General features: G+C 53.4%; 1 protein-coding gene across 1 annotated transcript; it reads left to right on the top strand.

Moving 5' to 3' along the window:
• The first annotated feature begins 6519 nt into the window (after window positions 1–6519).
• Window positions 6520–55215, top strand: PRRX2 (paired related homeobox 2). Its single transcript, XM_081236376.1, has 4 exons — window positions 6520–6829; window positions 52766–52953; window positions 53564–53742; window positions 54738–55215. The coding sequence occupies exons 1-4, from the start codon at window positions 6556–6558 to the stop codon at window positions 54865–54867; spliced, it is 771 nt and encodes a 256-aa protein (XP_081092502.1). The 5' UTR covers window positions 6520–6555; the 3' UTR covers window positions 54868–55215.
• The last annotated feature ends 489 nt before the right edge of the window (window positions 55216–55704 follow it).

The following is a 55704-nucleotide window of genomic DNA, read 5'->3' as shown; positions in this document are numbered from 1 at the left end:
ACTTTATCAAAGCCTTTTCTCACGCTCATAGGTGCTGTTTATTGAATATTTTCCACATGCCGGCTCATGCTGGGATTTTTATTTACACAGATCATTTCATTTGATTCTCACAACAGCCCTGTGAGATGGGTGTCATTGTTACCTCCAATTTACAGATGAGGGAACTAAAACCTGAGAGGTTAAGTGAGCTGATCAATGTCTGGAAAATGTCCAACACAGGGCCACCGCATCAAAAAGATTTAAAACAAAACAGGAAAATGAAAAAGTCACGTGAAAGGAGAGGAAACGAGAAGTTAATACACTGACTTGCCACCTGGACAGATAGAGTTCTTGTGATTATGTCTTAACATTAGCCCTGGGGTTCCTGGTGGGCAAGGCAGAAAGGGAAATGCAATGGGCTGTCCAAGTCTCATTATTTGGTCTTTTTTTTTTTTTTTTTTTTAGGAGAGACCATAATTCTTCAAGAGAAACAAAAGACTTCCTAGCCCTAAATTCTCATGGGATAACTTGTGATGGTTAGGAGCCTGACGAACTTACCAGGAGACAGCTTAAGCTCTCTCAGTCTCGGTTTCCCCCTCCTCTCACGGTAGTTGTAAGGATGCTACAAAACAATATGGTTCGGTACGTCACCTGGTTTACAGTAAGGCTCATTGAATATGAGCCCCCGCTATTATGGAGCACATCTTTATCTTCGGATTTGCAGGTAGAGCAGAAACATTTTTCAAAGGGGTATAATATTTCAACCCTTGCCAAGAGCTGAGACCCAGTCACTTCAGCAGGATATCCTGGCTAGGAGGTCCTCAGGAAGGAAACTGAGGCTGGGAAAAGTTTGGGCAGTGAGCTGAGGGAGAGAACCAGATGTTCTGCCCCGTTGGGCTTGACTCCACTTCCCACAGGGTGGACCGGGGTCTGGGGTGAGCAGGGAGCCCTGCTGTGGTAGCAGCCTGACACAATATTTACAGAACCCTGTGATCTGTCACGGTCACGCCTGGTCACATCTGAGTCACATCGTCCTGCAGTGTTTATGATTCCGCAGACGTGCAGCAGTGAACAGAGTTTGGCCTGTGAGCCTCTGTGTGCTGTCCCGGCTAAACCATCTCCTTCAGAAGAGACTCTTGGGTTTGGGGCTAAGGGGGCTGATCGGGTGAACAGAAGAGCGGCAGGATGCCATGTCATCCTTGGTCTTTGTTTTCCCATCCACGAAATGGGCTTGGTCCTTTAGTGACTGACAGTCAAGTGTCTTGCAGAGGTTGTTACAGTGAAAGAATGGCCCGATTATAACTCCATAAGAAACAGAACCATTCCACTAGAAAAATGGGTAGTGACTATAAATAGACATTTTGCAAATAAGAAACACTAGGAGCCATCAAAGTAATAACCTATACGGGAAAAGAATCTGAAAAAGAATGGATATGTACACGTATAACTGAATCACTTTGCTGTACACCTGAAACTGACATAACAGTGTAAATCAACTATACTCCAATATAAAATAAAAATTAAATTTTAAAAACTTAAAAATAAGTAAGCATTAAATATTCCCATTCAGTGATTCATTCAAGGTATGCAGATTAAAAGAAGGAAATTCCTTTAGAAATTTAAAATAAGTTATTATTATTAACCCTCTTCCTCTGTCTGAGGGCGGTATGATGCTAAGGAGAAAATGGGCAGAAACCCAGAGATATTGACAACAGGATACAGAGCAGATTCAAGGGCCTGTTCTTTTTTTTTTTTTTTTTTTTTTTTTTTTTTTTGCGGTACGCGGGCCTCTCACTGTTGTGGCTTCTCCCGTTGCGGAGCACAGGCTCCGGACGCACAGGCTCAACGGCCATGGCTAACGGGCCCAGCCACTCTGTGGCATGTGGGATCTTCCCGGACCGGGACACGAACCCATGTCCCCTGCATCGGCAGGCGGGCTCTCAACCACTGTGCCACCAGGGAAGCCCCATGGGCCTGTTCTTCATGCCCAGCAGTGGTTATGGGAGCAGCAAGGAAATGAGTACATGCTACCCAGTGGCTTCCTGAAGTTCCTGGTCCACAGCATCAAGGAGCTGGAAGTAACGGTGTTGCTGATGTGCAACAGATCTGACTGGGCTGAGAGTGTTCAGTGTTTCCTCCAACCACTACAAAGCTGTCCTGGAAGAGCAGCCAGCTGGCCATCAGAGTCACCCATCCCAGCATGAGGCTGTGCAGCAAAGAAAGTGAATAGACAGCTCACGTGCACATTTTTTCATGTTAAATAAAACCATAAAGACTGTGCCATCAATAAAGAAAATTAATAAAATAGCTCATGCTCTTCAGGGGTAGAAATTGATACAACTTTTTTAGCAATATTATCAAAAGTCTTAAATCTTCTGCAGTATCTTTGACTCAGTCCATTAGTTGTCTATTTGCTGCTGTAACAAATGATCACAAACGTAGTGTTTATAACAATACAAAGGCATTATCTTACCTTTGTGGAGGACAGAAGTCCTGGGCTAAAATCAAGATTCGGCAGGGCTGCATTTCTTTCTGGAGGCTCTAGGGAAGAATCTGTTTTCTTGTCTTTTCCAACGTCTAGAGGCTACCCACATTCCTTAGTTCATGGCTGCTTTCCTCCACTTTCAAAGACAGCACTGCCCAGTCAAGTCTCTTATATTGCATTACTCCAGCACTGACTTTCCCATCTCTCTCTTCCAATTTGAAGAACCCTTGTGATTACATTGGGTCACTCAGATAATCTAAAATGTTCTCCCTGGGACTTCCCTGGTGGTCCAGTGGTAAAGAATCCGCCTCCCAATGCAGGGGACTCAGGTTGGATCTCTGGTCGGGGAACTAAGATCCCACATGCCTGGGGGCAACTAAGCCCAGGCGCCACAACTACTGAGCTCACGCGCCTAAACCAGAGAGCCCTAGCACCGCAAACTACAGAGCCCACATACTCTGGACCCTCGCGCCACAACTAGAGAGAAGCCTGTGGGCAGCAACGAAGACTCGACGGAGCCAAAACTAATAAATAAAATAAGTGTCTAAAAAAATGTTCTCCCTATTTTAAGGTCACCTGATAGGTAACTTTAATTCCATCTGCTACCTTAATTCCACTTTGCCATATCCACAAGTTCCAGGGATTATAATATGAACATCTTTGGGAGGTTATTATCTGCCTACCACATCCAGATACCCTATTTCTAGGTATTTATGATCAAGAAAATAACTATGGGGAATTCCCTGGCAGGCCAGTGGTTAGGACTTGGTGCTTTCACTGCCGGTGCCTGGGTTCAATCCCCGGTTGGGGAACTAAGATCCCACAAGCTGTGTGGCATGGCTGGAAAAAAAAAAAAAAGAAAAGAAAGAAAAGAAAATGACTATGGATATATATTAATGGGGAATAATGTATCCCTAGGCTTTCATTAAAAATAGTGGTGGACAAGGCTAATGACACAGTGTGCAAGTTATTAAAAAGTTAGTACAACATAGTTTGACTTTTATAACATATATAACTATCTCTCTCCATCTAGAATATAGATAAAAGCTAGAGAGATATACTCTAAATTTATTTTTAGCTCACTCCTTTTTCTTGTCTTATTGCTTCTTCTAGGTCTTCAATTCAATATTGAATAAATAGGATGATTATCATCAATCTCTTTCATTAAACCAACATATATATATAATACCTACTGTGTCTCATAAATCTCTGGGAGTGGGATATATGTGTTTTTATTTTCTTAATTTTATTTATGTTTTCTAAAGTCTCCTAAGCATATTACTTCTGTAATAAGGGAAGTTAACTTTTTTTTTCTTTTAAGCATGCAAGTTTTTGAGACTGGGGCAAATATGCAGTTTTACTCGTGGTCAGAGCCAGGATCCAACCTCCAACAGAGGCACCAATTAAGGATCAGCTACTTCCTCATGGACTCCTCTTTGGAGAGCAGGGGCCCTCTCTGTTCCCTTCCCTTCCTCCCCATCCCCGCTGCCTAGAGCAGGGCCTGGCTCAATAACCACTCATTGAACAGAGAAGTTCCAAGGGATCCTATGCTCCCTTCATTCGTTGCTCTGGGTTAGCATCGCAGGATTTATCTAAATCACCATGGAAGTTATTTATCGTTTAGCTGTATCCCTTTCGGGTAATGAGTTCCATCCTTCCCAGGTTAACTGGAGTTTCCTTGGGTGCGTTTCCAGGCTGCGTCAGTCCTGGAGCTCTTGCTCAAGGGCTGAGCTTTGGAATAGCAGTCTATGCCTCTTGCCCCACTCTGCCATCCCCGTACCACCCCGGCCACCAGCCCCAGGACTGGCAAGGGTAGTAACAACCTGACAACAACAGCATTGATAATGCCAAGTTCACAAGGATCCTTTCGAACTGGTCCTTTTATTACACAGATGATGGATCAGACTCAGAGAGGACCAGCAAGTGACCTCCTCAAGGCCACACAGCTAGTAAATGGCAGTGAACAGATTCAAATTCATGTGTCCCCCTCCCGACTCCCCCAGCTCTAGAGTCTGAGTTTGCCATCACTGTCCTCCACTGCTTCTTGGAATAAATGTTTTAAAAATGGTAACTGGTAACACCAGTTGAGTGCTTGCCAGGTATCAGGTGCCCCCCATATATCAACCTACATAATCCTTCTAAGAGCCCATTTTACAGTTGAGGCAACTGAGAGGCAAGTAGATTGCTAAGGTCCACAGCGAGGAAGTGCAGGGTCTGCATTTGAACCCAGATGATGTCCAGGCCCTTTCCAGCTCTGCAAGCTGATGCTTACAGTGTTCTGTGTTCTAGGCCACAGGCCCAGGATTTCACCTGTGATGGAATCCCCATAGTGCCCAGGAGGTAGGTACTTCATTAGACCCCTTCTACAAGGGAGGAGCTGGGGCTCAGAAAGGGAAGGTGACAGGTTTGAGGTCACACAGCAGTGTATGGCAGACTGGGCCTGGCACATGGTCTTTGACACCATTGCTGTTCTGAACGCTGGGCTGTGTTTTTCCTGGGATAAGTGCCCCCACCCTTGGCTTGCTGGGTGCTCCAGCACGGGGGAGGCCCTTCTAGACAGTTCCTAGAGCCCAGTCACTGCCCCACCTTGCTCAGTCCCTTAAAAAGTTATTCAGCCACTTATATTGTGGGCAGTGCTGGGAACCCCCTGGTGCCACCTCTTTTGCCAGTCTTTCTCACTGGACCCTCGTTGGGGCAACTTTCCAAAGAAGAAAAATCTCATCATCTCATCACCTCCAAATCCTCAACCTACCCGCGCATGTGCCTCTCTGGATGGCGGTGGCTAATGCCACCTTGGGGGACACTCAGCCTCATCTTGGGGGCGATTCCTTTCTGGGAAGAACTCTCACTCATGCAGAGCTTGGGCTGCTGGGCTGCAGGTTTTCAGGGGGTGTGTGCAGGGCGGGTTTTCTGTGCGTGAGTGGGGAAAGGAGATTCTGAAGGCCTTCTCCCTGTGGGCTTATCTTTGTTTCTATAACATTATGGCTCTACAATGGTGGCAGGGACCACAGAGGGCCAGGCCTCCAAGCAGCCTTCCTGGGGAAAGAACTGTAGCATCTGGAGGGCTTACAGTCTCAGCTTCACCACCGGGGGCATCTTTTCTGTGCTTTCCTTGCAAAACAAAAACAAGAGCAGAGACTCAGCCTGTCCTCTCTCTTTCCCTGTCACCCATCTGTCAGTCTGGCTGTCAGTCTGGCTGTCTATCTACCCTCTGTGTGTAAACTAGGAATTCTGGGGGGAAACCCTTTCCTCCCGGTTTGGTTTTCCTTGGGGAGGGCCTGGAGCATCCTGGAGGTGGGCTCCGAGGTGTATGTGTTGGTGGGGGGGGATGCATACACCCCAGAAGCTTGAGGATGTGCTGCTTTCTGGGGGAGAGTACCTGGGGCCAGGCGGAGTGAACAAGGCGGAACCAGGACTCTCCTCCGTCAGGTCAGGGACGGCGTTGGGGTGCATGGGGGGTGAGAATGGAGTTGGGAGTTCCAGATCTTCCCTGGCAACTGTCTCAGAGTCGCTCCCCCCTCCTCTGCGGAGGAATTTGTAAATGGAAGCGGGGCTGCTAATCCTTCCACTATCATGTCCCCAGACACTTGTTGGGGGATTAAAAAAAAAAAAAAAAAAAAAAAGACACACACACCCAAACACTGAACTTTCCCATTTCTCAAAATGTGGGTGGGGAGGGTGAAAGGAGGACACCCCTTGTTCTCCCCCTCCCCGCCGCCAGCCTCCAGCCAGACTCAGGCGGGACCCCCTCCCTCCCCGCAGCCGGAGCGATGGGGGCGGGCGAGGCGAGGAGGAGGGGGAGGAGGAGAGGCAGGGGGCGAGGTTTGCTTCAAGAAGGGGCGTGTGGCCGGAGGAGCTCCCGTTTGAGCAACTTGGGAGCGAGCGAGGCGGCAGAGAAGGGGAGGGAAGAAAGTTGGTTTCCCCCGACGTCAGCGCCGGGCGGGCCGCGGCGGCCGCGGAGCCAGGAGGCGGCCGGGAGCGGGGCCGAGCGCGGGGCGGCCGGGGCGCGCTCGCTCCGACCCGCGCCTGCCACCCCCGCCTCGGACCCGCGCCCGCCACCGCCGCCGGCGACCCCGGGGCGGCCCGCGGGTATGGACAGCGCGGCCGGCGCCGCCTTCGCCCCGGACAAGCCGGCGCTGGGCCCGGGGCCACAGCCGCCGCCGCCGCCGCCACCGCCAGCGCTGGGGCCCGGCGACTGCGCCCAGGCGCGCAAGAACTTCACGGTCAGCCACCTCCTCGACCTGGAGGAGGTGGCGGCGGCCGGGCGGCTAGCGCCGCGCCCCGCGGCCAGGGCAGAGGCGCGGGAGGGCGCGGCGCGCGAGCCGTCCGGGGGCAGCAGCGGCAGCGAGGCGGCGCCGCAGGACGGTGAGTGCGCGGGGCCGGGCCGGGGGTTCGGGCGGGGCTGCCAAGGGCCGTGGGAACTGAAATACGGGGGTGCGGGGGCTGGAGGGGCGCGAGGCCACAGGTTCGTGGGTCCGAGGGGGCGAGCACGGGTCAGGCGACGGATGCGGGGCGCTGGCTCAGCCGCACCCCAGCCTGGGAAGGAGGCGCCGCGGCAGGACCTCCGGGGGTGCGGGCGCCGGGCACTGCAGCCCGAGTGATGGCTTGGCCCGCCGCCGCCGCAGCCCTCGTTGAGGCAGTATGTCGCGATGGGGCGGGCTGCGGGACGGGAGCTCTCGACTGGCGGAGGGCACTGCCTTTTGGCCAGAGCCACCTCCAGTCGTTGGAAGCACGGGGAGCTGTGTGCTGTGTGCCGTACCCCGGAGGCAGCCCTGGAGGCCTCACTCCCAAAGAGCCTGAGACGATTACTGCTGGGGAAACTGAGGCTTCCGAGGGGCAAAGTGACCCGGTCGCACAGCTGAGTTTCAAACTCTGCCCCCTTCTCTAGCTCCAGGATACCAATCCAGCGACTACTAGGCTTTTGTAAGATGGATTTCCTGGCTGGGGTACCGGTGCCTGCCCCCCCACCTGCTCCACTAGTAGCTCCCTAGGGGGAATGGCCCAGCCCTGAAGAGCTAGCTAGGCCTCTCTTCCCCTGCTGAGGTTAAAGGTCATCGGGAAAGGGCTTCAAAAACAAACAACCCACCCAAGTGGCTTTTTTCAAAAAGTCACAGAGGATTGCTGGGCCCTGAGCCCTTGTTAGGAAGGGGGGTGTGGCTAGGGCAGGAGAAGATGAAGATAAAGCAAAGATCCCGGGCCCTGGAGAGTTTCCTGGAGGGAGGGGGAGGACTGGAGTCCCCATAGCTCACCCAAGCCCTGAAAAGGAGGTGGGGTCGTCTGAGACCACTGCCCGCTTGCCCCCCTAGCTCTGGGGAGCAGGCTGCCCTGCTGGAGGCTCTGGGCCCCTAAGAGTCACCCACCTGATTCCAGCAGCCTTCCCACCTGTCACCAGGGGCACCCCCCCCCCCACTTCTCGCACCAGCCCCTGGGTCTCAGGGAAGCTCTGGATGGCTGCGTGCCCCGCTTTTCAGATGAGAGGAGGTGCAGGGAAAATGGGGGTGACGGCAGCCTCATCGGAAACCTTGTCCGGGAGCCTGTGCGGTCGCGCGGGACACCTGACACACGCCTGACTTTCACAGTGCACGTCGGAGAGCACCCAGCTGGTGCCACCTTTCCCAGTGGCATCCGCCTCCTGCCAGCCACAGCGGCTGGCATCTGTTCACCCGCCCAGGTGATCAGGAAGTGGGTAGACCCACTTCTGGGAGTTGGGGTTTCCCTAGTGGAAAAGTGGAAGGAAGGTGTCTGGTCTGGGCCAAGGGTAAAGTGGGGTGCCCTCTGGTGAGTGGGCGGGGCCGGCCAACCTGAGTCTGTGAGCACCTCGGGACTCTGCTGGCTCTGAACTGGGCTCCCCGCAGGGCAGAGGAGAGGTCTTCGGTTTTGCCCTGATGAATGGGGGGCCCTGAGGGATGGGGAGAGAAGGAAGGAGGCAGGGCGTTTTGTACTCAAGTGCCGGCCGCGGTGGGTGCCCGCTCCGGTCCTAGCACCTGGCCGTGGGAACGGACCGGGGGAGGTCTTGCTTCTCCTGGACACAGCATAGAAGGGCTCTGAATGGCAGGTTCTCCTGGGGAGTCCCAGAACAGCTGGGGTCACAAGTACCTGGACAGGGCCACTGGCAGCCCCCAGACAGCTGGGTGGGCAGCAGGCCTCTGCAGCAGCCCCCTGGGGTCAGGCCACCCTCACTGAGAGCCCAGGAGCCCTTTCTCTGAGGAGGGGCTTCTGCACACGGGGAATTCCCAGGTACCGGGGACGGAGGACACGCTGGGTATGGCATCAGGTGGGACGGGGTTGGGGGCCCCTGATGCCCTCAGTTGGTCTGCTTCCAGAGGTGGGGATCGCCTTTCTCATCTGTGAGGGACAAGGGGCCGCAGGCAGAGTTGGGGCCGGGCTCAAGGGACCCCCCCAACCCCAAGCTCCGTCCTTCCGGCCCTCAGCCCTTGGGGCGATTTGCTCCAGGCCTCTGCAAATGGAAAGCAACGTGGACAATATGGAAAGTTCCTGAAGCTCTAAAATCCAGCTTAAAGGTGTCTCTTGTTTGGGGTTATATCTTTCCTACTCATTTTTGGTGTTAAAACACCCTTTCTTTTATGAAATAGGGATAATAACTGGAGATTGTTTTATTTTAATGTCCTTACTTGGCAGAATTAAAAGGAGGTAACCCTATACTCATTCCTCAGACTGAAAACAAATCACTAGGCCATGAAATCCAAATGTTTTATGTCGAGTCAAGCAGCTCCCCAAGGCCAACTGGGCTCATTCCAGGGGTGCCCGCTGCCAGGCGGTGGGGGGCAGGGGTGGGGGCACTCTGAGGCAGCCCCTGTGCCTGGGAGAATCCCTTGGCTTGCTTGCTGGGTCTCGGCCTGCAGACAGAAAGTGGATGGAGGAGAGGCCTGTGGCCCACTCTCCTTCCTCCCTTCCTTCCTTCCTTCCTTCCCTCCTTCCTCCCTCAAGCAGGTCCCCCCCACCACTGCCGCTGGACTCCCAAGTCCTGAAGTCTCCAAAGCTGGGGGAGAGGGGACCTTTCGTCCCTGCATCCTGGTGAGCCCAGCCTGCATCACTGGACCCCTTTACAAAGCAGGCAACCAAACCTCGGGATGCTGGGACTCTGGACCCCAGGCTGGCAGGCTTGGGTCCTGGGCTGTGGCTTCGTCCTCCAGTCCTGGACCCACAGGGAACCCTGGCCCCTCAGTGAAGATTTGGACCTACTCAGAAGTGGGTTTTCCTGTGGCTTCTGGAGCTGTTCCCAGGTCCAAAGAAAGCGGCTGACACCAAACAGAGATGGGGTGCGCCTTATTAGAAAAGTGAAGGTTAATGGGGAAACTGATGAGTTGGAAAATTGATATATTTTCAACCTGCCAGGTTAGCAGTCTCAAAGTTTTTTGAATATATTTTTCCATCTTTTGTTTTCACCAAGTCATCAGTAGACGTAGCCTATTTTTGCCAATGATTCCCCAGGACCAGGCTCCCCCTGGAACTGACCGGGAAGGCTGTGGCTTCACCGGTGACTCAGAGCAAATCGGGGTCTCGGGTTCCTCCCAAATCAAACGCTGAGGTCTGGGCCGGGGCACTGAGGTATGCCAAGCACGTTAGGAAAATAAACTCTCATTTGCTGCCTTTGCGCTGACTTACAACAAAAGAAACCACATTAATAACTGAGATTTTCTTTAAAGCATTCCCTCCTGTGGGCAGGGCAGAAACAGGGATGTGGACACACTGAAAATAAACGAAACCCCTGGAGCCAGGCAGGGGTGAGGCCCCCAGCCTGGGGAGGCTGCCTGGCCCGGTGGGGCTGGGACGTGTTACAGAAAATGCCAGGACCAAGTGGGTCCACTTCCCGGAGATTCAGGACAGTGGGGCACTTGGAGGCTGAGAGCACAGGCTGAGCCGGAGTGGGCTGGGACCCTGGCCAGGGGATTTGCGCTCCCCTCGCGGAGCTGGTCCCTGAGACACACCTGTTGATGGGTGACAGGAAGCCAAGGATGAGCCTGGTTTGTGTGGGGACCTCTACCTCCCCCTTGCCAGTGGTGGAAGGCAGGGCTGAGTGTCTGAGTGGGGAGCCTGAACGGACCACTGAGTTTGAGAGACTGGCCGAACGGCCTTCAATTTTTGGATTTTTCTTGTGGTCAAATACCCCTAACATATGATTTACCATTTTAACCATTTTGTAAGTGTACAGTTCAGTGGCGTTAAGTACATTCACATTATTGTATGACCATCCCCACCATCCATCTCCAAAATTTTTTCATCTTCCCCAACTGAAACTTTGCCCCCATGAAACACTAACTCCCTGTTTTCCCTCCCCCAGCCCTTGGCAGTCACCATTCTATTGTCTGTCTCTATGAATCTGACTCCTCTAGGGACCTCATATACATGGAATCTTACGGTACTTAATCCTTCTGTGTCTTAGCATAATGTTCTCAAGATTCGCCCATGTCATAGAAGGTGTTAGAATTTCCTTCCTTTTTAAGGTTGAGTAATATTCCACTGTATTGAATAATATTCCACATTTTCTTTACCCGTTCATCTGTCGGTGGACACTTGGGTTGCTTCTGCCATTTGGTTGTTGTGGATAATGCTGCTAGGGGCATGGGTGTGCAAATATCTCTTCAAGTCCCTGCTTTCAGTTCTTTGGGGCATATACACAGGAGTGGAATTGCTGGGTCGCGTGGTGATTCTACGTTGAATTTTTTGAGAACTGCCATACTGTTTTCTGTATCTGACTTTTTAAAAAAAATTGTTGTTTATTTATTCGGCTGCGTCAGGTCTTAGCTGCTGCACACGAGATCTTTGTTGCGGCATGAGGGGTCTTTTGTTGCAGCGTGCAGGCTTCTCTCTAGTTGTGGTATGCGGGCTCCAGAGCGCGCGGCTCAGTAGTTGCGGTGCACGGGCTTAGTTGCCCGGCATCATGTAGGATCTTAGGTCCCCGACCAGGGATTGAACCCGTATCCCCTGCATTGGAAGGCAGATTCTGAAACACTGGACCACCAGGGAAGTCCCTCATATCTGACTTTTTAACCGGCCTCCTTCTAACTGGCTCTGAAAGGTGGCAGCCGCAGCCTCTGGGGCCTTGGAGGAAGGAGACGGAGGGGGCTGGCCTGTGAAACAGGAGCAGGGCTGGTGAGGCATAAAGACAAAAGGGTTTCTTCAGAACCCGGCCTCTTAAAGATAAGCCTGCTTTCCTCCCCTCCCTCCCTTCTCCCCTCCCCTCCTTTCCCTCCATCCATTTCCTTGGGGGAGGGGTGGCGAGGGGGCGCAGAGCCATCTGCTGTGAATGAGCCTTGGATGGGGGGGTCAGGACACCCAGCATCGGGTCCTGGCTTTTGCTGCCATCTCCGTGTGTGACCTCGGGCCTGTTACATCCCTTCTCCGGGCCTCGGTGCCCCACCTGAACAATGGGAGGTGGCACACAGATGTCTGTGGGGCTGCTCCTGTCTCTCACCATGATGTGATTCGGGCTGAGAAATTGCCCTGTAATGGGCCCGTCTCCCCAGGAAGGTGGAGTCTCTGAGGACTGGGTCCTGGCTGGGTCTGGACCCCCAGACAGGTGAGGGCATCCCACAGCACATGCCCAGGAGCAGGGAGACAGGAGTGGTGAGAGCTGAGGAACCAGGCCTAGAAGCTGAGAGCCCAGGGGGTTCAGTCTGAGAACGGCTGGGTTTGCCAGGGTGGCTGGTGGGAGTGGGGGCCATGGTCTACATCTCTGGCTTTTTGTCAGAGGGAGGGCTCTTGCTATTTCGTTCATTGTCTGTGGTTGCAGGGTGGTCTGGCTCCTCTATAGATCATCTAGGTGGCGCTTGGGGGCCTGGCACAGGGGTCTCAGACCAGCTGGCACCCCCATGAGGGCCCTTCCCTGTGAGCAGGAGCTCAACAGGGCAGGAGCTGTCACTGTTCCCTTCCAGAAGACTCCAGAAAAGTGACTTTGGAGCAGAAGAAATCATGCCTGCTGGCACGCCACCCTTGAGGCCTAGAAAGTACCCTGAGGCTCAGTGTTGCCATCTGTGAAATGGGAGTGCTGGACAGCAATGTCCCTTACAGGGTGGACCCTCAGTGGCTGTGGGAGACCATGCCTGCTGGCACATAGTAGGTGCTAAATAAAGGGCCTCCGTTACAGCTCATGGAGATGCTCACAGCAGCCCTGTGAGTCAGGCAGGGCTAGTGATTGCCATTCCTATTTTGGGGAGACCCAGAGAGGCAAATCAACCTGCCTAAGGTCTCCCACCTGGGAACTGAGGGGTGGGATTTGTTTTTGGATTGCAAGTCCAAGCTTCTCTCTCCTGCAGAGCTCAGCATTTTTGGGCTAGAGAAATGGGAGAGGGGCAGCCCCATCTAGCTGCTGGGGAGATGCAGGCTAAGGTTTGTTTGGGAATCTAATGGGGGCAGGGAGGCCTTGAGGGGTGGCACAGAGTGGGGCTGTTGGGATGGACTCAGTACCGTGTTAGGTTTCTAAGTGGATAGAGACAGGAAGGAAGGGTTTTCAGTGGCTTGTCCTGGGCGGGGATGCGAGGTCAAGCTGGACGAGGCAAAACTTGGGAGGCCTTCCTGGTTTGCCAGACCCAAAGGGCAGTGGCTAACCCCAGGCGGAAGAGAACCTTGGGAGTGATTTAAGGGGGAGCCAGTGCATCCCTGAACACAGCCTCCAAATGGGGTATCAGTGTTGGAACCCAACCAGGGTGCTGCCCTGGGGTTAGAGGCCATGGGAGTGGAGTTGAAGGGATGAGCCCTTGATGGGACGTGGTGAGAGTGACCAGTTGCTTCCTCTTTGCTGGCCGGGGCCCCATATCCCTTACGCCTCATTGTCTTCACACCAGCTGTGGAAGTGGGTCCTTTTATCATCCCCATCTTATGGAGAGGGAAAGTGAGGCTCAGAGAAGCTGAGCAGTTGCCAAGTTCACACAAATGAATACAGGCTTCCAGCCCAGGCCTGTCCCGAAGCCCCTGCCCTCTACCGCTGGCTGAAGCCATCCCCGGAGCCCCAGAATGCTGGGTGGTTTGGCCAGGGATGCCCACTCCCAGGCTGGTGTGGGCTGCATGCGGGGGGCCGTGAGGCAGCCAAGGCAGCCACGTCCTCAGCAGCCTGGCCTGGGTCACAGGTGTATGGGAGACGGGTCAGGCCTGGCAGCGTGGGGACTGTCTGGCTTGGGAGGTTTGGGAAGGAGTGAGAACAAGTGGAGGTCTTCTACCCGCTCCTGCCTAGAAACGTCCAGAGTGGCCTCCTGGACACGGGAGAGCTGTGGAGGGTCCCTGACTCTGAGGAACAGCCATAGGACAGGCCTCCTTTCCCAGTCCACCCCTAGCTTCCATATTCATTCATTCATTCATTCATTCATTCATTCATTTATTCACTCATTCATTCAACAGTCATTTTCTGAGCACCAACTATGTGTCAGGACTTGACCTCCAACCACCTACCCAGACTTTCAGATTTCAAGCCCCAGTGAAAATTTCCAGGCACTTCGAAGAACTGGCATAGAGTGGGCAGTTTTAAAAGTTGCCAAGAAAAGCCATTTACTCACGACAACGACCATCTTGTTGCCCCTATCCGTTTATCCAAGAAAGAACCTTTCAGCATCTTTTTTTTCTTTCATCTTTTTAAAAAAATACACTTGTTTAATTTATGTATTATTTTTGGCTGCGTTGGATCTTCGTTGCTGTGCACGGGCTTTCTCTAGTTGCAGCAAGCGGGGCTTCTCTAGTTGCGGAGCATGGGGTCTAGGCATGCAGGCTTCAGTAGTTGTGGCACGCGTGCTCAGTAGTTGTGGTGCACAGGCTTACTTGTTGCAAGGCATGTGGGATCTTCCCGGACCAGCACTCGAACCCGTGTCCCCTGCATTGGCATGCGGATTCTTAACCACTGCACCACCAGGGAAGCCCAAAAGAACGTTTCAGCATCTTAATCTCGGAGTAAAGAATGTTCCTCGGGCTTCCCTGGTGGCACAGTGGTTGAGAGTCCGCCTGCCGATGCAGGGGACACCGGTTCGTGCCCCTGTCTGGGAAGATCCCACATGCCGCGGAGCGGCTAGGCCCGTGAGCCATGGCCGCTGAGCCTGCGCGTCCGGAGCCTGTGCTCTGCAACGGGAGAGGCCACAACAGTGAGAGGCCCGTGTACCTCAAAAAAAAAGAATGATCCTCAAAACGGACTTAATTTGGCTTAACAAAAAAACTTGCGAATTGCCCCTATTTTTCTCATTTTGCGGTAGGTCGGTGAAAACTCTGTCATGGGCTGGCATTTGGGAACCACATGGTGGACTGGCTTTCCCAGGCTCACAGACACGGAGACATGCACAACCCCCCCAACCCCCCCACCCCACCCCCAATACACACGATCCCCGCCCCGCCCCACCGTACACAAAGCTGCTCACTCACACACACACCTACCCTCACACCCCGGCCTGAGGGCTCCAGCCTGGCCCAAATGATCAGGTCCAGGCTGTTAATGGCCAGCGTGGCCTCAGGCCGCTGGTGGATAGATGAGCGGCCTGATCGCGCCGGGATGGGCCAAGGGTTAAGTGCCTTTTGCGAGGTGCTGAGTAGGAAAGCGCCGTGGGAGCTTCCTGTTTAGACAGAGTTGGGGAAAGTTATCTGGGCAAGCGCCCATGCTGAGCCGGCACAGGGAGGCAGGGTGCCGGGCAGCCCCCAGGGGCCCGAGGCATGTGGCAGGGCACTCCCCGCCCGGAGGGAACAGAGCGGAGGCCGCGCCTCCCTGGGCTTCGGGGTGTCTCCAGATGTCCTGGGAAGGAAGGTCGCTACCTCAATGACCCTGATGCTCGCGCTGCCCCCTGCCAGTCAGGCCCCCTCGCCCTGTGTCCCTTCCACATCTGGGAAGCTGCTTGCTCCCAGCCTGGCTCCAAGGGGCCACCGTGATGACAGGATGCTGTCCACATGGGGCCCTTTACGGCTAATGATATCTTTTATTGCGTCCTAAAAATGAAGCAGGCTCTGGAAGACATTACTTTTGGTCCTTCTTTGTGATCCCTTCTGCTTTCCTGTGCATGGGAGGGGCAGCCGGGACCTTCTGGTTTGGGGGGCAGTGGAGACCTTAGAAGGACACTGGGGTGACGAGGTATAGAGAAGCCAAGAGGCTGGGACCTGGTGGCCCGAGAGGTGGATGGGGGCTGCTGGAGGGATTGTGGTCTTTGGAGAAGGTCCTGGGGTGGGGGGCAGTGAGATCCAGAGGTCCAGAGGCCGCAAGACCTGGAAGCTTCTACAGAGGCCTTTCCTCCCAGAGCGGAGCAAGCACCTCTGTGCTTAAGAACTGACAAGGGAAGATGTGTCACCTCCTGTGACGTCGCTGCCCAGGAGGCACTAGGGCCCTGGACAAGGAATTAGGACACTGGGGCTTGTCCAGCCCTACAGCTCGGGACACACCCTGACCCTGGTCTGTGCCTCAGTGTCCCCATCTGAGGGGGTCGGACCATCTGTTTGCCAACAAACAGTGGTCCCAGGAATCACTGCATTCGAATCACCCTGGGAGCCGGTTAAATGCATGTTCCCAGGACCCAGCCCATGGAATGACACCCTCTGGAGCCCGGGCCTGGACCTCTGCATTTAGCAGGGCCCCGAGTGATTTTCATGTGCGTTAAAAGGTGAGCCCTGCCGCGCTCTCAGAGGCTCCTTCCAGGGCTAACGCTGCTCCTCTGTCGTCTTCCTCAGTTTGCCTGAGTGGAAAATGGTCCTCTTGTGGGAGGATGGAGAGGCCGGGTGGAGCTGCCAGGGAAGCCGGGCATCATCTGGAAGCACCTGGAATGGTCCAGTATGTGGCGGGAGGGTGCTGCTCCCCAGAGACCTGACTGCGCTGGAAGCCGCACTGCTGGGTCTAGGAGAGCACAGTCACTGTTGGCCGTCTGCCAGCACTCACTGGGCACGTACTGGGTACCAGCCCAAGGCCACCCAAAGATCTGGCATTGCCACGGGGGAAGATCTGTCTGTCTCTCTCTCAAGCATCCTGACTCCCTCTAGCTGCCAGGGTGACAGGGTGAGGTGGGGTGGTCAGAAGCCTCACTGCTGAGCTGGGGGTCTCTGTCACTCATCACTGGAAAAGCCCCCTCCCATTGTCCTGCCCGCCTGCTTCTCTTTCCTCTTCTCCACTCACCCTGCCTCTCACAACCCTGCAGGCTCCCCTAGCAGTGGTCCCCTGGGGTAGGACATCCACAGCCCCAGGAGGGCGGCCACCTTGCCCCAGGTTTTGTCCACAGTCCCCGATCCCGACTCCCTGCCTGTCCTCCCCGACCAGTGGCCTCCCGCCCCTGGCCGCCCCTGTTGCCCCGGGCACAGCCGTTTACACACCAGAGATGGCGTTATTAAAAATGACATTTAACCAGAGCTGGAATTACCACGCGGATGGCTGCAAACCTCGGAATCAAAGCCGGAGCCGCCAGGCGCGCCTGGCAGGGGCCTCGCGGCCTCCTTTCGCCGCCAGAGCTCTGCGCCGGCCTCCCATATAAAGCCCCTGCAGAATGCCGAGGTCTTGAAAGCCCGTGCACCTCCTTTCATTAGACTAACAAATAACACGTAACAGAAAACATCTGTGAACAGCAGCCCCTAATGCTCTCAAGATGGTGCCACGGGCAGCCGGTCCAGCCAGCGGGCAGCCGGGCCGCCCGGGGCTCAGGTTCTGGCTGCCCCCACCCGAGACGGTGAGGACCCTCGGGAGAGCCTGGCACCCCTCCCCTTCTCTCCTGCACCTCCCCCTGGCACTCTGTGGACCCGGGGGCCTCCTTCTCCACCTCTCCATCTTCCTCCAGCTCAGTCTTCAGCCCTCTCTTCTTGCGGATGAGAACCAGTAATCCGAGGGTCTGTTTGCATGGGGACAGTGCCCTGCACAGGGCATCACAGCCCTCCACTCAAGGAGTGGGGGGCCTTGACCAGTCGTGTGACCTTGGCAAGTGTCTTCCTTTTTCTGAGCACCTCGTTTGTCGTATGAGGAGAAGAATCATGCCTCCTTGCAGGGTGGTTTTAAGAATTTAGGGGGGCTTCCCTGGTGGTGCAGTGGTTGAGAGTCCGCCTGCTGATGCAGGGGGCGCGGGTTCGTGCCCCGGTCCAGGAAGATCCCACATGCCGCGGAGCGGCTAGGCCTGTGAGCCATGGCCGCTGAGACTGCGCGTCCGGAGCCTGTGCTCTGCAACGGGAGAGGCCACAACAGTGAGAGGCCCGTGTACCGTAAAAAAAAAAAAAAAAAAAAAAAGAATTTAGGGGAGAGACTTCCCTGGTGGCGCAGTGGTTAGGAGTCCCCCTGCCAATGCAGGGGACACGGGTTCGATCCGTGGTCTTGGAGGATCCCACATACTGCAGAGCAGCTAGGCCTGTGCGCCACAACTACTGAGCCCGTGCTCTAGAGCCTGCGAGCCACAACTACTGAGCCCGTGAACCACAACTACTGAAGCCTGAGCGCCTAGAGCCCGTGCTCCGCAACAAGAGAAGCTACCGCAGTGAGAAGCCCGCGCACCAGCAACAAAGAGCAGCCCCCGTTCGCCGCAACTAGAGAAAGCCGGCGCGCAGCAACGAAAACCCAACGCAGCCAAAAAATAAAGTAAAAACAAAGAAAACTCCAAAACAAACAAACAAAAAGAACTTAGGGGAGTGATGGAAGCTGAGTAGCTAATCACATAAGAAGCTCCGAAAAGGTGTCTGTTATTACTATTACAGCTGGGAAACTGAGGCTCAGAGCAGTTACGTGACCCGCCCACGGTTCCACAGTGGGTGGAGAAGCGAGGTTTGGAGCCTCGGAGTTTACACCCTTTTCACGACCCCGAGAAACACGGAGTGAGGAGCCAGTTGTTGTGCTGAGTGAGGCAGATGTTCAGAAATGCACCTGCCACGGCCCCTGCCCCCAGGGGATGTCCAGTCGGCAGCTGATGGCAGAGGATGAACTCCCCTTTGAGAGAGAGCAGGTTGGCCCTGCCCTGAGGCCAGGTGCCCCCCCACCAGCACTCCCGCCACTAACCCCGTGGGCTAGGAAGCCACAGGGGCCTCCAGATGTGACATCCTCCCCGTGTGGCAAGAGACCGGATGCCTCCCCAGGATCTAAAGCACCATCCCCACAGCTCAAACCGGGAGGAGGAAGGACTGCATCCCAGACTAGGGAGGAAAATCCAGGAAAACATCCCAGAAGTGGGAGAAGAGACAAATTGGCCCTTTGTTCCCTGTTTCCCTCATGAAGAAGCTAGAGAAAACAGGCCTTTTTCCCTTCCCCCAAGAGACTGTATGTGAAACACCATGCCTCCCTGTCCCCCTCCAAGAGAGGCCTTGCTACTTGGTTCCATTCATTCATTCACCCATTCATCCATTCATTCATTTGGTGCACATGCGTGCTGTGTGAGGCATCAGTGGACAGGCAAGACGTGGTCCCTAAGCAGGAAGCAGAGCATGGAGGCAGCTCCCTGACGCCCAGCTCTTCACCTCTGTCCGGCTCCGAGCTCAGTGCTTCACAAGCAGCCTCACGCTAAGTCCTCTCAGCAGCCTTTTGAGGCAGGTGCAGTATTATCCCCATCTTACGGATGAGGAAACTGAGGCTCAGAAAGGCAAAGTGGGGCTTCCCTGGTGGTGCTGTGGTTAAGAATCCGCCTGCCAATGCAGGGGACACAGGTTCGAGCCCTGGTCCGGGAAGATCCCACATGCCGCGGAGCAACTAAGCCCGTGTGCCACAACTACTGAGCCTGCACTCTAGAGCCCGCAAGCCACAACTACTGAGCCCGCGTGCCACAACTACTGAAGCCCACACACCTAGAGCCCTTGCTCCGCAACAAGAGAAGCCACCGCAATGAGAAGCCCGCGCACCGCAATGAAGAGTAGCCCCTGCTTGCCGCAACTAGAGAAAGCCCGCGCGCAGCAACGAAGACCCAATGCAGACAAAAATAAATAAATAAATTTAAAAAGAAAGGCAAAGTGACTTGCCCAAGGTCACCCAGAAAATACGCTATGATCCCCAGAGCCCAGGTACAGCACTGGCCACCCCATACTGGGCTCCCAGATGGCCAAGCAGCCACAGCGTCCTCTTGCTGGAAGCATCCCAGGCCCTGCCAAGGAGGGACTGTGCCACCCATCTCCTTGGTTCTCACCCCAAACCTCCACAGTGCCTGAGCAAGGTGCCACTTTTCCAGGGACACCACTGTGCAGAGCCTGACCCATAGCTCACCCAGGCCGGAGGGCTCTGGACTGTGCTGTGACTGGGGGGCTGGGGCTGGGGAGGGACCCCAGCCTTTGGGAATCTCGTATTTCCGAGAGACGTCGTATTCTTATTGGAAGGCCAGCCTCTCCTGCAGAGCTGGCTGCCCTGCCACCTTACCCCGAGGCGAGGAGAGTGTCAGGGCTCGAAGTGGGCAATTGCTGGAGACAAGAAGTAAAAACGAACTACTCTGGTTTCACTGGGAAGGAAAAAAGAAAAGGCAAAGATCTAAAGTGGCTGAAAGTGGGATCGTTATTTGAAGAAAATTATTGCTGTTGCAGTGGATTCAAGTTGGGGGCAGATCAGAGCTCCGAGGGGGGAAAATGGGGGAGGCTTCCCACAAATATTTGTTGAGCATCTACTCTGTACCAGACCGAGGGCTGGATCCTGGGGTCCCATCAGGAAATAAGGGGGTGTGGTCTCCCTGCTATGAAGGAGGTAAGAACAGATAATGGAGCCCCCTACCTGGCCTGGAGGTTCAGGGGAGGCTTCCTGGAGGAAGGGGATTTTCAGAAGGGACCTAAAGGGATGAGTGAAGTTAGCCAGAAGAAGAGGTTGGGAAGGATGCTCCAGGTGGAGGGAACAGCAGACTCAGAGGCTCAGAGGTGAGGAGATGGGCTGTTCCAGGAGCAGAGGGGGTGGGAGGGAGCCCGGTGGAGAGGGCCAACGAGCAAGGCCTACTTCAAGATTTGCAATTTTTGTGTTAGGAGGGGTGGGAGTGCTTTCTGTGCGCCTGTGGGCGTTTGGAGTGTCCAGAGCTCCCAGGCCCTCCCCGGTAGCACTCCTGCTGAGTGGGTGTTCTGTGTCCTGTGGGAAGTGAATGGCTGGCTTGAGAACAGCTCTTGCGTCCTGGCTGCTCAGAGCCTCCTGGGTGCCCATCTCCAAAGGGGCAGATCACAAGCCCTAACTGTCTGCTCCGGCCCAGCTGCTGTGAGACCTGACATCCCAAGTCAGAGAGGGGTGGGTCCAGGAGCCGTGCAGAACCCGAGGCAGGGCGGGTCCCCATGCCCAACATGCGGCTCGCCGATCCGTCTGTGGGATGGCTCTACCCAAGACATGGACCCAACGCGAACTAGGGCTTTGTGCCATAGGTGCACAACGACTCTGAGATGGCAGTTTCCTTAGCAGACCCATTAGCAAGATGAAGAAGGTCGCCCCGGCTGTCTGACTGCAAATCCTGCCTCCCAGGGGGAGTGGAGGGAGTTTGGGGTGCTTGTGGCTGAGTGGAGGGCTGGGTGACCAGGGTGTGCTGAGTGGCATTGGAGTGTGTTCATCTTCGTCACCGTCATCATCCCCAAGATCCCAACAGTCAGGACCGTTTATTGTGCACCGACGATGTGCTCAGCCCTCTGTGTAAATCATCTCATTAATTCCTCCCAGATACTCTAGGAGGTAGGCAGTCTTATGGCCCCATTTTCCAGATGAGGAAGCTGAGGCCCAGAAAGGTGGGCTATGTATGGAGGACACGGGGGCTCCAGGCCTTAGGCCCTTGTTTTTGGCGTGTTCCCCACCCCTGCTGGCCCGGAGCCCCTGGCTGTGCTCACTCTGACCTCGCCCAGCCTCTCCGGGTTTGTTTAGAAAGGGATGGGTGAGGGAGGTGATAACGCGGGGCACAGGTTTGCTGGACAGAAACCAGAGCTGCTCCTCGACCCAGGCAGGCAGGCCAGGACCCTGGGACAGGGACGGCCCCCACTGTTCCCATGCAGCTCGATGGTGACACAGGCATAGAAGTGGAGAGCTGGTTCCAGAGCCCCAGTGGGTCCCCCGCCTTCTCAGGGGCAGGATGTGCTGCCGGTGGGGACCCAGCTTAGCTGTGGGATTCCAGCTCCATCCTCACCCCCACGTCCTGGATGATCTTGAGAAAGTGTCTCGTTTCTCTGAGCCTCAAATTCCTCATCTGCAAAATGGGCACATCGCTAGTACCTGAGGCCTGGGTTGTTCAGAGGAATTGACAAAGTCAAGCAGGTAGGGGCTCAGCTCTAGGCCCACCTGGCCTCAGGTGGGTGCACAGTAAACGCCAATTTGTTTTCTCTTTCACTCTCCCTGACACTTGGGAGGAGGATACAGATGCACAGTTTAGGACTGTCAAGCCCCTTTCACAGATGGAAAAACCAAGGAGGGAACAGTTTCCCATGGTCCCACAGGAAGAGGAGCTGAGATTAGGAACAGAGTTCTTGGCCCCAGAAGCTGACCCCAGTGGCCTTTGCTGGTTCCTAACTATGCTTTCCAAAAAGGAGACAAGTTATCCAACACACACACAGGACCAAGACCCCTCTGCCCCTGACCAGCCCTGCCTGGTGACCTAGGGTGCCCTCTGTGGAAGGATGGTGAGTTTGCTGAAGCCCCAGCCCGGCTGGAACTGACCCCTGCTCCCGTGTGGCATGAGCATCTTGCTTTATTTTCCACGGCATAAATTATAACCATGTATAATTTCATGACAAATACCGTCTATAAAACACAACACAACTATTTTTATAATGTGGCATTTGAGGTTAAAAATTCAAATTAGAGATTAATGGCAACTTCTAGAAGGTCTGCGGATAAGATGGCTTGGGGAGGAAGGCTGAGATATTCAGATATGCTCCCTCAGGCAGATGGGTTTTCATCACATGTCTAGAACATGCACACACACACACACACACACACACGCACGCTTGCACTCAACTGATCTCTGGCTTTAGTAAAGCTGGTTTAGACACGGTGTTTGCACTCGTAGGAAAGCTGATCTCGATGCTGGCTTCTTTCTCGGCCCAGGACTCTGATGTCCCAAGTGTCCATCAGAAGCAGGTTACATGATAATCAAACAGCCCTGGGGTTTGTGGAGGCGGATGGCAGGGGGAAATTCACAGAACTTGGGGCGCCAAGAAAAGAAGCGAATGTATCGGGTTAACCTCCATTGGGTGCCAGCTCTCAGATTCTCCCTAAACCCTCCCCTGCCTCCACCCCGTAAAACCAAAACCAGATGGAAATCTAAGTGAATAGTGGGTCTGCGGACAGGGCAGACAGCGTGGGATGGAGCCCTGATCAGAGAGGAGGGAGACAAGCTGGGTGAGCCCCATTCCAAGGAGGCCAGGGGCAGGGTGTGTCCCCTTTGGCACCCACGGGCCAGATCTCAGCCTGCACAGAAGAACGCCGGGGCTCTGGAGAGCTCCGAGGCAGCTTCTTGGGCTCTGTGGGGATGGTGGCAAATGTTCGCTGCTTTCTTAAAACCAGAACAACAGCAGAGGTTGGGAGAGGGGGGCTGCCCTCTTCACTGCAGGTTTTCCTCTCCCCACCTTCCCATGGGTCCTGGCAGAAAGGCAGCAGCTCCAGGGAGTCAGTAGCCAAGGGTGGGGGTCCAGTGGCCCCTTAATGCTCCCAAGGGCCCCGGGGGGGGGGGCCAGAGTGAGGCCAGCGAGTCTAACCGACCCCAGCTGGCTCCCTGGGGCCAGGGGCTTCCCCCTTCTGAGCCTCAGTTTCTTCATCTGTAAAGTGGGGATAATGGCGACTGAATTGTGAGGGTGCAGATAGGCAGCAGTACTTTCGCGTAGTAGTGGCACAGGGCCAGCCGCTGCTGATATCATTACTACCATTGTTATTAGCAACTCACAGGTCCCTGCGAGAGGGCAGGCCGAGGACCCCGGCACATCCCTGGCAGCTGCTGGTCCCCAGGGTCCCTCATCTCCCCAGCATGAGGATGGGAACTGTCCCAACCCAAACTAGCTCCATATTACGGCAACAGCTCTCCTTCTGCCTCCACCCCCAGCCCCACCCTGGGGTGGGCAGTGTGAGTGGGGCTTGTTTATTCCCGTTGTCTGTTCCCATGTTCAGGGTGAGATGGAGGGGAGGGGTGCAGACAGTGTCTCCACCCCTCTCTCGGCAGCAGCTGTGTCCATCCTGGAGGACTGCTCGGGTGTCTTCAACGCTACCGAGTCTTGGGCACAGCAGACAAAGAGAAGCCTCTCTCACTAGAGCAGGGTCAGGAACAGCCCAGGGGAGGGGCTTCCAACTCCGTCGTGGAGACCTCAGACCATTGCCTCCATCCCTCCCCCCATGCCACCTTTAATGTCACTTCTTTGGTTGAAGTCACTGTCCACAGGGAGCCCTTGCCGGGACCCCCTTCATAGCAGTAACACATCATTTCACTGAAGAGGCCCCCACTAATCCCAGGGTGTACATGCTAACCCCTCATCTTTACAAAAGGCTATCATAATGTCCATTTGGGGGACTTCCCTGGCAGTCCAGTAGTTAAGACTCCCCACTTCCCCCTGCAGGGGGCACAGGTTTGATCCCTGGTCGGGGAACTAGGATCCTGCATGCCACGTGATGGGACCAAAAAAAAAAAAAAAATCCATCTTACGGGTGAGAAACAGAGGCTCCTCCACTCAACATGTATTTCCTGAGCTCATACTATGTGCGGGCACTGGGCAGACATCCACCCATCACCCCTTAGGAGCTTCCAAATAACAGGAGACAGGCAATTAACTGGCCATTGCAGTACTGGTACATTCCAAGTTGAGAAGCACAGGACCTCTGGGGCTCAGAGACAGGAGTCACCATCCCAAGGCTGCACAGCCGTCAGCACCTGGCAGAGGTGAGATCAGACCCCAGAGCCCTTCCATCCTAACTGTCCCCACGGCACAACGCTGTGGCTAATGGGAGCCCCTCTGAACAGGCTGCAAAGACCTTCATCCCAAATCATCTGAATAACAAGGAGGGGTCCCTTCACACGATAGTGAAGCAGCTGGCGGGGCGGGGGGGGCGGCAGATGAGCCCCTGAAAGTACTCTAGTCATTCATTCATTCGTCCAGTGTTTACTGAGCACCTACCTTGTGCCGGGCACCACTGTCAACACAGAGAACCCTGGAGAGGGATGGAGGGAAACAGGCTGGTGCGGTCCAAGTGAGTTTAGTTCATGATAGTGAAGCAGCTGGGGGGCACAGATGAGCCCCTGAGCCTTTCTGGGGCTGTGAGGGGAGAGTTCCTACAGGGTGTGGTGCCTAAGGTGAGAGGTGAAGCGTAGGCTGGGCTTCGTGACAAGGTGGGGAAAGTATTCCAGCCAGAGGGAACCGCACGTGCGAAGACGGAAATGACAGAGTACGGCTGGTGGGACATTTGTGGTGGGGTAGGGGACCCAGCCGAGCCCAGGGGAGGGGCGGTGGATCCTAAGTCTGGGATCTAGACTCCAGTCCAGCGTGTTGGCTCTTCTCTGGGTCAGGACTAGGGTGAGGGGGATGAGGCACCAAGGGTGCAAGCTGTAAGGAAGTGCTCACGGCTGGGGCCGTGCAGGTGCTAGGGGGCACCTGAGACAGCGCCTCCCTCCCTTTGGCTCCCTCGGTGGCAGGGCCAGCTCAGAAAGCGGTCTCTGCTCTTCAGGAGCCTTGGAATTTGTCTTCACAATCAGCCGCCCCTCCTCCACCCTGGGCCCCCTCCCCTCCTCTCTGAAAAAACTCCACCATCCTGATTTTTTAAGTAGGGGGATTGGTGGGTCTGGTTGGGGGCCAGGGGTGGGGGGGCCTGGGCAGAATGCTAATGAAATCAGAGGCACCCAGGTGGGGGCCAGGCCCCGGGTAGGGGAGAATTAAGCAAATACACCCAGCCTGCTGCAGGCTCTTTACCATATTTGATTGGTGCTGGCTGAGGGACAGCCCCCTGCCGTGCAGCACCGCCCCCCCGTAGAAGGGGATGGGGGGATATAATGGGGAGTGGGGGAGGGGTTGCTCCTTCAGTCCTCGGAGCCTGAGACATGGGCTACATTTGGCCTTCAGGGATGCTTCATGGAAGGGAAGGGGCAAAGATGGCTGGCAGGAGCTTGGCCTGTACAGCCCGTCCCCTCCCGCTAGGCGAGGTGTACAGAGGCCGAACGAGTGCATGTGAGCCACAGCGACACTTGTGGGTTCTCTGTCTTGACCACTTTCCAGGTATCACCCCGTGGAATCCCCACACAATCCATGAGTGAAGTGCTATACAGACAGGGAAACTGAGGCACGAAGCAGCGCAATGACTTGCCAGGGTCACAGAACCAGCAGCCTGACTCGCAGCCCCTTTTGGTCACTGTACCTGAGTCCACGCAGTCATGACAAGAAGCCGGTGGGGATGGCTACTCTCATTATATCCACATGAGATTTGGGGAGCAGAAGGGTAGCGTGGCCCAGGAAGTAAGAGCAGATAGACACACTCTAGCTCAGATCCCAGCTGGGCAAGCTTGGGCAAGGACACCAAACCCTCTGCCCCTGTTTCTCCTTCTGTAAAGCAAGTTAATGACAGAATCCCCTCTGGGTGGATGAGAAAGGCTTTGAGGACTGGAAGCGTCCCAAGATGTGAAAGGGGGTTGTCTGAAGAGCCACCCTGTACCCAGACTTTGTGGTATCGGCACTGACCATGAGCTGCCCACCTCAGTGTCTGCCCCTGTCTCTGGAGCTTCCTCCCCCCTCCCCAAACACGTTTAATAGCACGTCCATCTCACATTTTCTCCAAGAAGCACCATCAATGTCAGGACAAGGTCTATTTGATTCTGAAGGAGAAAGGCCAGGAGGATTCCCTGGGTCCACATCTCTGTCACTCTTTCTACTTCTGTTCAGTTATACTACGTCCAGAGAGGCACCTGGGAGCTCACAGCCTAGTAGGGCTTGAGATAGAGGACCAAGCCCAGAAGCCAGTGTGAAGAGGTGGAATGAGACATGTGCACAGGGGGTTCTGGGCATCAGGGGAGGGCTTTTCAAGTGGGGTTTTGTAGGATGAGTAGGGGTCCGTTGTTTACCAGCTCATGCCACACCACCCCACTGCCTGTGTGACTTTGGGCCTAGCATCCCTACCTTCTCATTCATAGGATGGAATGGAAAGTGCCTACTGCGCTAAGACTTCCCATGAGTTATGGGTAAGTAGGGTTGCAGAGGAAAGAGGTGAAGTATGCATGAGGCCAGGAATGCTCCATGTGTTGGTTTTTAAGATACCCCTGGCTTAGGGGTGCTGGTCCCATGGCACAAGGAGACACTCCTTAACACGCTCCCATCTCCTTTCCAAAGCCCTCCTCTTTCCAGCTGTCCTGCCATCTCCACCCCCACCCACCCCCACCCCCGCCCCGCCACTCTTCTCTGAGCACCCAAGGCACTCACGTCCTGAGTAATGAGCCTGCCCCCCAGCTTGCTGGAGGAGCTCGGGCAAGTCCTCCTTCTCCCTGACGCTTGGCTCCTTTTCTGTAAAAGAGGAGTAAATAGGAGTGCTTATTCCCGGGCTGATGCATTTGGCTGAGTGCCCTGCACACAGGCATCACTCAGCACGTGTTTGCAGGATCCATCATTATTTCCCGTTCTCCCTCCGTGTACAATTCACCGTGCTTGGTTACCTGAGTTATCACCTATGACAACCCTGGAGGTAGATCTCCATTTTGCAGATGAAGAAACTCATTTTGGCTAAGTGGCCTGTTGCTGGGACTTGACTCTAGGCCTGTCTAATAAACAAATATCACGCACTAGGCATCGTCAGTGGTTCTCAACCCTGACTACAGGGCAGCATGACCTGGAGAGCCGTCAGTGAATGCGATGTCCAGGCCCCACCCAAAACCTGGTGAGTCAGACTCTGGAACATAGAAGGGTGGAGCTTGGCATTCTTTTTTTTTTTTTTTTTTTTTTTTTTTTGCAGTACGGGCCTCTCACTGTTGTGGCCTCTCCCATTGCGGAGCACAGGCTCCGGAAGCGCAGGCTCAGCGGCCATGGCTCACGGGCCCAGCTGCTCCGCGGCATGTGGGATCCTCCCAGACTGGGGCACGAACCCGTGTCCCCTGCATCGGCAGGTGGACTCTCAACCACTGCGCCACCAGGAAAGCCCAGCATTCTATTTTTAAAAGCTCCACCTACCCCACCCCACCCCCCACCCAGTGATTGCACCGAGCAGCTAGGGCTGAGGACCCCGCTTCCACCTTGCCACCTCCATCCCTCCCACCTTACTCCCCATCCTCGGGGTGGGGGGGGGGAGGTGAGGCAGGGGGGTGCTGCTAATGGCCATCACCATCACTACAATACTGGTTTCCAGATCCAAAACAGGCTGTACACCATGATGCCAGCTCTGACAAAATACGCCTGCACATGGTTAAGGATGGGAGGAAATAGGCAAAACTGAGACCACTTCTGAGAATTTCCTGGTGGTCCAGTGGTTAGGACTCGGCACTTTCACGGAAGGGTCCTGGGTTCAATCCCTGGTTGGGGAACTAAGATCCCACAAGCTGGGCTTCCCTGGTGTCGCAGTGGTTAAGAATCTGCCTGCCAATGCAGGGGACACGGGTTCGAGCCCTGGTCCGGGAAGATCCCACATGCTGAGGAGCAACTAAGCCCGTGTGCCACAACTACTGAAGCCTGCGTGCCTAGAGCCCGTGCTCCACAACAAGAGAAGCCACCGCAATGAGAAGCCTGCGCACCAATTAGAGAAAGACCGTGTGCAGCAACAAAGACCCAACGCAGCCAAGAATAAATAAAATAAATTAATTAAAAAAAAAGAAGATTCCATAAGCTGTGTGGCACGGCCAAAAAAAAAACAAAAAACAAGCAAACAAAAACACAAATAACAAAAACAGACCATTTCCCTTAGATGGGCTAGAAATCATAGTAGTGTTCTAGCACCGGCTGGTGCTGGGCTCATGAGAACCAACTGTTAAATTTCCAGAATTTAAAAAAAAAATTTATTTATTTTTGGCTGCGTTGTCTTCGTCGCTGCATGCGGGCTTTCTCTAGTTGTGGTGAGTGGGGGCTACTCTTCGTTGCAGTGTGCGGGCTTCTCATTGCGGTGGCTTCTCTTGTTGTGGAGCACGGGCTTCAATAGTTGTGGCACGAGGGCTTAGTTGCTCTGCAGCATGTGGAATCTTCCCGGACCAGGGCTCGAACCCATGTCCCCTGCACTGGCAGGCGGATTCTTAACCACTGCGCCACTAGGGAAGCCCTAAATTTCCAGAACTTTGGAAGCTGGTTGTCAAATACAGATGCTAGCAAAGTTAAATTATATAAACTTACAATTACACAAATTATATTTAAAACAAAGGCAATATATACTCCAAACTTACCTCTCTCTAGTAATTTTACTACATTTTGCTATTATTTATGTTCTTGGGATTATTTGTATCTGGATAGTGGAAACACTATATACTGGTGTGCCTCTGCACACCCTAACTGATGTCACAGTGTAGCTAGAAATTGGCCATGGTGGAAGTATCTATACCCCAGAAACTGACAAACACTATAAATTAAGGGTCCCCTTTCCCAGAGGTCCAGTTGTTAAAACATTTACTAGAACACCATAGGCTATATTTTAATTTTTTATTTTCTCTTTTTCTCTTTTAAGTAGATTTTATTTTTAAGGGCAATTTCAAGTTTGTACAATATTGAGCAGGAAGTACAGAGAGTTTCCACATACCTCTTGCCCCCATCATACATACACACCCTCCCCACTATCAACGTTCCCCCACCAGAGTGGTATGTTTGTTACAATCCATGAACCTAAATTGACACGTCATTATCACCCAAAATCCATAGGGTTTGGACAAATATATAATGACAGGTATTCACCATTATAGTATCACGCAGAAAAGTTTCACTGCCCTAATAATCTTCTGCACTCTCGATTCATCCCTCCCCACCCCCCGTGCCCCCAACTCCTGGCAACCACTTATCTTTTCACTGTCTGCATAGTTTTGCCTTTTCCACAATCATACCGTACGGAGCCTTCGGAGACTGGCTTCTTTCACTTAGTAATATGCATTTAACCTTCCTTCATATCTTCTCATGGCTTTATAGGTCATTTCTTTTTATCGTTGAATAACATTCCATCGTCTGGATGTACACTGTTTACTTATCCGTTCCCCTATTGAAGGTGAATGGTTGCTTCCAAGTTTTGGCAATTATGAATAAAGCTGCTGTAAATGTCTATGTGTAGCCTTTTGTGTGGACGTAAGTTTTCAACTGCTTTAGGCAAATACCAAGAAGTATGCTTGCTGGATTGTATGGGAAGAGTTGGTTTCATTTTGTAAGAAAACGCCGAACTGTTTTTTTACAGTGTACGTATCATTTTGCATTCCCACCAGCATCGAATAAGAGTTCCTGTTGCTCCACGTCCTCGCCAGCAGTAGATATTGTCAGTCTTCTAGATTTTGGCTATTCTAGTAGGTGTGTAATGGTATCTCACTGTTGTTTTCATTTGCATTTTCCCTAATGACCTATCATGTGGAGCATCTTTTCATCTGCTTATTTGCCGTCTGTATATCTTCTTTGGTGAGGTGTCTGTTAAGATCTCTAGCCAATTTTTTAATCGGGTTGTTTATAATTTAATTTTGTAAAAGAGCTTTGTCACGGTAGATAGTCTTTAAAAAAATGTTCCCTTGTGGCAAAACCTAGCAATGTGGTATTTCTGTGCAGGAGGTAGAATATTGTCCCTATTTTTTCCTTCTAGTTTTATTGAGATATAATTGACATACAGCACTGCATAAGTTTAAGGTGTACAGCATAATGATTTGACTTCCATACACCATGAAATGATTATCACAATAAGTTTAATGAACATCCATCATCTCACATAGAGGCAAAATTAAAGAAATGGAAAAATAATTTTTTCTTGTGATGAGAACTCTTAGAATTTACTCTCTCAACTTTCATATATAACATACAGCAGTGTTTTTAAATGTTGAAGGAGGCTGGATAATTCTTCCTGCACCACCGAGTCCCTGGACAAGGGTTTGCCTCTTGGCAACACCAGATTGCTACTCATTAATTTCCTTAAAGAAGCAGAACTAACTTAGCTCTCTTCAAATGTACTCCCGTGACCTATGTGGAACTTCCCAAAATGAACACGTTGGGGGCAAGGGGTGGTGAGATGGTGGCACATGTGACGCTGTTTGCTGTGTCCCTTAAGGTGGAAAGAGCCCTGATCAGTGAGTGAAGTCCACGTCCCCTTCCTGGCTCTAGCCAGAACTCTCTCTGTGCCCTTGAACAAGTCATGCCTCCTCTCTGGGCTCCATCTTCCAGATCTGTAGAATGAGCGCATCAGAACCAGGGGCAGGATTGGTAAATAGTTGCCTCCTTGTCAGAATCCCCTTCCTGAGCCCCTGGCAGACAATACTAATCAACCGGTGCCCCTCAGAATCCTCCTTAACACAGTGTTCCAAGCAGCTATTACCAGGCTATTATTCTGAGTGATGGGGGGTGGGGGGAATGACGCTGTGAGCCAGCCGTGGTCTAAGCACTCTCTAAAGTCCCTTGCGACTCTGACCCTGTACTGGATGCTGCCTGGGAGGAGGTGAGCACAGACTTACCCATGCTTGGCAGAGAACTTTCCAACAGGAGGTAGTATGTTTCAGTAGTTGGGAACTCAGGGGCTGCAATCTGGTGCATCCGAGTGTGGGTGAGTCCCAGTTCTTCCGCCAGTAGGCTGTGTGACCTTAGAGAAGTTACTAGACCTCTCAGATCCTCTGTCTTCCTCTGTCTCATGGGTTGATGATACCTGCTTCCTAAGGTTGCAGGTGTGAGGATTCCACAAAGTCACGCGTGTAAAGTGCCTGGCCCATAGGGGGCTCCGTGGAGGGCAGCTGCGGGAGCCCCTTTCAGATCTTGATAATCCTGGTGGTGTCTGCACGCGGCTGTGATGGTCAAGCAAAGGCCTCGGGGCTGGGCCAAGCCTTTGGCCTGGAAGCTTCAGTGTCTCCTGGGCCTCATGGAGATCAGGGCTGCTCTGGGAGTTCCAGGAGTCCCTCCCCCACCGCCAGCCCTGGAGTGTGGACAGAGTGCCTGCAGTCAGCACTCCCTGCAGAAGTTTCTGACTCAGGGGGAGCGAGGGGGAAGGAGAGACAAGGAGCCTGAGTTCTGTGACCAGAAATTGCCACAAGCCCTCTCTAGGAACAGAAGAAACTGCCTCTGTAGGGAGAAGGGATACAGCTGCCTTGTAGAATCGGCTTCCCTCCAAATTCAGTCACTTGCTCCAGGCTCCACTTGAGCAGTGTGCTGCTTTGGTTTAGTTTTCACACATCAGAGCCAGTGTCAGTCCTGGCCAGTGGCCTGGCCTTCACCCCCTCCCGAGCCCGCAGGGCCAGTCTCACCGTGATCGGGGGCTGGGGGCTGGGAGCTGGGTCAGGAGCCCCCAGTTTGCTTGAGCCTCCCCTTCCTGCACCGTGCTGCTCTTCCCCAGACCCCCACCTCCCAGTCGGCAACCTTTACTGTGCGACTTGGCTGGTAAGTAAAAATACTCCTTTCCCCGTTGGTTTCCAGTGCCTGGGCATGTCCGTAGAGGCCATTACAGAGCTTATTACCTTCGGCCTGGGAATTTTAAAAGTGTGGTTTTGTTCTAAAACCCAGAATTTCTGACAGCCCGAGTTAATAAGCCTCCCAAGTGAATTCAGAGGGTGTGAATGGGAAAGTTCTGAACAGGATTCCTCCGCTGTAACGTAAGCATCTCAGAAGAAGCCTCTTCTTCCGGTTTAAGGCTGAGTGTGGCACTTTGATGTGGGCCCCTGTCCTTATAAAGTCCCCTCCGAGGAGGGGTAGGCTAAAACTTAACCTGGACCCAACACAGTACTTGCAATTTGCAAGTACACATGCTTACCCCTTAGGGGCTAAAGGCCGTGGTTAAAATAAACAAAAAAAGAAAGTAACCAAAAAAAAAAAGAAAGTAACAAGAAAGACAAAACCCACCTGGGCTCACCGACCCACTTTAGCTCACTCAGACCAATAACCTTTATTCTGGTATGCGGACTGTCCCTAAAGATCATGGTCCCCTTTAGAAGTAGAACACATCATATAGCCTTGAATAATAAAAAGGAGCTTCTACCACAGAGCAGCTTTCTCGGGATCAACAGTAGGCCTGGGGGCTTCCCTGGTGGCACAGTGGTTGAGAGTCCGCCTGCCGATGCAGGGGACACGGGTTCGTGCCCCGGTCCGGGAAGATCCCACATGCTGCGGAGCGGCTGGGCCCGTGAGCCATGGCCGCTGGGCCTGCGCGTCCGGAGCCTGTGCTCCGCGACGGGAGAGGCCACAGCGGTGAGAGGCCCGCGTAACGCAAAAAAAAAAAAAAAAAAAAAGAGTAGGCCTGGAGTTTACCCTCCAAATTCAGGGTTTGATGTGGGGTGCGATTGGGAATAAGCAGCCATCTTGGAACCTTTTGAAGGGAAAGCATCCACCCAGATTCCTGGGAGTCCCTGGGAAGCCTCACTGCCCCCAAGTGCTTGGGTCGGAGGACCTCAGCTAAGGGACCAGGGGTGCAGATAAGGAGAGGTTCTCCGAGAAAGGGAGGGGAGGGGCGCCCTGTCAGCTTTGGGAGGCCTTGGGTCCCAGGTGTGTGGATCTGCCAGGGGGCTGGAGTCCAACAGTGCAGCCGAACGCCAGCTCTGTTGCCTTCTCGCTGTGCGATCTTGGGCGAGTGACCTCTGCAGCCTCAGTTTCCCCGAGTGTGAAATGGGAACCGGAGATGGTAGCAGCCATCGCATAGGGTACCTGTCGCATAGGGTTATTATGCGAAGACGCGCCGGGCAGTGCCCAGCCCAGCCCTGAGCCAGTGGTACGCGCCGGGTAAACAGGAACTGCCTCTGTTACTAACTGGCGTTGGATTTCCTAGAACTTGGTTTCCCAGGATGGGAAAGGCCAGTGCTAGCTCCAGCCCGGGACCTAGCGGAGCCTGGGGGAGGGGTGGGCTGGGGAAGGAGGCAGCTGGAAGGGGGAATGGAGGGTGGGCACTGCGCCCCCGCCTGCACCCGCCGCGCGCCCACCCCTCCGACCGCGCCCACCCTCCCGCGCGGGCGGCCGCCTCTCACTCGCGCTGAGCGGCTTGGCGGCGGCGGGCGCGGGCCGCGCGGGGCTGGGCGCGCCGATCTATTAACGTCTGTGTGTCTGGGCCGCGGGTCTGCGGCGAGGCAGGCGCCAGAGGCTCGCCTGGAACCAGATGTGCCGCGGCGCCGCTCTGGCCGCCACCGGCGCGGCGCGCTCGCACGCACGGGCTGGAGCGCACATGGCCAGGCGGGGCGGGCAGCGGCTGGCGCGCCGGGCCGGGCACCCCCGGGGTTCCGGGGCCGACCCCAGACCCGCGGGTGCGGAAAAGCGCCCACCCCCGCCCACTAGCCAGCGCCGACAGTGCCCCGCCAGTATGGGAAAGTGGCCCGGGCACGCTGGGCGCCCGCGGGTGGGGTCCACCGGGCCCGCCGGCCTTGTCCCCCGAGGGCAAGATCCCTCTCGGAAAGCCCAGCCCCTCCACGCCCCCTACAAGGGCCGGGGACTCTTCCAGCCTCGCCCCCAAGTTTGTTTTCTTAAGTTTGTGTGTAAGATTTTTTAAAGTTCTGAGTCAGAGCTTCCCCTAAGATGAGGAGCTTGGGCCATACCGAGAAATGCCAAAATGGGGGGAGGGGAGCAGGAAATAGGGCAAAGGAAATGTAGGGGTTGGCGGCTTTTTAACGCCTGGGTTCGGAAGGGGGCTTTTCACCCACGGCGGGTGAAATACAAGGATTTCATTGAGGCCTGTCCCAGCTTGGCCCCAGATCTGCGTCAACCACAGGATGGTCCCCAGCCCTGGTTGCGGGGCAGCAGCTTGCCCCGCCTCACGCCGCGGCAGCCTTGGGATGCTCTGCTTTCCCCTCTAGGCCTCCTCCGGGGTCCTGTAAAGGGAGCAACGGGAGCTGGGCCCCCAGAGCTCCCCGGTCTCAGTGCCTGGGCTCCCAGGCTCTGGCAGCAACCGCTCCCAGCAGGAGAGGTTAGGAGAGCAGAAAGAAGGCAGAGGGCAGGCACGGCGGTGCTGTTAGGCTGGGCCAGCCCTTTCTGGCTGCAGCGGAGGGGGCCTCACGCAGGGCCTTTGCGTTGGGGGCGGTTCCCTCGGTTTGCAGCTCTGCCCCGTGTCTTCTAGAAGAGTGTCTCATAGAAAACCTCTGAAGATTTGTGGAAAGACTGGGTTTTCCCAGCCCTGCCAGCCTGCCTTGTTCTGGAAATGAGGAGCTGAGATGCTGAGTCGGGGGAGGGGAGGTCAGCCCCGTAAACATCAGACACTGAAAGACTAGTCTCCCCTAGATACCTGCGCAATCCCCAGGGGCTCAGGACGGAGAGGGCTCAGCCCTGGGCAGCCAGAGCTCTGGCCGTTTGTCAGTGCTGCGGTGGATGCTCCCTCTGACATCTCTGGCATCCTGTGGGGACCATCACGTGCCCTCTTGAGGAGGAAACTGAGGCCCAGAGAGGAGCAGTGACAGGCTCGAGGTCACAGGGCTGGCAAGTGGAGGAGGTGGGATTCCAACCCAGGCTGTTGGGCTCTGGAGACAAAACTGGGCTTGGGATCAAATGCCCTCAGCGTTTGGGGGCTCTAGGAAGAGGGAGGGTGGTGGCCCCAGTTGGAGAGGGGATCAGGGTAGCCTGGCGCCTGCCCCTCCAGTCCAGCCCAGCCATCCCTTTCCTTCCAAGCAGGCTCAGCGGTTGTGGCTCCAGCCCAGGCCCCTCCCCCTCCCCCTCCCTCCTCCCCCCCCCACCCCGCCCAGGGGTAGAATGATGCCCCCATCCCTCTGGCCTTGAGCACCAGGCTGAAGCCTTTCCCTTCCGGAGGGGATTTCTCTGGTTCATGTTCTGACCCCTAAATTAAAAAAAAAAAAAACAATAAGTAAATATATTTCTGCAGCTAAGAGGGTCAGGGAAGTGGGAAAGCTTGTAACAGTTCACCCAGTCTATAGTGCACGGAAGTCTTCACGCGTTTGGATGGACAGAGAATTGAAATTACCTCCCCATTGGGACCCAAGTTCCGTTCAGTCAATCGTATATGTATTTGTTCAGTATTTATTGAGCACCTACTATGTGCCAGGCACTGATAATAAAGAGGCGAGTTCAGCCTGTGACTGTGGCAGGGCTTCCTGCCTAATCCAGCCCAGCTTCTTCAGAAGCATCCGGGAAGGATGGATTCCTCGGGCACATTTGGGACAGCTCTGGGGAAAAAGTGTCCTACAAGCTGTTGTTTAGGAGCAAAGCTTCAGTGCATCCTTGATCCTCTTAACAGTCAGAGTGTCCGCTCAACAGATACAAACATGAGGTTTAGAGAGGTTAAGGAACTTGCCAGTAGGTGGCACAGCCACTATATGGCAAGTCTGGGGCTCAAACCTAGACCCATCTGACTCCAAGTAAATGTACCAGTGGCTAAGGTAGTTCAGCGCTTACCCTGTCCCAGGCACTGTTTTAAGAACCTTGCCTATGGTAACTCATTTTATCCCCACAAAAACCCTATAAGGGAGATGTCATTAGCTCCATTTTCTAGATGGGAAAACAGAAGCACAGAAAAGGAGTAACTTTCTCAGGATCACACAACAGTGAAGCTGGGATATGAACCCGGGAAAGCTAACTCTGGAGTCTGGTTTGTAACACTGTGCTGGGTGAATAACCTTTTATGCTTTTGTTGGGGAGCCTGTTCTGACTGACTTGGTGGCGAGAAAGAACCCAGAAAGTCCTGGCACAGGGGAGGGTGTGGCTGTAAGACCTTCCACTGAAGCAGCTGGGGTTTGGGTGGAGGTTAAGTGAACATCCACCACATGCTCAGCCCTGGTCCATGCCACCCACAGCAAGAAACACTTTATCTGAACTGTCACATTGAGTCTGCTCCGTGAAATGGTGAGGTAATACCGGTCACCCACATAATAGCTAATGTTACTTGAGCGCTTACTAGGTGCCAGACATTGTCTAAGCACTTTAGGTACTGCCAACCCCATTTACAGTGAGGAAACCCAGTCTCAGAAAGGTGAAGCCACTTGTCCAGAGAGCTCATGTAGCTGGTGTGTGGTGAAGCCAGGACTGGAATGCAGCTATTTCCAGGAAAGAGAGGTACGGTTGAGCGGGTTATCCACTGCATAGCTATAGGGGGCACTAGTCACACTGTCGTCTATAGGGATGCCGCCATGGAATTGTGCAGTGCACTACCTGCTCAACAAGACATGCTGTCCCTGGGTGTGTCTGATCTTAATGGTGGCCTCTTAATGCCCCATCCAAAAAAGGAAATGATATTCATGCACACTGTAAGTGGACTCATGTGTGAGCTGGATACATGTGGACATGGGTCCAAAAGTCTGCCAAAAATTTAATAGATATGCTGGCATGGTGGGATTTAGGGATGATTTTTCTCCTTTCAAATGTCCTTCAGTAAGTCAGAAAGAGAAAAACAAATATCGTATATTAACGCATAGATGTGGAATCTAGAAAAATGGTACAGATGAACCGGTTTGCAAGGCAGAAATAGAGATGCAGTTGTAGAGGTCAAACGTATAGACACCAAGGGGGGAAAGTGGGGGGTGGTGGTGGTGGGATGAATTGGGCGATTGGGATTGACATGTATACACTAATATGTATAAAATGGATAACTAATAAGAACCTGCTTCTTACCAAAAAAAATTAATTAAATAAAAATTTAAAACGTCCTGCAGTGCTGGGCTTCGTTGTTGTTGTTCTTTCCCCATCCTTTAAAAGGAAAAAGAAGAAGAAAAATTAGAATATCTAGAGCAGCTCTATCTGATACAACTTTCTGTAATGAGGAAAATACTCCCTATCTGTGCTTTTCAGTCTGGCAGCCACTGGCCACATGTGGTTATTGAGTCCTTGAAGTGTGCCTGGTGTGACCGAGGAACAGGATTTATGTTTTTATTTCATTTTAATCAATGTAAATTTGACTTTAGATAGCTGCATGGACCAGTGTAGAGCTAGCGGGTGGATCGGCACTTTTCATGTCGAGTCATGACATTCTCTGTTTGCTGCACTGAAGCCCGTGGTTCCTAACCTTGCAGGTGAGGGAGACTGGGCTGCAGACTCTCAGCTGGTCCTGGGCCTGCTGGATCAGAATCCCTGGAGAAGGGATGGGAACGTCCCTTTTCTTTTCTTTTTTTTTTTTTTTTGTGGCCACGCGCTGCGTGGGATGTGGGATCTTAGTCCCTGACCAGGGATCGAACCCGCGCCCCCTGCAGTGGAAGTACGGAGTACTAACCACTGGACCGCCAGGAAAGTCCCACAATGTCCCTTTTTAATGAACTTCCCCGGGAGTCTTGAAGCAAATGGTCAGTGGTCACCCTTTGAGAAATCTGGAAGATCTGGTATCAGCCCCTCCCCTGGAGGCCACTGGAGTGGCGAGGGGGCAGGGCAGGCTCCCAGAATCACAGGAGACGCATTGGAAAAGCTGCCTTCAAATGTTATCAAGGTGGCCCTGGGGAAGAGTCCCCTGTGCTGTCCCTCACTTGAAGCATAAACTGGGAGACCCACAGGGAAAGGGATTCTGACTCACTGCAATAGAGAATTTTCTAGAGTCAGGGTTGACTGTCATCTGAGGGTGTGACTGGGACCAGTTAAAGATGTCACAGATGGCTCTGTGCCCAAGCTCTGAGTGCACCCTGCCGGTGAGGCTGGTGGAGGCCGGGAACACAGACAGGCGCCCGCCCCGCTGACACACAACAGGGGATAGTCAGCCTTGAGGGCACCAGGGCCTATGAGCCTGTGGTGGGGGTGGAGTGTGGGCAGAGCCCTCAGATTTGCTCAAGTAGAACAGAGGGGCCAGCTAAGCCACAGGAACTTGGAGTGGTCTCTGCACCCAGCCACCAGCCCTCGTCCTGACTCCCAGCAGGCGCTGGTTGTGGGCTGTGAGAGGTCCGGAGCTCTTAAGTGGAAGAAAAAAACCCCACAGTGGGTCCTTAGCAGCAACTTCATCCTGGTCTGGAAATGGTTAATGAGGGCAGCTTCCACTGCCAGATGCCAGCCACTTAGGGGACAGACAGACTGGACATAAGCTCCCGCTTCATCACTGCCCGGCTGTGTTGGGTCAGCTACTTCACCTCTGAACCTCATTGGCCCCGATTGAGAACAAGGCTTAGTTACAGCGCCTTCTGCATTGGAGAAGGCAGGGCTTTGTAACCCAGTGCCAGGCACACAATAAAAGTTCAGTGATGGGCTTCCCTGGTGGCGCAGTGGTTGAGAGTCCGCCTGCCGATGCAGGGGATACGGGTTCGTGCCCCGGTCCGGGAAGATCCCACATGCTGCGGAGCAGCTGGGCCCGTGAGCCATGGCCGCTGGGCCTGCGCGTCTGGAGCCTGTGCTCCACAACGGGAGAGCCCGCAACAGTGAGAGGCCCGCGTACCGCAAAAAAAAAAAAAAAGTTCAGTAAATGGAAGCCAAAAAAAAAGGGTGGGAAGTGAGAGTCCTGTCCTCACCACAGGCCCGCACTGTGCTGAGCAGGGCAGCAGAAACACTCAAGACAGCCTGGAGCTTCTCTGAGCTGAACCTCAAACTCACATTTTCCAGCGTGCCTGGAACTCACAGATGGGTCATAAAAACCTGCAGTGATACTTTAAAGGTCAGCCTCTCTGGGAGTACAGCATCGACCCAGAGCTGGGGTCAGGGGAGGTCCCGCCAACCTTGGAAGAGGGGCCGATGGGCACTGCCTTTATCTCAACTGCTATCTGTGGGGACCTGTGCAAGGGACCCCAAGGTGAAACGGGGCAAAGGGACAGGTTCTCCTGGGGCACAAAAGCTGACTCCATCAAGCTGACTTTTTAGCGTGGCAGTCTGTGCACACGATTCAGAAAGTCTATGAACCACCCCCCCCCCAACAAAGTTACATGCAAACTTCTGTGTGCACCTGTGTTTTTCTGGGGAAGGGTGCATAGCATTCCTCAGATTCCTCAAGGGGTTCATGACTGAAATGGAGGAAGAACCAATGAGCCACGGCCTAGGTTTCATTCTGGAAAAGTAATAGTGAGGGGACTTCCCTGGCGGTCCAGTGGTTAAGACTCCACACTTCCACTGCAAGGGGCACGGGCTTGATCCCTGGTCGGGGAACTAAGATCCCGCATGCCGTGCAACGCGGCCACAAAAAAAAAGGAAAGAAAAGTAATAGTGAGGGTAGTGGGCATCTGTGCAGCCCACTGCGTTTAGCGTGTTCTTGGGAAAGCCCTGGACTGTTCCATCCTCTCTGTGTCAGCTTGAGAGGGAGGCATAGATACTGTTCTTGCCCCAGTGCACAGATGGTGGAACCGAGGGCCCAAGAAGGGAACTCTCTTGACTAAGGACACACAGGGTAACGTTTTCCTCAAGCTCAGATGCTCGGGAGAGGCAACCATTGGCTCTCTTGCTGGGCTGCTGGTTTGCCCCACCCCCTGCCAACCGTGCCCAATTGCTGGGTCAGGGATGCGCTCCCGCACGCCCCTCCCCAGGGAACCCAGAAAGAGAGAGAGAGCAGGAAGGAGGAAAATGGGTGTTCTCAGGGGGTTGGACGTCAGTGGTCAGAACTTGGGGTCCCACTGCCTTGCTGGGAGCCCTTGGCTAAGTCGCTGCCCCTCCTCATGGCTCAGTTTCCCCATCGGCAAAAATGAGGGGCTTTGGGGACTTCCCTGGTGGTCCAGTGGTTAAGACTCTGCACTTCCACTGCAGGGGGCACGGCTCGATCCTTGGTTGGGGAAGTAAGATCCCCGCATGCCACTCAGCGTGGCCAAAAATAATAATAATAATAATAAATAAAATTTTTTTTTAAATGAGAGGCTTTGACAGACAATCTGTAAGGATCCTTCAGGACTGAGTCCTGGGAAGACAAGTGTAACAGGCTTGAGATCCCCAGAGCCATTTGCAGCTTTGTTTTAGGACCAAGCCACACGAAATCGGACCTTCTCTGCGCCCGACCCCCAGCCCTCGCCCTGACTCCCAGCAGGTGCTGGCTGTGGGCTTTGAGAGGCCCAGGAGCTCAGAGCTGGGAGAGGAAACCCCACACTGAGCCCTGAGCAGCAGCTTCACCCTGGTCTGGAAATGGTTAATGAGCTTTCCTCCAGATACCAGCCCCTTATTAAAATGTAGGTTTTACAATATATCTGGCATTTGGCCACCAACCTTAGATTAAAACCAGACGGGACAGACGCTAGCCCCCTTCTTAGGCCAAATTTTAAGCAAAGGGCTGCTCTTCCTCCCGATTGGTTCCCGGGCTCCCAATCCCCCTGTACCCCCATTCCAGCCATGTGCCCCCACTTTCTGGAGCTCGGTTTGGGGGTGTCGGGAACAGAGAAGACAGGGCTGACCACAGATGTGAACTTCTGGGTCCTGGAATGCTGAGGTGAGAGGTGATCTGGCCCTGGACCCAGAGGTTTTGGGGGCAGCAGAGGATGTTCCAGGGACCCCAGAGCCTTTGAGATGGTCAGGGGTATCTGGCTTTTGACCTCCCACCTTTCTCTGTGCCTAAGAATAGGACACACATGTTCTCTGCCTGGTAGCTTCATCCCTTTTTCCCTACTTGGGCCCAATGATCATATTTTTCAAAGGCTCCTGGGTCTCTGAAGAAGTTTTGGCCTCACGCATCCCCTTGTGGCGGCCCCCACGTGGAGACATTCTGTCCGGAGAACCACGCCCCCCTTGTGGCAGCTGTCTTACTGAGCATTTCCCCAAAGACCCTGACCCAGAGTGGCTCTGGGGCTTCCCAGGCAGCACTGAGCCACTATCTGGGCCTTAGAGACTCTGTTCTCCCCACTCCCGGTCACATCCCCGCCAAGCGTCCAGGGGATCTCCTTTCCTTGCTATTCTCAGCCAATCCCAGTTTTTCTCTCTACCCCCTCCCTTTTTTCTGTGTTCTTCTTTTTTTTTTTTTTTTTTTTTGCGGTACGCGGGCCTCTCACTGTTGTGGCCTCTCCCGCTGCGGAGCACAGGCTCCGGACGCGCAGGCTCAGCGGCCATGGCTCACGGGCCCAGCCGCTCCGCGGCATGTGGGATCTTCCCGGACCGGGGCACGAACCCGTGTCCGCTGCATTGGCAGGTGGACTCTCAACCACTGTGCCACCAGGAAAGCCCTGTGTTCTTGTATGACGACTTTATTGAGATTTAATTCACAGAACATACAATTCACCCATTTAAAGCATACAATCCAGTGATTTTTAGTCTGTTCAGTTGTACAACCATCACCACAATCGATTTTAGAACATTTTCATCACCCCAGAAGTAAACCCTGCACCCTTTAGTCCTCACCCCCTCACCCCACCCCCATCACCCTCCCCCGGTCCCTGGCAACCACTAATCTACTTTCTGTCTCTATAGATTTGCCTATTCTGGACAGTTCATATGAGTGGAATCGTACATTATGTGCCCTTTTGTCAATGGCACCGTCTTCTCTCACTCAGCGTAATGTTTTCAGGGGTCATCCGTGGTGTGGCATGGATTAGTACTTCGTTCCTTTTTACAGTCGAATAATATTCCATTGTATGGATGTTTGGGGTACCCACTCATCAGCTGATGGGCATTTGGGTTGTTTCGACTTCTGGGCTATTATGAGTATTGCTGCTATGAGCATTCATTCGTATCCAAGTTTCTGTGTGGACATATGGTTTCATTTCTCTTGAGTATACACCTGGGAGTGGAATTGCTGGGTCATATGCTAACTCTATTTTTAGCATTTTGAGGAACTGCCAGGCTGTTTTCCAAAGTGGCTGCATCACTTTTCATTCCTATCAGCAGTGCCTGGGGGTTCTGATTTCTCCACATTCTTTCCACCACTTGTTATTATTTGCCTTTTGATTCTAGACATCCTAGTAGGTGTGAAGTGGTATCTCACTGATTTTGCTTTGCATTTCCCTGATGGCTAATAATGTTGAGCATCTTTCCATGTGCTTATTGGTCATTTGTGCATCTTCTTTGGAGAAATGTCTATGCAGATCATTTGCTCATTTTTAAATTGGACTATTTGTCTTTTTATTGTTGAGTTACAAGAGTTCTTGATATTTTCTAAATACAAGTCTCTTATCAAATATATGATTTGTAAATAGTTTTCCCATTCTGTGGGTTGTCTTTTTACTTTCTTGATCGTGTTCACAAAAGTTTTAAATTTGAAGAAGTCCGATTTCTCTTTTTTTTAAATTTAATTGCTTGTGCTTTTTCTGTCATATCTAAGAAACCATTGTCTGGCCCTTTTGAGGGTAAAGGGAACTGGCTTTGGAAGTTGAGACTTTCATCCCTTTTTTGGAATGAGGGCTTCCTTCATCTACATAATCATTCATTCAGAAATATTTCTGAAACCAAACGACTTGCCCAGTCCTGGGGATACAGCAGTGACAAGGAAAACCCAGCCCCCACCTTCCTAGAGCTTAGGATGGAATGGAAGAGACAAGCATGAAGCAGAAAACCAAAACAGAAGAATGACTTAATTACAGATGTACTGGAGAGGGAAGAGGGCCCAGGAGCCTGTAACAAGGAGATTTGTCCTGGTCTGAGGGCTGGGAAAGACCCCCCAGGACAGGGCATTTAGTCTGAGATTAAAGGCCGGGAAACATTAGCCAGGCAAAAGGGGTGCAGTGCTCTAGGCCAGGAACAGCATGTGCAAAGGCCCTGAGGTGGCAGGAACTCTTGCTGTCCGGTAAGGCAAATCACCTTGGCGCACTGGCGCCTCCACTGAGGTCTCTTGGGGGGGTCCAGTGGCCTGATGGAAGTGTGTGCAGCATGCCATGTCCTTAGTGTGTGTACGGAAGAGGTTCTAGGCCCCAGAGAGACCCAGATGCATTGCAGCTGCCTCCAGGACCCTGCTGAGGATTCGAGAGGACATGCAGGGGCCTCCCCCGGCCTCCTCCAGACTCCAGGGTTAGCCCAAGCCTGCAGATGCCTCCTCATAGCCATACTAGTTACTGGCCTCGGGCTGGGAGGGGGTGGGGGGTGCAGCAGTCCCAGGCTGAGGTGGCCCATGACGCTGGGTTCTTACATGCTGTCTGAGGCCTGTGAGATCATGGGGACATGGATAGGGCCCCAGGGGACCTCTCTGACTCCCTGGGCCCAGCTGTTTCTTCCTTCCTCACCTTCCTTCCTGAGATATTTTCTCCTTCTCTAGACTGGTAGCTATAAAAATGTATCAGCACCTTGGGTTTTTGTTCAAAATGAGTGAGATGAAACATCCTTGGAGGGGCAGCTGGACAGTGGGTGTCGGTGGCTGACTCCCCTCCCCCACTGCCCCAAGCCCCTCCCTCCTGCCCTGTGACACATGCGGTCATGACTCAGCCCTGGCCAGGTCTCTATGGCTCCATAAGGAAGAACCTGGACCCTGGAGACAGGCCAGGACGGGGGCAGACTCTGAAGTCTTCCCACGCTCTTCCAGGGCCTCCTCATTTGTCTGTTCATCTCTTCATTCACTCACTCAACACTCAACAAATATTTGTGGAGCGTTTACCCTGGGCCAGGCCCTGTGACAGGTCCCAGAGAGACAGAAAACAGCAAGTTCCAGTCCCTGCCAGACAAATGACCCTACGTATACGCTGCAACGTGACAGAGGATGATGGGGGGTCTGGGATGGCTTCCTGGAGGAAGTGGCATTCTGCTGAGACCTGAAGGTGAGCCAGGGAGGCAGAGAGAAGTCGCAAGCCCACGAGCAGAGTGGGCAGAGGTCCTCAGGGGAGAGGATGTGCATGTCCAATGTAAATCCTGACCTCAGGGAGGCTGCGAACCTGGGACAGCAGCGCTGAGACCACCCCAGCCCCCCTGACCTGCCACGGCCCACCCAGGGCAGAGCCCAGAAACCCTCAAGACAAAGGCCCCATCCTTCTGTCATGTTCACCGTCAGTTTGTCCAGGGCTGGGCTGGAGGCTGGGGCCAGCTCCTCCCTCAGTTCACCCTGCCAAGTGGCTACCAGGGGAGAAAAGAAAGGACCTGGGGCTGGCAGGGGGAGGACTCTCACTCGCTGTGTGACCCTGGGTAGGTCCTAGCCCCTCTCTGGGCCTCTCTCCCTCTTCTCCTCCGTAAGGCAGAGGCATCCCTGCCTCCCATCTTGAGGTTGCTGGGGGCCTCCAGGGAGGTGATGCTGGGAAGTCCGCCTGTGTGATCTCACCCCACTTTGTGCCTTAGCCCTGGTCCCTGAGTGTCCTGGACTGAGGCCGGCCCGTCCAAACATGAAAGCAGCTCTTAGCTCCTTGTTTGGATTCTGGCTGGGGCAGAGCTGGCCTCCTGGGGAAGCCCCCGGAAGCCCAGGCGCCCTTCTCCAGATGGCTGCAGGCTCCATGCTTCTTCTCCTTCCTCCTCCCTCCTGTCCATCCTTCCTTTCTTCCTTCCAACGTGGGTGACACACTTGGTGCCAGGCGTGACCCTGGCTCTGCCCTCACAGGTCTCACATGCCCCACCCCCTCGAAGCTACCGCACGCTGCATGCTGTTGACAGCCCCCCTGCCCTGTGTGCCGGGGACTCCAGCACAGATCCCAGCTCTAGAGATGCTCCTGTTGCCTTCAGCCCCCGTCTTCTTGGCTGACCCATTCACCCTAAGCCCCTGGGGAGAGACCCCCAGGATCCCGCCGCATGAAGACCTGGGGGTACTCTTAGGGCCGGCCGCCCATGCCAGACTGGTTAAAAGCCTGGGCTCCGTGCCAATCCTCAGGTTTAAGTCCCAGCTCCAGCCTTGACTGGCCACATGGATTTGGCAGGTTTCTTAACCCTGTGCCTCAGTTTCCTCATCTGTAAAATCAGGCTAAGAGCACACAGGTCTGATGGTTGTGAGGGTTCGATTAGGTGGCTCCTGTTACTTCCATTTCTCAGTGCAATTCCTGAGGCTGGTACAGAATAAAGGCTTCATCCACCGCCACGCTGCTGGTGCGCCAGGGCCAACCTGAGGTCCTAAACCAGGACCCCGGCTCCTTTACCGCCTGTCCTGCCTCTCACTTCCTATCTGAGGAGATGAGATTCTCCCTCAAGTCTCTCCTGGTGGCATTTGAGCCAGGGATGCTGCCTTACAGAAGCTAGGGACACCGTTTCCAGAATTCCTGTCGGAGCCCTTCTCCCAGGGGTCTTTCAAAGGAACCCAAGTCTCTACCAAGAGACCTGGGTGTTTGAGGGGGGCAGCCTCTCTGTGCCCCCCACCTCCACTTCCTTCCTCAGACTTCTCTGGCTGTAAATATTTCTGCAGCTTCGAAGCTCCTTTGACCAAGGCCCAGTGTTAATTTGTTAAATCCACGTCAAGGTCCTGGGGACGCGTTGTTTATTTTTGTGAACGTGTTGGCAGAGATCACATTTGGGGTGGGGGGAGGCTGCTTATTCGGTCAGAATAAATGCTAATTAATAAAAGTTATTTATTTGGGTTGGAGCTTGCCATGGCCCCAGGGTCAGGCACAAACTGACTATTTGAAGCAAAAACAAACAGAGAGTGTCTCTCAACGGCTTGAGAAAGGCAGAAACGAAGAGGCCGGATTTATTTGTCTTAGGAAGAATTTGCAGTTAATTCCCTCCAGACTATTTAGACCCTTAAATTACACGGAATAAGAAAAACCATGGGTGCAGGAGAGGGAGCCAGGAACACTTGATCATTTGGCCGAGAGCAGAGTTTTTAAATGTCTTTGGCCTGAAGTCAGCCAAATAAATTGTACGTGTGAAATAATTTAATGGCAGACAACTGTGCGCCAGTCACTTCTTTTTCATTGTAATGTAATAAGGGAGGGAGAGCATGGCTGGCCTCCCCTATGTGAGGCTGTTTTTCTCTTCCCTGATCCCGCCCCTCACAATAGCCCCTAAACAGCCCACGTAAATGGAGGTGGTTTCAGGCTTTATTTTCAATCCCAGAGGAAAGCAGGACTTTTACAGAACAAAAGGAAACTTTGGGCACAGCCCTGACTTGGACGGAGCTGGTCCCAGTACTCGCTGGCCTGAGGCTTCAAGAGTATTTATTTTCCAAATGCTTTAAGCTCAAGCGTGGAACCCCCAGAGGACACACGCCTACCACAATCCACTTCTCAGGGGGTTATTCAGGAACTCATGGTAACAAATATCCAGCACATCTGCTGGGAAGCGGAGTCCAGCCCGAGAGCCCTGGCTGAGTCCAAAGCTGTGGGTTCAAGTCCTGGGTCACCTCCAAGACGCTGCGTGAATCTTCCTGAACCTCGGCTGCCTCTCCTCAGCCTCTGCCCACAGCAGGGACTGGAACCATCCTTCTACTGTGGGCGGGGCGGAGGGAGAAAGATCTTTGTCTTCAGGCGGGAAGAGGGTTGCACACAAGGAAGAAGGCCAAGAGCAGCGAACATATATCAAGCGATTACTATGCTCTTGGCACTGAGTTAAATTCAGCTCCTCCAGGAACTTTGTGTGACCTTGGGCAAGCCGCTGGCCCTCAAGGCTCCCAGAGGTGAGGTCTTCCTCCCAGAGGCTATAGGATGGAGACTCGGGGGCATTTCTGCACCAGTGAGATGACATGATCCATGGTGTCTCCCAGAGCTGGGGCGTAGAGTGTGACAGACCCCCGCATCACCTTCCCCGGGAACCGTGGGAGGCGGCCCCCTCGGAGACAGGCTCACAAACCGGGCCGCCTGAGCCTTCCCACAGACACAGATTCCAGTCCCCGCTGTGTGATCTTGGGTGAACCTCTCAGAGCCTCCGTTTCCCAGTGTGTGAAATGGGCCAGTGCCTCATAGGGCAGATGCCAGGATTCAGTGGATGGAAGCAGACAGAGCGCTTGGCATCCCTCCTGCCCACACCAACTTTTTTTTTTTTAAAGATTTAATTTTAATTTTAATTTTTGGCTGCATTGGGTCTTCATTGCTGCGCACGGGCCTTCTCTAGTCGAGCGGGGGCTTCTCCTGTTGCGGAGCAATAGGCTCCAGGCATGCGGGCTCAGTAGTTGTGGCACGTGGGCCCAGCAGTTGTGGCACACAGCCTATAGAGCACAGGCTCAGCAGCTGTGGCACACGGTCCCAGTTTCTCCTTGGCACATGGGATCTTCCCGGACTAGGGATCGAACCCGTGTCCCCTGCATTGGCAGGCAGACTCCTATCCACTGTGCCACCAGGGAAGCCCCCAAACCAACTTTTGTTGAGCGCATCCCATCATAGCTGCCTTGATGGGAACCCCCAGGGAGATGTGACTCCAGACCAGTGGAGACCAGCTGGTATCAGGGGTGGGGAGAGTCTCAGGTTGTTGGGAAGGGTGTTAAGCGCCCTTGTGTGAGGGTTTCAGCTCCAAGGCACCACACAGTTTGGCCAAAGAGCAGAGTTGTTTCTTCCGGCGCCCACTTGGAGGGGGCCGAGGCTGCAAAATGATTTTCATTTCAACACCCTCAGTTTTGAACTGCTAAATTTCCTGAAAAATTCTCCTTTTTTGGCTGAAATACCTCCTGCGTTGGGTTTGTGCCCAAGAAGCGTTGCCTGAAGGGGGGCGGAAATCGGCTCGCGATGGCTGGTGTTCCAGAAGCTTCTGTCCGCTCTCAGGCTCTTGATCACACAGGTTTTCAGCGCGCAGCCCTTGTTATTTCAGTTTAAGGTTTCTTCCAGCTCAAGGGGGTGGGGAGCGGGGGGTGGAGAGACATTCACCGGCACCAGACATTCTCATCCATCTTCACCTTTTCTTGGAGGAAAGGGGTGAGGAGTGAAGACTGAAGCGGGTCCAGGAGAAGAGGCCAGCTCGCCCGGGGCCGCTCCGTGTTCCCTGCCATTGCCTACCCCACCCCCAGATGCGTCCCATGTTTTCAGTACTTCCCAAAGGGGAAACGTACTGGCCCTCAACTCCTGGCCCTCCCTGCAAACCAGGGCCTCTCTCTCTCAGCACTATGGACACGGTGAATCAGAGAATTCCCTGACGTGGGGCCTGCCTTGTGCATCGAAGTGTACTCAGCAGCATCCCCAGCCTCTGCCTCGATCCTAGGAGCACCCCCTCTCCCAGTCCTGACCATCAGAAATGTCTCCGGACATTGCCAGATGTCCCCTGGAGGCTACATTGCCCTCTGTTGAGAACCACTGGTCCAAACCAAGTAGGGTCATCTTTTTCCCGGCATCCTACCTGATTCCTGCCTGACAACCCCCCACCCTACCCACGATGCAATGACTTACCAGGCTCATGGAACAATTTAGCCTCCGAACAAATCAGCCGGTTGCTTAAGAGTCAGTAAACCCTGCTAACCTGGGAGCTCATTCAAAACCCAGGATTGAGTGGTATCCGTGGCTGGGCCTGGAATGTTCTAGATGCTCAGCTGAACAACTTCTCAGCATCGTGGGAAGCACATAGCACGTATAAAGGGAATGTGTAACTGGGGAAGCAAAAATACAAGGTGTGGCCCCAAATCCAAAAGGTTCACAAGGCATTCTGTTGGCCCAACTGTGGGCAAAACTGACCTTCCTCTCCACCGCTGCTGGGAAGCGTTATGGGGAATTTGGCCACATCTAGCATTTTACTCACTGGCCAAGCAATCCCACTTCTAGGAATCTGTCCCAAATATTCACTGGCAAAAATAGAAAATCATGTTTGCACAAGGTTATTCATTGTGGCATTCTTTAATTGCAAAAGATTGGAAACACACTACGTGCCCATCCATAGGGCTCTGGTTTCAGTTGACTAAACCACGGTACATTCGCACAACCGAGTGGTACAGAGCTGTGAGAAGGTACATGCAGGAGTTCTCTGCACTGGATGGAGGAATCCCTGGGATGTAGTGCTCAGTGGGAAAAAAGGGAGATGCATAACAGGACGTGGTCTGCTATCTTTCAATATAAGAGGGGGAGAAAATACTATACTTGAAAAAAATATTTGCAAAAAGCAATGCTGGGGACTTCCCTCGTGGTCCAGTGAGTAAGACTCCACGCTCCCAATGCTGGGGGCCTGGGTTCGATCCCTGCTCTGGGAACTAGATCCCGCATGCATGCCACAGCTAAGAGTCCACATGCTGCAACCTAGAAGTCCACATGCCATAACCAAAGATCCCGCATGCAGCAGCTAAGACCCGGCACAGCCAATATAAATAATAAATAAATAAATTAATTAAATATATATTTTTCTAAAAAGCAATGCTGGAAGGATAGAGCAAAGGCTAATTTAAAAATTGTTCTGATATGTGGAGGGAGGGAACAAGAGGGAAAATATAATATGGAAATTAATGCAAATAAAGAGGGCTGGGTTTGTTGGGCCAGGTGGAGTGATCTCTGGAGCAAATTAAATAGGAAGAGGCAAGCTTCAGTTTTGGGACTTCCCTGGTGGTCCAGTGGGTAAGAATGCGAGCTCCCAATGCAGGGAGCCTGGGTTCAATCCCTGGTCGGGGAACTAGATCCCGCATGCATGATGCAACTAAGACCTGGTGCAGCCTAAATAAATAAATAAATATTAAAAAAAAAAAAAAAGACAGAGAGACAAGTTGCAGCACCAATGCGTTCAGCGTGATCTCATGCTTGTAAATTTTTTTAAATACACATTTGTAATTTTGTAAATCTTGGGGAGCAGAGGCGGGAGAAGGGAGTAGTTTGTTTCACTTTGTGCCTTTCTGTGCTGCTTGAATCTGTCACTGCGACAAGCAGTGACATTATTTGGTTATTAAAATATACTTTTTTTCCTTACATGAAATCTCCAGAGTTTTAAAAAATTAAATTTAATATTTATTTATGTTTCTCTCTTACTTTTGAATTTTGAGGTAAAGTTTGCATACAATAGTGTAGAAATCTTAAGTGGACCCTTCACTGAGGTTTTGTTTTTCTTCTTCTTCTTCTTTTTTTTTTTAATACAGCAGGTTCTTATTAGTTATCTATTTTATACCTATTAGTGTATATATGTCAGTCCCAATTTCCCAATTCATCCTGCCACCCCCCACCCCACTTTCCCCCCTTGGTGTCTATACGTTTGTTCTCTACATCTGTGTCTCTATTTCTACCCTGCAAACCGGTTCATCTGTACCATTTTTCTAGGTTCCACATATATGCGTTAATATACGATACTTGTTTTTCTCTTTCTGACTTACTTTACTCTGTAGGACAGTCTCTAGGTCCATCCACGTCTCTACAAATGACCCAATTTAGTTCCTTTTTATGGCTGAGTAATATTCCATTGTATATATGTTCCACATCTTCTTTATCCATTTGTCTGTCAGTGGACATTTAGGTTGCTTCCATCACCTGGCTATTGTAAATAGTGCTGCAATGAACATTGGGGTGCATGTGTCTTTCTGAATTATGGTTTTCTCTTGGTATATGCCCAGTAGTGGGGTTGCTGGGTCATATGGTAATTTTATTTTTAGTTTTTTAAGGAACCTCCATACTGTTTTCCATAGTGGCTGTATCAATTTACATTCCCACCAACAGTGCAAGAGGGTTCCCTTTTCTCCACACCCTCTCCAGCCTTTGTTGTTTGTAGATTTTCTGATGATGCCCATTCTAACTGGTGTGAGGTGATACCTCATTGTAGTTTTGATTTGCATTTCTCTAATAATTAGTGATGTTGAGCAGCTTTCATGTGCCTCTTGGCCATCTGTATGTCTTCTTTGGAGAGATGCCTATTTAGGTTTTCTGCCCATTTTTTGATTGCGTTGTTTGTTTTTTTAATATTGAGCTGCATGAGCTGTTTATATATTTTGGAGATTAATACTTTGTCCGTTGATTCATTTGCAAATATTTTCTCCCATTCGGAAACAACAAACAAGTCTTTTCGTCTTGTTTGTAGTTTGCTTTGCAAAAGCTTTTAAGTTTCATTAGGTCCCATTTGTTTATTTTTGTTTTTATTTCCATTACTCTAGGAGGTGGATCAAAAAAGATCTTGCTGTGATTTATGTCAAAGAGTGTTCTTCCTATGTTTTTCTCTAAGAGTTTTATAGTGTCTGGTCTTACATTTAAGTCTTTAATCCATTTTGGGTTTATTTTTGTGGATGGTGTTAGGGAGTGTTCTAATTTCATTCTTTTACACGTAGCTGTCCAGTTTTCCCATCACCACTTATTGAAGAGACTGTCGTTTCTCCATTGTATATCCTTGCCTCCTTTGTCATAGATTAGTTGACCATAGGTAAGTGGGTTTATCTCTGGGCTTTCTATCCTGTTCCATTGATCTATATTTCTGTTTTTGTGCCAGTACCATATTGTCTTGATTATTGTAGCTTTGTATTATAATCTGAAGTCAGGGAGTCTGATTCCTCCAGCTCCATTTTTTTCCCTCAAGACTGCTTTGGCTATTCAGGGTCTTTTGTGTCTCCATACAAATTTTAAGGATCCAGATTTTTTAATGTTTGATTAAATATTCTTTTTTTTTGAAGTATAGTTGATTTACAGTGTTGTGTTAATTTCTGGTGCACAGCAAAGTGATTCAGTTAAATATATATAATCTTTTTAATATTCTTTTCCATTATTGTTTATTACAAGATACTGAATATAGTTCCCTGTGCTATATAGTAAGACCTTGCTATTTATCCATAAAATATACTTTTTTTTTTTTTTTTTTGTGGTACGCGGGCCTCTCACTGTTATGGCCTCTCCCGTTGTGGAGCACAGGCTCCGGACGCGCAGGCTCAGCGGCCATGGCTCACGGGCCCAGCCGCTCCGCGGCATGTGGGATCTTCCCGGACCGGGGCACGAACCCGTGTCCCCTGCATCGGCAGGCGGACTCTCAACCACTGCGCCACCAGGGAAGCCCCCATAAAATATACATTTTTTATTAAGGTACACCAGACCCTGAACCGGACGGGGTTGGTTCTAAGTGCTGGGTGAGTGCAGTGGAGGAGAGGGGATTCCATATGGACTCAGGTGGTCAGGGAGGGCTCTCTGGAGGAGGGAACAATGAGCTGGGCCCTGCAGGAGGAAGGGTCAGCAGTTCAGCCCTTGGGTCAAATTGAAATGTGGAAATAAATAGTAGCTGAACTTCCCCCCTCTCTTCTCCCTCTGTAAATGGGGCATGAAGAGCACCTGTCTATAGGATTCCTGTGAGCATCCATTGAGCTGTGGGTGCCTGCAGTCGACCCTTGACACTGTGACTCTCACTGCTCTTTCTTAATATATTAATATAATTCAACAACAAATACCCATGGAGCGTTTACCATGCCCCAGAGCCTGAGCTAGGAGCCGAGGACACGTAGACATCTCCAGTTGCCCCGCCCCCCCCACACCAGGTCAGTTGTCCCTCATGGCAGTGGGTGCTTGTCCCCGGGCTCCACAGGATGGGGACCTGGCTGCTTTTGTTCACCATTATGTCCCCAGGGCCCTAGCCCTGTGCCCGCCACCCAGTAGGTGCTCAGTAAATGTGTTGCAGAATGGATGGATGGATGGATGGATGAAGGAATGGATGAATTGAGTGAATTAAAGGGAGGTGCTCCTGCTCTCGGGCTGCACCGTCCATCAGCAGAGGGAGACACAGGTAAAAGGCTCAGAGCACATTGCTGAGCTGGTGCCTGAGTCGTGATCATCTCGGCAGCTCCGGGCTGGGGGCCCTGCGGGCACCCACTGCGCGCTGTCCGCTGCCCCGCTGACCCTCGGGCCCCTCCCTCCGCAGGTGAGTGTCCCAGCCCCGGGCGCGGCGGCGCCGCCAAGCGGAAGAAGAAGCAGCGGCGGAACCGCACCACGTTCAACAGCAGCCAGCTGCAGGCGCTGGAGCGCGTGTTCGAGCGCACGCACTACCCTGACGCCTTCGTGCGGGAGGAGCTAGCCCGGCGCGTCAACCTCAGCGAGGCACGTGTCCAGGTGAGTGCTGCCCATCCGTGGGCTCCCCGGGGGAGCGTGCAGCCACCACTCACCCAGGGTTAAGGAGTTGCCAAGGTGAGGTGTTTAAGAGCAGGACCAGCTGAGGCCAGGAGGCCTGAGGTTCAAATCCAAGCCCTGCCACTGACCCGCTGTGTGACCTTGAGCAAGTTACTCAGCCTCTCCGTGCCTTAGGTACCTCCCTGTAAAATGAGGATCACGTGGGTCTGTTTTATAGGGTTCTTACGAGAATGAAAGAAGTTGATATCTTTGTAGCTTAGAGCAGTGCCTGGCACATGGGGTTTGGATAAATAAAAGTCGTTTTAAAGTGTTCAGTGCTTGTTCCGTGCCAGCCCTGAGCTGAGTGCCCAGCATGCACCTCCCTCATTACAACCTCACAGCAGCTAAATGCTCATCTATTCATTCTTTCATTCATCCACTTGCACATTCTCCAACACATACTTACCCAGCGGCAGGCACCACTTATCACCCCCATTTTACAGGTGAGAAAATTGAGGCTCAGAGAGGTGAAGCTGCCAGTGCAGGCACACACTGGGTCCAAAAGGACTTGGGTCCCCTCGGCAGCCCGCTCACCCCTCCTTCCCGCCCCCAGGTCTGGTTTCAGAACCGCCGGGCCAAGTTCCGCCGAAACGAGCGGGCCATGCTGGCCAACCGCTCAGCCTCGCTGCTCAAGTCCTACAGCCAGGAAGCGGCCATCGAGCAGCCCGTGGCTCCCCGGCCCACTGCCCTGAGCCCCGATTATCTCTCCTGGACGGCCTCATCCCCCTACAGGTGAGAGCGGGAACCCTTTTGGGTCGGGAGGACGCAAGCAACCAGGGGACCCCGTGGGGTGTTTTAGGGCCCAGACTCCTTTGAGGATCTGAAGAGAGCTGGGAAAGGTGCCCAGGTGCCCTGTGGACCTGGGGTGCACCAAGGGGTCTGTGGGCAAGTGTGTGAGCGTGTGGAGGGGCGAGAAAATGGGGCCTGTTTGGAAGGAGTGGAGAACCCACATCATCCTGAGGAAGCTGAAAACCTGCAGATTTCTAGGCTGGCACGAGCACCCCAGCACCCTTCGTCAACCATCCCGGAGAGAGGCCGGGGAGCCGAGGGAGTGGTTCCCTGTCCCAGGGGCCTGGCTGGGACCCAGAGTCAAAGTCTGGGGCAGTTTTGTCCCGGTCAAAGCTGGGGAAAGGTGGCAAGGCAGGAAGGGAGAGGAAGGAGAGGCTGGCGAGTTGGGTTTCTGCACCCCACAACTCCAGGGAATGCCATCCACCCCTTAGTCTGTGAGAGCAGCTCTGCTGGAGCCATGGTCTCGTGAGAGGCAGGAGCCGGTGGGTCGTGGGAGCTGAGTCCTAGTGATGCCCACGCTAGCCTCACAGCTCTCCCAGCTCCCTCCCTGCCCTGCTCTTACCTGCGGCAGGAGAACCTCCAAGAGGCTTCCTTCCATATAAGTGTGTGTTCATCCCAGCCCCATCCTGCTGTGTGCCAGGCCCAGGGCAGGCGCTGGGGGTGAACAGGACACAGGCCCCGCTCTCAGGAAGCTCCTGGTCCAGCGAGGAAGGACCACAAGCCTACGGGGGTGGCTCCATGTCCCAGGGCTGACTGTGGGCACTTCTGCCTCTTACCCCCAGTCTTGTAGCCCCAGCGGAAGGCTTCCCGGCCGAGTGAGCTGAGGAAGGGAGACAGGAGGACCAGAGGCTGGGGTCCAAGATTGGCCGCCAGAGGTGGCCAGCCCCTGTGGTCTGCCAGCCACAGCAATATGTCTTTGTGTCTTATGTCACCCCCAGCACGGTGCCGCCGTACAGCCCAGGAGGCTCAGGTCCTGCCACCCCGGGGGTCAACATGGCCAACAGCATCGCCAGCCTCCGTCTCAAGGCCAAGGAGTTCAGCCTGCATCATAGCCAGGTGCCCACGTGAACTGACAGCCAGCCCCACCAGGACCCCGTTGCCTCCCTGGTCTCACGACAGCAGAAAAGAGGGCAGACACGCAGGAAGGTGACCTTCTCCTGTCCCCTGTCTCCAGGACAGGCTGGGTGGGCTCTCCTGGCCCCTCTCTTCAGCCCGGACTTCTGGGCCCAAGAGGCTGCTGAGGTGCCCAGAGCCTGGCTCAGCCCCTCATCCATGGCCGCTGGAGACTGCGGCCCCTGACCCTGGAGGTGTTGGGCTGGAAGGTTGGAGCAGTGGCTCACCAAGGACCTCACTTACTTTGTGTATTAAAGCCAAAAAGCTGTTGTCTTTAAGAAATAAAAAAAAAAAAAATTTTAAGCCCCGAAAGATTGCGGGAGGGCGGACAAAGGCAGCAAACCAATGAAGGGACAGCCTTCTGGGGCCAGCTGCCCTCGTCTGTGTGCCTCTTTCTGCAGGAAGTCCTCCATCACCCTGTAGAGCCCCAGGGGTGGGGAGCGGGGTAGGAAGACACAGACCTGCCCTGGAACCCCTGACACCCGGGTGTTTGGGAGAAACCCCGATGTGTGACCCTGGCCAGGACCCGAACCCTCTCTGTGCAGGGAGTGTCTCCCCTGCCCTATGGCAGGAGCAAAGGGTGTGTGGAGGCAGATGCTAAAATTAAATCCCTTGCTGCTGGGCATCAGAAGCTGGGGGTCCCCTGGGCATTTGACTGTGGGGGACCCGGGTAGATGGCCCAGAATGTCGGGGTGCAGAGTGGAGGTCCCAGGTGGGCTCACAGGACAGACGGGTGGTCCTAACAGACAGGGCCACCAGAGACCTTCTTCCAAGTCCTCCAACCTACCGTTT

Source organism: Mesoplodon bidens, assembly GCF_964165515.1.
Source record: "Mesoplodon bidens genome assembly, chromosome: 6".
Classification (NCBI taxonomy): domain Eukaryota; kingdom Metazoa; phylum Chordata; class Mammalia; order Artiodactyla; family Ziphiidae; genus Mesoplodon; species Mesoplodon bidens.
This window is presented reverse-complemented; position numbering and strand designations above follow the sequence as displayed.

Coding starts and splice junctions, on each gene's coding strand:
- PRRX2 (XM_081236376.1), top strand. CDS start 6,556: ATGGACAGCGCGGCCGGCGCCGCCTTCGCCCCGGACAAGCCGGCGCTG. Junction 52,954..53,563: donor TCAGCGAGGCACGTGTCCAG/GTGAGTGCTGCC, acceptor TCCCGCCCCCAG/GTCTGGTTTCAGAACCGCCG. Junction 53,743..54,737: donor ACGGCCTCATCCCCCTACAG/GTGAGAGCGGGA, acceptor TGTCACCCCCAG/CACGGTGCCGCCGTACAGCC.